The 64,915-nt window shown below is 42.2% G+C and overlaps 1 protein-coding gene and 1 pseudogene across 1 annotated transcript; both read right to left on the bottom strand.

Annotated features, from left to right (window-relative positions):
- Positions 17,023 to 37,219, bottom strand: LOC102182212 (pregnancy-associated glycoprotein 1-like). Its single transcript, XM_018042750.1, has 9 exons — positions 37,185 to 37,219; positions 32,740 to 32,788; positions 25,500 to 25,551; positions 25,216 to 25,334; positions 23,837 to 24,030; positions 22,772 to 22,912; positions 20,843 to 20,984; positions 20,657 to 20,755; positions 17,023 to 17,172 (listed from the first exon to the last, which is right to left on the bottom strand). Exons 1-9 carry the CDS (start codon positions 37,217 to 37,219, stop codon positions 17,023 to 17,025), a joined length of 981 nt encoding a protein of 326 aa, XP_017898239.1.
- LOC102179750 lies at positions 38,328 to 47,171 on the bottom strand (annotated as a pseudogene).

Genomic DNA, 64,915 nt, shown 5'->3' with positions numbered 1-64,915 from the left:
CTAACACACTTGTAAGTATACATCAGTAGATCTTGTCTTGTTATACCAGACTCTAATGTCAAGACAAGGCTAAAACAAAGATCACTTATTCTGTTGAGCGTTAGCTTACAGGTTCAACTACTGTAATCAAACCTTAAATAGCATTGTCTTAAATGCAATGCAATTTTAATTCTCTTTCTTATACTATTAGTTCAGGTCTCTCCACAGAAATGAGATCCACTTCTTTCTTGTTACATTTTCCACCTGTGCTACTTACCTCTGGTCTAATATGGATGTTCCAGCCCCTGTCACATGTGCATTCCAGCTAGTGGGACAGAAAATAATACTTCCATTTGGAAGTGACATATCACCTCTACTCAAATTCCACGGGCTGAAGTATGTTCCATGGTCATAGCAAACCTGGGAGTGGTGGGCACACAGAAGGACAAGGGAATGTGATCCTACCACAGAACATTCATGATGAGTAACAAGGACCAACACCCTTCATTTATGTGCCTGTAATTCATTCTTCTTTGGTTTTCCCCACACAGCTTTCAGCTTGTTTTGGACTGTAGATATGGATGGATGAGGTTATAAGAGAGAAAATGGCCCAAGCTGCACAAATATGAAGAAAACAAGAAAGGAAAGAAAACAAGAAAGGAAAGAAGACAAGAAAGCATAAAACTGCACAATTTATAGGAAAGTAAGCTTATAATCATAATTTTGCAGTTATAAAATTTAGGTATACCTGTGGTTGGTGAATCAATTTATTAAATAAAAAAATGAGAGAAATGTAAAATATAAATATATTTACTAAACCCAACAAAATAATAAGGCTAGATCACATTAAACACATAGTAGTATCAGGATTAGTTTGGATGCACATTGCAAAATACTAAAACAACCATAACTTTAGCAAGATAAACTTGATTTTTCTCTCCCACTGAAACAAAGCTGGAGGTGGCCCAGTGAGAGCTTCGGTGGTATCCATCTTCATCGTTACATGATTGACCAATACAACTGCAGGTGTTCTAGCCATCACAACTAAAACCCAGGGAGCAATTAGGAAGAAGGTAGGGAATGGAAGAGACTCATCTCTCAGCTAAATCAGTTCCTTGAAAGCAGTCTTCCAAAAAATCCCTCTTACAGGTCTACTTGCATCTCTGTCACAAGTCTGTACCAAGAGCATGGGTGGGCAGGAAATGCAGTCCTGTAGCTACTGGGCTCATGGCTATATAACAAACTAGTTTCAGTTTTGAAAAAGAAGCAGAAAATAGATCATTTTGTAGGCAACCAGCAGTTTCTGCCTTAAAGAACAAACCTTTTATGAATGTATTAGGCTGAACAGCTGGGCACAGTGCAGGAGCCAGGAGGAAGCAGCAGCAATGAGAGACAGCTGGATGGATCTGAACTGTGCTCCAGGAAAAAAAAAAAAAAAAAAAGACAGACTGGTTAGTAGAGATCTTCTAAGGACTGAAGTAAGGATTATACATACCACATGACCCAATTTGTTTTGAAAACTGCTTTTCCAACTCAGGTCCCAAATTTCTCTCAATTCTTCAGCTTCTAAATACCTTTTCTTTGTTACCTCACATTCTGACCTTCCTGTCTCACCTTCCTTATTTCTGTTCACATTACTTTACCATCCAGTCACCAGCATTACAAGATGCAGTACTGAGCAGTTAGCAATACTTTCTAGAAGTGTGTAGAAACACAATGACTATATCTACTTTAATATTAGTTTCTCATGATCAAGGTCTATTGAAGGACTGATATGCCTAGAATTATGGAAATCTCATGTTTCCTCTAAAATCCCAACCAAGAATATGACTTCTTGGACCTGGAGGGAATTCACTTACTTTTGGACTTACAAGTCTTAGCAGGACACTAAGTCCCCTGTGTATGAACAAGTTACATTTCAAAAGCGTGTTCAAAAATCCCAATTTCTTCATAAGTCCAGGGAAGTTACTTAGACAGCCAACTAAGACAAATGGCTATGTTACTGCAGTTTAATAGCTTTATGATAGTTTTCACACAAATAATACATAAAAAACAAACACAATAAAAGAAACATTTTTAATCTTGTAGCACCTGGATAGGGCATAGCAAACCACTCCAGTATTCTTGTCTGGAGAATCCCCATGGCAAGAGGAGCCTGGCTGACTACAGTCCATATGTTGCCAAAGTTGAACACAGCTGAGCAACTAAGCACACTTTTAAAAATAGACTAGTAGTACCATCTACATTACCACTGCATTTATGCTTCCTTTCAGACATCGGCTGCAGCCGAGCACTAAACACAGGCGGCTGAGGCCGGCGCACTAAGCGCGGCCGAGAGGAGCTACCCCACGTTCGAGGTCAGGGGCAGCGGCCTAGAGTGCCAAGCTGAGACAGCGCAGTAACGGCCAAGAGGAGCTACCCCGTGTCTGAGGCCAGGGGCCGCAGCCAGGAGGAGCTACCCCACATCCAAGGAGCAGTGGCTGTGTGAGCACAGGAGGGCCTAGAGGAGCCATCCCACCTTGAAGGTCAGGAAGCGCAACGTTGAGGAGATACCCCTCATCTAAGGTAAGGAGCAGCCATGAAGAGATACCTCACGCCCAAGGTAAGAAAAACCCAAGTAAGATGATAGGTGTTGCAAGAGGGCATCAGAGGGCAGACACACTGAAACCATACTCACAGAAAACTAGTCAATCTAATAATACTAGGACCACAGGCTTTTCTAACTCAATGAATCTAAGCCATTCCTGTGGGGCAACCCAAGATGGGCAGGTCATGGTGGAGAGGTCTGACAGAATGTGGTCCACTGGAGAAGGGAATGGCAAACCACTTCAGTATTCTTGCTTTGAGAACTGCATGAACAGTATGAAAAGGCAAAATGATAGGATACTGTAAGAGGAACTCCCCAGGTCAGTAGGTGCCCAATATGCTACTGGAGATCAGTGGAGAAATAACTCTAGAAAAAATGAAGGGATGGAGCCAAAGCAAAAACAATACCCAGCTGTGGATGCGACTGGTGATAGAAGCAAGGTCTGATGCTGTAAAGAGCAATATTGTACAGGAATCTGGAATGTCAGGTCCATGAATCAAGGCAAATCTGAAGTGGTTAAACAAGAGATGGCAAGAGTGAACGTCAGCATTCTAGGAGTCAGCGAACTAAAATGGACTGGAATGGGTGAATTTAATTCAGATGACCATTGCCAGGAGAAATATCAATAACCTCAAATGTGCAGATGACACCACCCTTATGGCAGAAAATGAAGAGGAACAAAAAAGCCCCTTGATGAAAGTGAAAGAGGAGAGTGAAAAAGTTGGTTTAAAGCTCAACATTCAGAAAACGAAGATCATGACATCCGGTCCCATCACTTCATGGGAAATAGATGGGGAAACAGTGACTGACTTTATTTTGGGGGGCTCCAAAATCACTGTAGATGGTGATTGCAGCCATGAAATTAAAAGACACTTACTCCTTGGAAGAAAAGTTATGACCAATCTAGATAGTATATTCAAAACCAGAGACATTACTTTGCCAACTAAGGTCCGTCTAGTTAAGGCTATGGTTTTTCCTGTGGTCATGTACGGATGTGAGATTTGGACTGTGAATAAGGCTGAGCCCCGAAGAATTGATGCTTTTGAACTGTGGCATTGGAAAAGACTCTTGAGAGTCCCTTGGACTGCAAGGACATCCAACAAGTCCATTCTGAAGGAGATCAGCCCTGGGATTTCTTTGGAAGGAATGATGCTAAAGCTGAAGCTCCGGTACTTTGGCCACCTCATGTGAAGAGTTGACTCATTGGAAAAGAGTCTGATGCTGGGAGGGATTGGGGGCAGGAGGAAAAGGGGACGACACAGGATGAGATGGCTGGATGTCATCACTGACTTGATGGACTTGAGTCTGAGTGAACTCCGGGAGTTGGTGATGGTCAGGGAGGCCGGGCGTGCTGCGATTCATGGGGTCGCAAAGAGTTGGACACGACTGAGCGACTGAACTATAATGAACTCAGACATCATAGACTTGAAATAAAAATACTGCAATATTGTACTCCGTCGGGTTCCCTTGTAGCTCATTCAGTAAAGAAACTCCCTGCAATGCAGGAGACCAGTGTTCAATCCTTTGGTTGCAAAGATCCCCTGGAGAAAGAAATGGCAATGCACTCCAGTGTCCTTGCTGGAAAAATCTAATAGACAGTGGAGCCTGGTGGGCTGCAGTCCATGGAGTGGCAAAGAGTCAGGCCTGACTGAGCGACTAATGCTTATTATGTTCCATACAATTCTGTACAGTAAAGTGCACAAAAGCACACCCACTTGTCTGGGATGTGCCCACGATCATGTGTCAGATCTGTTAACTAACTGATGTGATTGCACATTAAAATACACTTTTACATGTTTGAAAGTTTTCAACTTGAAGGTTTGTTTGTAACAGACTTGCTACACAGGTGTTCAGTGATTGTATATAGTGAATGAACAAGAGAGGAGAGCAAGGAGCAGCCGGTTGTTTCCATTTTTGCATGTGTTATGGCCACTCTCATTAGGAATTCCACTGAGCGTAATTGAGGCCCGGTGTATGGGAACATCACTGCAAGTGACAGAAGACCAGGATTCCAGGAGGTGGCAAAAGAGCCATGGTTGGTTGAAAAGAGCCAAGAGTGAGAATTAGGAGGAAACAAGTTTTCACTGGTTTATGTGAAAGACTCGGCAAATATCATCTGAATTTGTTTGTAGTGATTGAGCATTGGTTTAGAGGAGCAGTCTCAGTGTGAGCAAAGAGAGGAAAATGAACCATGAAAATCGATCATGTGTCCCAGGTCAAGTATATCTAGTATTAAAGAGATGTAAGTCCTGTCAATTTACCTGCTCCTTACTGGAAAGAATTAGAGTAGTAAAGGAGGGAAGGTCCAGATTATGCTAGCAACTTTTTCTTCTTCTGTCCAGTGAACATTGATTTCTAATGTCATTTCTTTATAAACAGAGGATGTACTTCATATGATTGAAGGCTTCTAATTTACTGTTACATATAAACTTTTGGTGCTTTTCTGTGCCCAGGCACATGGGGCCCTGGAGCCTGGCAGGCTCTGTTTCAGCTACAGAGTGCAGTGCATGGGGATCTGCTGTTGTCTAGGGCCTGGGGTATATCTTCAGTCTGGGTTCACACCTGAGGGGTTAACTCTAGTTGGGTTTAATTCGATCATCTTGCTCTTTATCTTTAGTTTGTCCCATGTTCTTTCTTCCCATGTCTCTTTTTATCCCTTACTTCTTTGTGAGTGAGTAGTTTTTATGATTCTCTTTTATAGACTTTGTCACTTAATTAACTGTTACTTTTTTTAAGTAGTTTTAAGATCCATGGTATGCATTTTAACTTTCCAGTCCATCATTAATTATGATAATCATTAAGAGTTATTAAATTATATATTTATTTATCATATATTTGGCTGTGTTGGGTCTTTGTGTGGCATGCAGGATCTTCCTTGTGGTAGGGACTCTCTATTTGAGGAGGGCAAGCTCAGTACTTGCAGTGTGTAAACTCTATTTGAGACATGGAGGCCTGGTTACTCAGTGGCATGTGGGATTTGAGTTCTCTGGCAAAGAAACAAACCAGCATCCCCTGCATTGGAAAGCAGATCCTGAACCACTGGACCACTGGGAAAGTCATTATATTTACCTTTTAATATGTACTACCTGTTGATCATTTGGGCTACTGTTCTTTCCCCCTGTGTATTGAGATTTCCGCTTCCTTTTAAATTCTTTCTGTCTTGAGACCTTTTATAAAACATTTATTACATTGGTCTGTTGGTGGTGATGCTGTCTTGTAGTTGTTGCATGTCTGAGAAAGTATTTTATCTTGTTTTTGATATGTATTTTTCGTGGGTATAGAATTCTGAGTCAATTCTATTTCTCTCAGCACTCTAAGATATGGTGCCAGTGTCCTCTGGCTAACATTGTTTCACATGCCTGATCTGCTGTCATTCCCATTTTCTGTTCTGCTGTGTCTGTTTTTCCTTCTGGTTACATTTGTTTGGTTGATTGTTTTAAGCAAGGAATTGTCATGTTCCTTTATGTAGTTGTCATACTTATTGTCCATAAGTTAGTTGAGCTTCTGTGTTAATGGGTTTAATGCTTTTATCATGTCTGGAAAAGTTTCAGCCAGTAATTATGAAGTTCTTTTCTCTATTCTCCTTTAACATCCTGTTGGATTCCATCTACATATATTTTAGTATCTTAAAGTTGTTTCAAAGTTCTGTGATGGACAATTACTTTTTTCCCACATTCTTTCCATTATTATTTTCTGTGTCTCTATTTAACATACTCAATAATCTTCAGCTTCATGAATATAAGGATTATTGCCATAACAAGCATTTTAATGTCTTTCCCTTCTAATTATGGCAATGCATATTTTTAACTGTGTTTTTACTAATTGATTTTTCCATCATTATGGATATTTACTTTTCTTTGCACATCTGGAATTTTTTTTAATTTATATGTCTTAATTAGAGGATAATTACTTTGCAACATTGTTAAGGAACTAGGACAAATAATTTCACAATTTATATGGAAATTTTAAATTGGATGTTGAATGTGGTCATTTTTACCCTTTGGATGCTGGATGTTTGTAAATTATTATAAATTATTCTTGGCACTGTTTGCAAACAATGCTAATTTCTTGGAAACAGTTGTACTTTTTGAAAGCTTGCCATTCAACTTTTTAAGCTGAGATGAGACCAGCCATTAGACCAGGTTTATTATTCCCCATAGCAAGGCAATATTGTCTTCAAGGCCCTACATATGTCATGGGAATTATAAATAATTTCCACTCTGGTGGGTGAGGACACAGTTAGACTTGGCTCAGTTTGAGACTCAAGGGTTGTTCCCTATAATTCTTACCATTACTATCATCTCTCCACTGAAAACTGGAGGGTATCATCTGTACCTTCCCACAGTTCTATCTGTGTAGCTTTCTCCTGTGAACTCTTAACTATCTAGAGTCTCAAATCTCTATCCTTGGGGAGACGGTTTATCTCTGCCTAGATACTCCCTCCATGTATGTGTTGTAAACTATTTCTAGAGTTGAGGCAATTGTAGAGTTCACCTTGCTTGCCACCACCCCCCCCCCAGGAATCCATTCTCTGCTGCCAGATGTTTGATGTAAAAAACTACTCTTTCATTTATCTTGTCTATTTTGGAGTTGTTTGAGAAAGGAGGATAAATGTGTCCTTTGCTCCTCTGTGTCTACCAAAATGGAGGTCTCCTTGCAATCAGAACTCACTGAATGCCTTGTGAATGCTAGGTACTGACTCTGTGCATGGGTGCAGACTTGATTGGGGATAAGAGTTGGGCCTTAAGGAGCCCCAGTCTTGCTGGAGAAACATGCCAGTTGCAAATAGTATTTGCTATGGGGTATGTTGAATTCAGTTCAGTCACTCAGTCTTGTCTGACACTTTGCAACGCATGCACTGCAGCACTCCAGGCTTCCCTGCCCTTCAGCAACTCCAGAAGCTTGCTCAAACTCATGTCCATCAAGTCAGTGATGCTATCCAACTGTATCATCCTCTGTCATCCTCTCCTCCTCCTGCCTTCAATCTTTCCTAGCAACTGGGTCTTTCCTAATGAGTCTGTTCTTTACAACAATTGGCCAAAGTATTGGAGCTTCAGGTTCAGATTCAATTCTTCCAATGAATATTCAGAATTAATTTCCTTTAGCATTGACTGTTTGGATCTCCTTGCAGTCCAAGGGACTCTCAAGCGTCTGGTCCAACACCACAGTTCAAGAGCATCAATTCTTCATCGCTCACCACTCATTATGGTGCAGCTGTCACATCCATACATGCCAACTGGGAAAATTATAGCTTTGATTACACTGAACTCTTTTAGCAAAGTAATGTCTCTGCTTTTAAAAATCCTAGGTTTGTTATAGCTTTTCTTCAAACAAGAAAGCATCTTTTAATTTCATAGCTGCAGTCATCATCTGCAGTGATTTTGGACCCACTAAAAATAAAGTCTCTCCCTGTTTCTATTGTTTCCTATTCTGTTTGTCATGAAGTGATGTGATGAAATGCCATGACATTCTTTTTCTGAAAGGGGATTTTAAGCCACATGTTTCACTGTCCTCTTTCACTTTCATCAAGAGGCTCTTTAGTTCCTCTTCACTTTCTGCCATGAGGGTGCTGTCATCTGCATATTTGAGATTATTGTTATTTCTCCCGGAAATCTTGATTCCAGTTTGTGCTTCATCCAGTTGGACATTTCTCATGATGTACTCTGCATATAAGTTAAGTAATCAGGGTGACAATATACAGCCTTGACATACTCCTTTCCTGATTTGGAACCAGTCTTTTGTTCCGTGTTCGGTTCTCGCTGTTGCTACTCAACCTGCATACAGATTTCTCAGAAGGCAGATAAGATGGCCTGGTATTCCAGTCTCTGTAAGTCGTCCACAGTTTGTTGTGATCCACACAGTCAAAGCCTTTTTCACAGTCGATGAAGCAGAGGTAGGTGTTTTTCTGCAATTCTTTTGCTTTTTCTATGAACCAGTGGATGTTGACAGTTTGATCTCTGGTTCCTCTGCCTTTTCTTAATCCAGCTTGAACATAGGGAATTTCACAGTACATTTACTGTTGAAGACTTGCTTGGAGAAATTACTTTGGTAACATGTGAGATGAGTGTAACTGTGGGAGATGAACATTCTTTGAAATAGCCTTTTTTTTTTTTTTTTGGATTGGAATGAATACGATCTTTCCTGTCCTGTGGCCACTGCTGAGTTTTCCAAATTTGCTAGCATACTGAGTGAAGAAGTTTAACAGCATCATATTTTAGGATTTGAAATAGATCAACTGCAGTTGAATCATCTCCACTAGCTTTGCTCCTAGTTATACTTCTGAAGGTCCACTTGATGTGCATCTCAGGATGTCTAGCTCAAGGTGAGTGATCACACCATTGTGATTATCTGGGTCACTAATTTCTTTTTTGTACTGTTCAATATATTCTTTCAACGTCTTCTTAATATCTTCTGATTCTGTTCTGTCCATAACATTTCTGTCCTTTATTGTGCCCACCTTTGCATATAATGTCCCCTCCCTATCTTAATTTTCTTGATGAGATATCTGATCTTTCCCATTCTGTTGTTTACCGCTATTTCTCTGCACTGATAACTTTGGAAGACTTTAAAAAAAAAAATCTCTCCTTGCTATTCTTTGGAACTCTGCCTTCAGATGGGTATGTCTTTCTTCTCTCCTTTCCCTCCTGCTTCTCTTCTTTCCTAAGTTATTTGTAATGCCTTCTCAGACAAACTTTTTGCACTTCTTTTTCTTAGGGATGGTCTTGATATGATATGTGTACAGATAAAAAAACGAAGATTATGACATCCCATTCCATTACTTCATGGCAAATACATGGAGAAACAATGAAAACAGTTACAGGCTTTATTTTCCTGGGCTCTAAAATCACTGGAGATAGTGACTGCAGCTGTGAAAAAAGAGAGGCTGATCCTTGGAAAATAAAGTTATGAAAAACATAGATAGCATACTAAAAAGCAGTGCCATTGCTTTACCAGCAAAGGTCTGTATAGCCAAAGCTATGGTTTTGCCAGAAGTTGTGATGGATGTGAGAGTTGGACCATAAAGAAAGCTGAGCACCAAAGAATTGATGCTTTTAAACTCTGGTGTTAGACAAGACTCTTGAGAGCCCCTGGGACTACAAGGAGACCCATCCAGTCCACCCTAAAGGAAATAAGTCCTGAATACTCATTGGAAGGGCTGATGCTGAAGCTCAACCTCCAATACTATGGCCACATGATGGGAAGTACTGACTTATCAGAAAAATCCCCAATGCTGGGAGAGATTAAAACAGGAGGCAAACGGGAAGACAGAAGATGAAATTGTTGGGTGGCATCACCAACTTGATGAACATGAGTTTGAGCAAGCTCCAGAAGTTGGTGATGGACAGGGGAGCCTGGTGTACTGCACGCCATGATATAGCAAGAAGTTAGCATGATATAGCAAGTCCTCTGATCTGATGTACAGAGGACAATCAGGGAGCAGGCAGAAGTCTTTGGGAAAGGAGGAAGGAATAGTTCCTGGATAGCTGACAATGATAAGTTGGTAGACCTTTTCAAGCAAGAGAAGCTATAGGGAATCAATTCAATACCAGGTGGAGAGAATGGTAAGAGAAAGGCAGGGCAGCAGTACTGGGATTTCCCAGGAGTCAACATCCCTGTTCTATTAAATTTTATCAATGCTCAACACTGTTAGGTGATTGGAAACATGAGGTTTGTTTTGGAAGTGGTAAAGCAATATTTAATGCAAAGACTGATGCTGAAGATGAAGCTCCAACATTTAGGCCAGCTTATATGAAGAGCCAGCTCATTGGAAGAGATGCTGATGCTGGGAAAGATTGTTGGCAGAAGGAGTGGTGTCAAAAGGATGAGATGATGAGATGGCATCACCGACTCAATGGACATGGGCTTGAGGAAACTCCGCAAAATAGCGAAAGACAAGGAAGCCTGCTTTGCTGCCATACATGTAATCACAATGTGTCAGACATGACTTAGCAAGTGAACAATACCAGTGAGGACACAGGGTCCAGTGAAGCCTCTGTCCCTGGTGGGAGTAGAGAAAGATTTAGGTGGAAGGGGAAGCTTCGCATCCTCTGGTACAAGTCCCTGAATCCAAGGCAAGTAGCACAAGATTTTGAATGTGTTACCAAACATTGTCTTCTGGGGAAAAAAAAAAAAAAAACTGTTTTCTGCAGAAGTGAGAGCTTTGACTGAGTTTGTTCTCTAGATTTTACTGAGGGATGTGGAAGGGATCCGGAGTGGGCTAAGTCTGCAAAAACCAGGTGGCTAGATGTGGGAGGGCCAGGCTCATGGGAGGCATTCTGCACTAGGTGGAAAACGAATCGAGAGGAAACGTGTCCCATCTAGAGTGTACATGACAATGTATCCGATTGTTGTAGCAAATCACTTCAATATTGTTTTGTATTACGTGAGAAATGCACGATGGGTGATTTGCTTTTGTCAATTCCTGTGGGTAGTTAGATGACTAAATGTCTGGTTTATTCAATGCATCTTTGGAATCATGCTTGGGAGAGCAAACTAGATCTAATCCAACATATTTCCTCATTAAACAGCAGGCATAGGAAAGTTTCTAAGATCACTGTGGGTGGGGACAGTTTAAGAGGCTGAGATTGGACTGTGCAGGTTGCCATAGTTGTTGCCATGACAAGTACCCATAACAGCTACTTGTTGCTATGCTGGAGATATGGGAAATCAAAAAGAGACCAAAAGCCTTAGAATTCTCCTTTCAGTGTGATTTCAGTCTAGAAATCATTGGCAAGGAAGGGCTGACTGGTAAGGCTGAGGAAGGGAGTAATATGAGACAGTAATGATTAGCTCTTCTGGGACCCCAGAAAACAGAAGCATCTACTCAGTCAGAGTTCTGTGTCATGGTTCAGAAATAGATGTCATTTGGCTTGAATCAATATTTAGCCTTGGGGATGGCAGCCATAACCTATACACAGATTTCTTTCTCCCCAGGTGGCAGAATAATTCATATTTGTTCCAGACTCAGGAAACCAGAAAGCCCTCTCAGGGCCACCTGCTCTTTGCAGGCACATATGCAGTCTAAAAGGTTGAAGTATCATCGTGGTGCCCATTTTCCAGATGAGAAAACTGAAGTTAAGGGACTTGATCAAGGTCATACAACTAAGTATGTGAAATGTCAGAACAAACCTAGGGTCAGTTCAGTTCAGTCACTCAGTCATGTCTGACTATATGTGAACCTATGAATCACAGCACGCCAGGCCTCCATGTCCCTCACCAACTTCCAGAGTTCATTCAATCTCATGTCCATCAGGTAGGTGATGCCATCCAGCCATTTCATACTCTGTCGTCGCCTTCTCCTCCTGACCCCAATCCCTCCCAGCATCAGAGTCTTTTCCAATGAATCAACTCTTCACATGAGGTGGCCAAAGTATTGGAGTTTCAGCTTTTGCATCAGTCCTTCCAATGAACATTCAGGACTGATCTCCTTCAGGATGGACTGGTTGGACCTCCTTGAAGTCCAAGGGACTCTCAAGAGTCTTCTCCAACACCACAGTTCAAAAGCATCAATTCTTTGGCTCTCAGCTTTCTTCACAGTCCAATTCTCACATCCATGCATGACCACTGGAAAAACCATAGCCTTGACTAGATGGACCTTTGTTGGCAAAGTAATGTCTCTGCTTTTCAATATGCTATCTAGGTTGGTCATAACTTTTCTTCCATGGAGTAAGCGTCTTTAAATTTTATGGGTGCAATCACCATCTGCAGTGATATTGGAGCCCACAGAGGTAAAGTCTGACACTGTGTCCGCTGTTTCCTCATGTATTTCCCATGAAGTGATTGGACCATATGCCATGATCTTAGTTTTCTGAATGTTGAGCTTTAAGCCAACTTTTTCATTCTCCTCTTTCACTTTCATCAGGAGGCTTTTCAGCTCCTCTTCACTTTCTTCCATAAGAGTGATGTCATCTGCATATCTGAGGTTATTGATATTTCTCCCAGAAAACTTGATTCCAGCTTGTGCTTCTTCTAGCCAGCATTTCTCATGATGTACTCTGCATAGAAGTTAAATAAGCAGGGGGACAATATACAGCCTTGACGTACTCCTTTTCCTATTTGGAACTAGTCTGTTAATCCTTGTCCAGTTCTAACTTTTGCTTCCTGACCTGACCTGCATACAGGTTTCTCGAGAGGCAGGTCAGGTGGTCTGGTATTCCCTTCTCTTTTAGAATTTTCCACAGTTTATTGTTATCCACACAGTCAAAGGCTTTGACATAGTCAATAAAGCAGAAATATATGATTTTCTGGAACTTTGTTGGTTTTCTGATGATCCAGTGGATGTTGACAATTTGGTCTTTGGTTCCTCTGCCTTTTGTAAAACGAGCTTGAACATCTGGAAGTTCACGGTTCACATAATGCTGAAGCCTGGCTTGGAGAATTTTGAGCATTACTTTACCAGCATGTGAGATGAGTGAAACTGTGCGGTAGTTTGAGCATTCTTTGGCATTACCTTTCTTTGGAATTGGAATGAAAACTGACCTTTTCCAGTCTGTGGACACTTTTGAGTTTTCCAAATTTGCTGGCATATTGAGTGCAGCACTTTCACAGCATCATCTTTCAGGATTTGAAATAGCTCAACTGGAATTCCATTACCTCCACTAGCTTTGTTCATAGTGATTCTTTCTATGGCACACTTGACTTCACATTCCAGGATGTCTGGCTCTAGGTGAGGGATCCCAGCATCATGTTTGTCTAGGTAGTAAAGCTCTTATTTGTACAATTTTTCTTTGTCTTCTTGCCACCTCTTCTTAATATCTTCTGCTTCTGTTAGGTCCATACCATTTCTGTCCTTTATCGAGCCCTTCTTTGCATGACATGTTCCCTTGGTATCTCTAATTTTCTTGAAGTGATCTCTAGTCTTTCCCATTCTGTTATTCTCCTCTATTATTTGCATCAATCGCTGAGGAAGACTTTCTTATCTCTCAGTGCTATTCTTTGGAACTGTACATTCAGCTGCTTATATCTTTCCTTTTCTCCTTTGCTTTTCGCTTCTCTTCTTTTCACAGGTATTTGTAAGGTCTCCTCTGACAGCCATTTTGCTTTTTGCATTTGTTTTCCATGGGTATAGTTTTGATCTCTATCTCCTGTACAATGTCACAAACTTCTGTCCATAGTTCATCAGGCACTCTGTCTATCAGATCTAGTCTCTTAAATCTATTTCTCACTTCCACTGTATAGTCCTCAAATTGTGCTTTTTGCTCCATACTGACTGGGAGTGGTGGGTGGTAATCTGGCACTATTACTTAGGCAGAAGCAAGCAATATTCAGGATTCATTTGAAGAAAGTAAGGAAAACCACTAGAGCATTAAGCTATGACCTAAATCAAGTCCCTTATGGTTATATAGTGGAGGTGAAAAATAGATTCAAGGGATTAGGTTTGGTAGCCTGAAAAACTATGGATGGAGGTTTGTAACATTGTATGGGAAGTGGTGACCAAAACCATCCCCAGCAAAAACAAATGTGAGAAGGCAAAGTGGTTGCCTGAGGAGGCCTTCAAAAGAGCAGAGAAAATAAGAGAAGTGAACAGCAAACAAGAAAGGGAAAGATATATCCAATGACATGCAGACTTCTGGGGAATAGCATGAAGAGATAAGAAAATCTTCATAAGTGAAAAGTAGAAGAATTAGAGGAAAATAATGAATCGTAAAGAGTATAGATCTCTTCAGGAAAATTGGAGATACCATAGGAATACTTCATGAAAAGATGGGCACGATAAAGGACAGAAAATTCAAAGACCTAACAGAAGAAGATGAGATTAAGAAGAGGTGGCAAGAATTCACAGAAGAACTGTACAAAAATGGTCATATTGACCCAGATAGATATGATGTTGGGGTCAGTTGTGTAAAGCCAGATATACTAGAGCATGAAGTCAAGTGGCCCTTAGGAAGCATCACTACAAGCAAAGCTAGTGGAGATGATGGAATTTCAGGTGAGCTGTTTAAAATATCCTAAAGAATGAGGCTGTAAATGTGCTGCATTCACTATGTCAGCAAATTTCGAAAACTGCACAGTGGCCACAGTGCTGAAAAAGGTCAGCTTTCATTCCAATTCCAAAGAATGTTCAACCTATCATGCAATTGTGCTCATCTCACTTGCTAGCAAGGTAATGCTCAAAATCCTTCAAGCTAAGCTTCACAGCACATGAACTGAGAATTTCCAGATGTACTAACTGGTTTGAGGAACCTGAGATCAAATTGCCAACATCCACTGGACCATAGAAAAAGCAACGGAATTCCAGATAAACATCTGCCTCTGCTTCACTGACTATGTTAAAGCCTTTCACTGTGTGGACTACAACAAACTGTGGAAAATTCTTAAGGAAATGGGAGTACCAGATCACCTTACCTGTCTCCTGAAAGTCTGTATGTAGGTGAGAAAATGGCAGTTAGAATCAGACACGGAACAACTAAAAGATTTAAAATTGGGAAAGGAGCTTGACAAGGTATACATTGTCACTCTGCTTATTGAACTTGTAAGTAGGAAAGATCATTTGATATGCTGGACTGCATAAATCCCAAGATGGAATCAAGATTTCTCGGAGAAATATCAACAACCACAGATATAAAGATGAAACCACCCTAATAGCAGAAAGCAAAGAACTAAACACAAATTGATAGAGAGGAAATGAAAAAAGCTGGCTTAAAACTCAACATTCAAAAAATATTCACAAAAAATACTCAACATTCATGGTATCCAGTACCACCACTTCATGGCATATAGATGAGGGCGAAGTGGAAACAGTGGCATATTTTATTTCCTTGACCTCCAAAATCATTATGGACCTTGACTGCATCCACAAAATTAAAAGACACTTGCTCCTTGGAAGGAAGAAAGGGTATGAAAAACCTGGACAGTGTATTAAAAACAAGAGACTCACTTTGCTGCAGAGGTCTGTAGTGCCAAAGCTATGGTTTTTCCAGTAATCATGTGCAGGTGTGAGATCTGGACCATACAACAGTGTAAATGCCAAAGATGGACAGTGTATTAAAAACCAGAGACTCACTTTGCTGCAGAGTTCTATAGTGCCAAAGCTATGGTTTTTCCAGTAATCATGTACAGATGTGAGATCTGGACCATACAAAAGTGTAAATGCCAAAAAATTAAGCTTTTAAACTGTGATGCTGGAGAAGATTCTTGAGAGCCCTTTTTAAAACAAGGAGATCAAACCAGTCAATCTGAAAGGAAATCAACTTATGACCCCTTCTGTCTTAGCTGAGGGATCTACTGACGGTCTCCAGGTGGAAAGAACACATGCTTCCATTGCAAAAGTGCCTAACCATGGCAGCTCCAAGCAAAGTCTGTAGCTCCACCTCTGGAGGAAGCTCAGAAAGGCTGAAGTCTCCGTGTACCCTGGGTCCCCCAATACATGCGTTGCATTCTCCCCAGCAGCATTGGAGGCCAAGGAAAGGGCATTCTGAGCCCTGGAGGTGGAGGATGGCCCAGGGATCCACTGGCAACACCACTTACCAAGTAGGACTGGAAAGGACAGAGCAGGCATATGTGGCAGAGAGCTGGTGACTGGGCTGTGGGAACAAAAGGGAACCAGCTCTGCATGTAGTACCTCACCCAAAATCCGCTGGAGAAGAAGCCCAGCTATAAGATCATCTGAGATGTGATGAAGAGGGTCTATTTCATTACCCCTTATAATTCCTCTGAATGAGAAGGTGGTGGAGTTGGTGGGTCATCACAAACTCTTCCATGGCCTAGATCATCCCCCCCCCCCCGCTTGGTATCCTTGGGGCTGCCTCTCCCCAGCTTCAGTCATGTAGTTCTGGAGGAAATTACCAATCATATGTGCTGCTGGGTCAGGGCCAATGACCAATAAAGCCAATCATAGGACCCATTGCCCTGCCAGGCTGCCTGATCTAGGGCTGTACATGTGAACTGAGGTGCGTCATTCAGAGAACACCCTTGAGCTCTAATGGCTCAGAGCTTCTTTCTTTACTAGGAGATGCCTTCAGGATATAAAACCCTAGGGCAGGTAGCTTGGACTCCCTCTCTAAGTGTAGAAGACTTAAGGAAGAAAGTTATCAAGCTGAGACCATCAAAGAAGACAGAAGGGAAATAGCGAGGGTGAGAAAGTGCTAACTGATGACTTCTGATTTCTTGGGTCCAGTCACTGAGATCTTTGTATTTGCTGTGATTCTTGTGTCCTGGACTCCCAGAATCATTTCAATGAGTTTCCCCTTTCCTTGAAGCCAGTTGAAGTTGGGCTCCTCTCATCTGTGACTCAGACTGTGTTCTAGATCCTTCCCAATCATTGTACACCTCCCAGACTCAAACAGAGACACCCATTTGTTTCACCACCATTACGAGTGAAACCTTTTATTCTTTAATGAGAATAGGGTTTGCAGCCCACCGAATACAGTTCACCAGCATCCTGGGCGAGAGTGCCCTAAGTGTGAGTGAGTGTTTGCTCAGAGCAGTCTTACTGATTTCTGAGCCACACTAACCATTTACACTGCCTGTGCCAGGCCAATCCTGTCATTTCCTTGATCATGAACCGAGAAGTACTGCCTCAGGAAGACGTCGCCCAGGATCCAGGTCTCTGTAGATATACTCACTGTGTCCTCTTTTAAGGTGGTAGAGCAGTGGCCTCTAGAATCCTGGGGAATCAGAAACACACATCAGTCACCCTGAGCTCTTACCTGCAACTCCCGCCAATATTCAGACCCAGCACAATTCTTGGTTTTATTTCCCTCTTTTGGCAACTATCAAGGGGTTTTATGAGCAGCAGGGGATGTAAGAGTTCATCCAAAACCAAAACGGGACAAGACACGCGGTTGTCATGAGGAACGGTGCCAGGTAGGGGAGGACTAGGACTTGGGGATACAACAAAATGATAAAAAACAAAGTCTTACTGTAGAGCGTAAGAAACTATGTTCAATATTTAGTGATAAACCACAGGAAAAAGAATACACATTCTTAAACGAATGTATAATTTTCCTGTGTGTAACTGAGTCACATTGCTGTGCAGAAGAACTCAAAGCAACACTGAAGATCAGCCTTACTTCAATAAATTTTTTAGAAAAGAACAAAATTGTCCATAGTTCTCCTCACTCCCTGTTTATTTCCTTCTGACTCCTGCTCCTTGTTTATTCTGCAGAGAATGCCAGTTCTCCTCCTGCATCCCCACAATCCATACTTTATTAAAAAAAAAAAAAAGGAAAAACTTTATTTTGTATTGGAGTATAGCTGATTAACAATATTCTGAGTTTCAGGTGGACAGTAAAGGGACTTAACCATATGTATCTGTGTATCCTGGTCCCAAAGATACCCCTTCCACCCAGGTTGTCATATAACTAAGCAGAGTTCCCTGTGCTACACAGTAGCTCATTGTTGGTTGTCCATCTTAAATAGAGTAGCGCCCACAACAAGTTCTTGAAGAGTTAACTCAGGAACTCTGGGAAGCTTCCTTCGGCCCACACTCAGCCTCTTTGGCCACTCCAGGCTTGGTTGGGTAACTTACTCTTGTTCCCCATCCCCACCAGCCAGTCCGTAGCCCTCATCACCCCTAATAAGTCCCCAGTGCCCCAGTGCAGAGCACCTTGGGATGCCATTTGCATGGAATCCAGTACAGTTTTGCCCAGAACCAAGCAACCCTCCACATGGCTCCATGAGTTTACAGTTTTAGAATTCCTGAAATTCCCTCCCTTCCTCTAAGCCTTCTTTGAGCCCATCAGCCAGCTCTGAACTCCCACAGGGAGGTGACATGAAGCCTTCACCCTGTGCCGGGGCTAAGCAGTCACTGTGAACCCTTTATTCACATTAGCATCCAGCCTCCCCACAGAGGGGTCGGGTAGCCTGACTCACAAAAGGAGCACCTGGGCTTAGCAAGGGGAAGATGCATCTGAGAACTAGGGTGACCGTGTAATTTATCATCCATTCCATGAAAACTGCGAGAAGGGAAGGGAGACTGTTAATCCCTATGGTAGAGGAGCACACTGGTATGTCCCCAGTCATCCTCCTGAGAGGGTAACAGGCAGGAAGTCCAGGGGTCTCCAAACGGAGGAAATAGCCTGCAAGTGTCAGACAATTTTATCTCTCTTAAGTGGCAGAAGGAAACAAACTAGTGATACTTTTTCCTTCCCTATACAAATTTAAAAGTAGGTCTCTTAAAATATTCTGTTGCCATAATGACACCTGATTTCACCTGAAGTTAACTATTCTCAAACCTAGAGATAACAAATACATTTCTTTTATGGAAATGTTTATCTTAAGCTATGCTAGATGTATTATGCATTTACCTTAAACTCTGTCTTCAAGTTGGTTGCACCTCTTGGCTCAGAACCTACTTGACAAACCAGTATGGTATATTCAGATATTGTTCCTCTAATCTATGTAAATTAAACAATTTGTATGGTGATCTACCTTTCTTCAAGATTCAAGTTAATCATTTTATGGCCCAGGATGCACCATTTGGTTCCAAGATTATCCCAAAATGCATCTTATGGGTGAGGGGCCTGGTGCCATTCTGAGTTTTAAGACATTCCTTTCTTTCATTAACAGACTGCTGCTGCTGCTGCTGCTACTGCTAAGTCGCTTCAGTCATGACTGACTCTGTGCAACCCCATAGACGACCTCCTACCAGGCTCCACTGTCCCTGGGATTCTCCAGGCAAAAATAATGGAGTGGGTTGCCATTTCCTTCTCCAATGCATGAAAGTGAAAAGTGAAAGTGAAGTCGTTCGGTCATGTGCAACTCTTAGCGCCCCCATGGACTGCAGCCCACCAGGCTCCTCCGTCCATGGGATTTTCCAGGCAAGAGTACTGGAGTGGGGTGCCATTGCCTTCTCCTTAACAGACTTCAGATGACCATATAATATTCAGCTGAAGACTAGCAAGTGGGTACTCTTTCTCCCCACTTCTGATGCCTATGTCAGAAGCTTTGTGTATCTCCTTTATACTTTAATAAAACTTTACTACACAAAAGCTCTGCACGACCAAGCCTCGTCTCTGGCCCCAGATTGAATTCTTCTGCTCTGGAGGCCAAGAATCCCGGGGTCTTTGTGTGATTCAACAACAACCTTTCACTCCTTTTCACATGGCCTTTTTCAGGGACCGCTAGAGCTGACTTTTGTGTCCATGCATCTGAGGTTTCAGATTGAACTGAAGCTCTTTGAGGACTGAGGACCATAGTGTTCCCCTCTCCTTGTGACTCCCCATATGCCAGAACGTTGTGGCGTCTCCGCATTTATTTCAGGATGATCAGTGTCCCAGACGGCGCTTTACTCTCAAGGGGTTGGTTTTGTGGCAGGCTCTGGCCCAGCAACAGGGCTCAGCAGCGTCTGCAATAGTGCGAGATGGCCTGCCGAGGGCGCCCTCCTTCCAGCCGCAGCCCAAGGGTTCCTGCAAGTTCTTATTTGAGAACCACCCCATTGTGTATATATACCACAGCTTTCTTATCCACTCATCTGCTGATGGACATCTAGGTTGTTTCCATGTCCTGGCTATTATAAACAGTGCTGCAGTGAACATTGGGGTACATGTGTCTTTCATTTCTGGTTTCCTCGGTGTGTATACCCAGCAGTGGGATTTCTGGGTCATATGGCAGTTCTATTATATATATTACTCAGCCATTAAGAAGAAAACATTTGAATCAGTTCTAAGGAGGTGGATGAAACTGGAGCCAAATATACAGAGTGAAGTAAGCCAGAAAGAAAAACGCCAATACAGTATACTAACACATATTTTTGGAATTTAGAAAGATGGTAATGATAATCCTGTATGCGAGACAGCAAAAGAGACACAGATGTATACAATGGAATTTTGGACTCTGAGGGAGAGGGAGAGGGTGGGATGATTTGGGAGAATGGCATTGAAACATGTACACTATCGTGTAAGAAAAGAATCGCCAGTCTATGTTAGATACAGGATACAGGATGCTTGGGGCTGGTGCACGGGGATGATCCAGAGAGATGATATGGGGTGGAGGGTGGGAGGGGGGTTCAGGATTGGGAACTCATGTACACCCATGGCGAATTCATGTCAATGTATGGCAAAACCAAAATCAATACAGCATTGTAAAGTAAAATAAAGTAAAAATAAAAATTAAAAAAAGAAGAACCACCCCTCAGGGTTCTCCCCTCACCTTGAGGATGTAGGCTAGAACGAGCCCTGGGTATTTGATTCCATTGATAGTGAAGATAATAGAGGGTAGGGTATTGACCACAAAATATGAAACGTAGTGCTGTTAGAGAGAGAGGGAGAGAGGTTGGCCCTGGAGATCCTTCTTGTGTGTGGAGACTGGGAGTGACCCTGGGGCATGATCCTTCACCTCGGAACCCTGTGGCATGGTGCCAATGAGCTTCTGGATGTTATTGACCAGTCTTCTTGGGCCAAGGATCAGTGATGTCCTAGTGTCCACAAGGGCCTTGCAGCCACCAGAACAAGCAATAACCTTTCTTTTCATGGAGATGCTGAGAGACAGTGTGACAAAGCGGGCATCAAAGCTGCTCTTAGTCTCCCCAGAGCTGCCCCCTTCCCGACTGTCTCCTAAATAGCCCTCCATCTTTTGCGCTGATTCTTTTCCCTTGCTTTCAACACAGCACCTTCCTTGACATCCTTGAATGCAGTACTTGAATACACCAGGATATTCTGTATCAGTCTCCTGTCTTGGCCACTTTCTGTAGACCCTTCTCATGTCTGTCCGTGCTAAGTTGCTTCAGTCATATCTGACTCTGTGTGATCCCATAGATGGCAGCCCATCAGGCTCCCCCATCCCTGGGATTCTCCAAGCAAGGACACTGGAGTGGGTTGCCATTTCCTTCTCCATGCATGAAAGTAAAAAGTGAAACTGAAGTCGCTCAGTTGTGTCCGACTCTTTGTGACCCCATGGACTGAAGCCTACCAGGCTCCTCCATCCATGAGATTTTTCCAGACAAGAGTTCTGGAGTGGGGTGCCATTGCCTTCTCTGGTTCTCATGTCTAGCATGTTCAAAGTCATAATTCACTATGTCGCCCTCACATCTAAGAAGGCTGATGCACAAGAAATGACACACACACATAGTGAATTGTGACTTTGGTACATGCTCATGAGACACACACATAGTGAATTGTGCATGTCATTTCTTCTGCATTTGCCTTCTTAGATGTGAGGGCAAGTTTTATTCTCATTGCCTCCCTAAAGTGCCTGGCACACAGTGGATGCCCAATGCTTGTCTGTTTGGTGAGTGAATGAAGACTGTGAAAATAATGAATGAGAAACATCCAGAGAGCTGTGTCTGGTGGGGAACAAATAATGGGTCAACCACAGAGTGAAGATGGAGATTCATGGGGACAGCAGATTCTCATAATGGTGGAATAGAGGGGCTAGTCTGCGAGACGGTGTCTCCCAGCACTGCTCCTACAAGCAGCTCAGACCCTGAGACCCTGGCCAGGAAATACATGACTAGCCCACAGAAATTCCAAAGGAGAGGTCAGTTTTCATCTGAAGGTATCACACAGAATCCTATCAATTATGCCTCTTGTTCGCAGGTCACTCCTGGATTCCACCTTCCTGATTCTCTGTTATAGCCCCTTCCCCACTCTGTGCCCTAGAGCTTGGGGTGACTTTTTTATTAGTTGCTTTCAAGTCTTAAGACTGCAGCCAACCTCTCTCCACTGCTGGATAGCTGCTCCCTAAGGAGACCAGTTTTCCCCATTTTCTCAGGACTTTTCCTGCTTTTAAACTGACATTGATCTTTACTGAGAATTTCCTTGGTCTCAGGTAGCCCTGGACAGTTGGTCATCTTATAACTCTGTTCAGACTGATGTAATCCTTCTTGATCCTCTGTTCACCACACTGTAGAGTCCTCTAACCATGCTCCACGCCTCACAGGGCAGTGGGTGCAGCCCTCTCCCAGCTGCACAGACCTCTCTGGACTCTTTTAGGACCCTGGTCAGAGCCCTGGTTAGAAGGCCTGAGGATTATGAACCCGTGGGTTGTTTGTGCATCTATATGTTTATGTGTTTGTTTGTATATGTGTTTGTATGTGACTCTAATTGTGCTTTTGTATCTCTGACTAGCTATGTATGTTTATATGTGTCTCTGTTTATATGACTCTGCTTGTGTGTTTCCATGTGTCTGTGTGTCTGTCTGTGTCGTTGTGGGTGGTGTATATATCTGTGTCACTATGTGTCTGATAATCCATGTGTGTGTGTCTGCCTGTGTCCACATACAGATGTGGAGCGTCAGTTGGGCTGACCCTCAGAGGGAGAGGCTTACCGGTCCATGTGTACACGCAACTCTCCCACTTGGATCAATGGTACCCAGTTGAGCGCTCCCTGGTAGTAGGCTTTGTCCACCCCACCAAACATCACCACACTGCCCTTCCTCTGCATCTGTAGAGAGAAAAGAGGGGGAGATCTTTGGAGGACAGTAACAACAGCACTGTTTGAGAGCTCGTGTTTGTGCTTGTCTACCCATCAAGGCCGTAATAAAGTCTCCATTTACCGATGCAAAAATCGAGGCTAGGAGAGATTGAAAAGCAGACTGAGGTCAGTTACTGGCTAATGAGTAGCACAGAGGAGGTTAGAAGCTGAGTCACATGGCTAGGCTCCACCCACTATGTCTTCTGAAGAGGCCCAAGACTTCCTGCTACCTGTGTGCTCAGAAATCCTCAGATGACAGGGTGCTGAAGAGTTTTTGCTTTCCTCTTTTCTAGCTTGTCATTTTTCAAGAAAATCAAAGCCTGGGAGTGCTAAGTATGTGGGTTCAGGTCACCCAGAGTTGACTCTACTGTGACCTGACCTGGCCTGTGACCTCTACTGTCCAAAGGCCCCCACACTCAGAAGAGACCCCACCTCTTCTCTCCCTGTCTTAAAATGACTAATATTTCTTGAACAAGGAGTCCCACATGTTTGTTCTGTGTCCCACACTTTCATTTTTCACTGGCTCCTACAAATTGGGTAGCTGGTCGTGGGCTCCCAGTGGAATTCTTTAGGAAGGAAAGATATCTACCATCCTTCTCCTTCCTTCCTTATCAAATTCATAAGCAAAACATATTGCTTTTGCCTCCAACTTGTTTCCTGTTGCCTTCCATTAGTCTTCCTCCTCACTCACCCCCCCTAGACCAAGTTACTGCTCTTGAACCCAGGAGCAGGAATGTGTTTCAATAAAACATTATTTATAAAAACCAGTGGTGACGCCAGGTAGGGCCCAGGGGCCATAGTTATCCTGGGTTAAATTATCTCTCAGGATACTTTTTTTATCAAGTATTCTATAATTTTCATGCAACTAGAAGCATCTTACAGCTAATTTGGAGAAAGGGATTGTCCATCTCAGACTTACTTGCTTAAGTAGAAGGCAAAAACAGGCTCAGAAATGGCACCTTGATTCTTCAGCTTGTCAAAGATGGGGATGGCTCCAATGAAGGATATGTTGGGGTAGTTCAAGCCCAAGAAGGCTTCAAAAGGTATACCCTGAGAGCTGTATTCCTCCATGCTTAGACCGAACTGCTGGTCAGTACTTACAAGGTCCCCAATCTGTGGGAGAGAAGAGTGTTCTCATTTACAGATATATGAAGTGGGGCTAGGAGTGGGCTGGGGTGCATTGCTGTTAGATCCTCAAGGAAGAATTGAGGTTGGGCTGTGTTTTTGGTGGACCTCAGATTTTTAGACCAAGCTGGGAGGGGAATTTGGGTTCCATCTGAGAGAAGCTGTGAATTTTAAAACATCTGCCCCTCTGAAAAACACCACCTGAGTGAGTCAAATTGGCCTTGTGGCTTCTGTCCAGGTGGGGCAACCGAGTCAGGCCAGGACCCATTGCTGCCACCTTGTGGAAAAAATGATCGAGAGCAAGATAGCCTTCTCTTTGGCATGACCCAGTGACAGGAATGGATTGCATTCTCTGTAAGGCACTGTGGATTCTGCAACTGTCCAGGAAGACAGAAGCTGAAAACACAATCTTGCTTGCAGGGTTCTAGGAAATTAGTGCCTGGGAAATTCACTTTTGGGGATATGTGTGTATTTCTGTGAGTGTGTATGAAAGAGAAAGGGGCGGGGGGACTACTCAAGTACTTTTGGGAGGCAGGCCGTAGGTTTTATTAGACTCTCAAAGGTCCCCTAGAGTGAGAACTCATTTATCAGGCCCCCTGACATCTCTGGCTTCCAGTTTTCCACTCTGAATACTTGAAGCCCTTGAATGCCCCCAGGGTCCCCGGATAAGTTTTATCCTGTCCCAAACACCCCATAGCAACTGCAGTCCTGAAAAGTCAGCCCAGCTCCACCACTTACCACATGTGTGACCTCAGCAAGGCCCTTGTTGTCTGTACTTCAGTTTCCTCATATGTCTCATGAGCTAATCAGACCACCTGCTTGTGGGGTTGTTGTAGGATTAAACCAGTTATTACCTGAAAGTGCCTGGAACAGTCTGTGAATATATGTGGGTGCTTTTATCCCCTCTTCTCCCTCCCAGCAAAGTGAACCTTGAACTGTTCATGGGCAGAGGAGCTGCAAGTCCACACCTCAAGTCACTCTCTGGGTTAGCTAATCTGTTTGCTCGTGTGTCACCATGGGCACTGCCTCCCCAGAGACATGATCCTGTGGGTAAGATGACCAATATCTGTGGGAGGCAGGGTAGGAAGGGTCCTGCCAGATGGTCCTGAATCTGTTTTGCAAGCAGGTATCACTCCATAGCCACTCCTGACTCAGCTTCTCTTTACACGTTACCCGAATGGTGTCATAAGCAAAAAACCCCTTCATGCTTTCAGATCCATAGGCAATGCTGAAAGTCTTTTGGGTAGGCCGGAAGGTGGAAGACTTGTAATGTCTGAACCTAACTTGTGTAGCTGCAGACACAAGAGATGAGTGTCATCAGGTGCCAAGAGTGGATACAGGGCGGCACAGCAAGTGAACGATGGTCCGTGTAGGAGGTGTCTGTAGTCACAACAGGCTGGACTGAGGCAAAAGAGGGAGGACACCCACAAGTCATATGAGCCTGTGTCAAAGATAACCTGGAATTTCTTGAGGGGGTGTTTCAATGGTGATGTTACCCACAGAGAATATCTACAGGGAGAAGGAGAGAGTGGATTAGTACAGAACTGGCTACCCTCTATTCCCACACTGCTGCCTCCCTCTGGGTGTTACATATCCTTTGAGATCAATTTATAACCACTGTGCAGCTCACAGCCTTTGATCACAGAGGTACTTGCATTTGATATTTTTTCCTGTGCTGCATTTTATGCAGGATATCAGTTCTATGACCAGGCGTTGAAATGGTACCTCCTGCATGAGAAGCCCAGAGGCATAACAACTGGGCCTCCAGCACCACTAGACACTCAGGGAAGTCCTGGTGTCTTCATTTGAAAAGCTCTGTAATCTCTTCAAACCCAGCCTTAGCATCCCTTTCTCCAGGAGGTCCTTCTTGATCAACCCCAGCCACTCCCTCTATACTCAGACCACATCCAATCAACACCACACAGGTGACTCCTTCATTTGACATATATTTATTCTTTCTCTATCTCTCAGGCTGGCATGGGCATTCTTGAAGACAAAATAAGCCCTTTTCTAGTCTAAAAACTGTAAGCACTGTATTAGATTCTTATGGCCTTACACGGAAGACGGGTTCAGTAACTTTCTACTGCTGTGGTTCTTGTATCTGTGGAAACCGAATTCCTCTGCCTGGGGATTCACAATTGCTTTGCAGTTGGTTCTATCTTTTGATCAGTGATGGTTCACTTTTCACCTGTAACTGAGGTGTTCACTTAGTTCAGAAGGATCTGCTCCTGCTGCTGCTGCTAAGTCGCTTCAGTCATGTCTGATTCTGTGCAAGCCCATAGATAGGAGACCACCATGCTCCCTCATCCCTGGGATTCTTCATGCAAGAACACTGGAGTGACTTGCCATTTACTTCTCCAATTCAGGAAATTGAAAATGAAAGTGTAATCGTCCAGTTGTGTCCAAATCATAGCTACCGCATGGACTGCAGCCTACCAGGCCTCTCCATCCTTGGGTTTTTCCAGGCAAGAGTACTGAAGTGGGTCGCCATTGCCTTTTCCTCAGAAGGAACAATCTCCTTCAAACTAACGACACATTTTTGATACAGAAATGGATGTTTACCTGCCACTTGGTAATTTCTGGGCCCAGTCACAAAGACAAAGACTTGAGGATGATAGTGCCTTCTCCTGGGTGGGGCCTGTGTTGCCCAGGGATTCTGCCTCCTGAAGGAGTCCCAGCCCCAACATCCCACCTGGCATCTTCAGATGAGCCCCAGTACTAAGCTAGAGCACCAGGAGGCGCTGTGGCACACCATCCTTCCAAAACACTCACATCTGTGCTTTTCCTCAGGGGGTTCAATTCAGCGCAGTTCAGTTCAGTTCAGTCGCTCAGTCGTGTCCAACTCTTTGCGATCCAATGAATCGCAGCAAGCCAGGCCTCCCTGTCATCACCATCTCCTGGAGTTTACTCAGACACACATCCATCGAGTCAGGGATGCCATCCAGCCATCTCATCCTCGGTCGTCCCCTTCTCCTCCTGCCCCCAATCCCTCCCAGCATCAGAGTCTTTTCCAATGAGTCAGCTCTTCACATGAGGTGGCCAAAGTATTGGAGCTTCAGCTTTAGCATCATTCCTTCCAAAGAAATCCCACGGTTGATCTCCTTCAGAATGGACTGGTTGGATCTCCTTGCAGTCCAAGGGACTCTCAAGAGACTTCTCCAACACCAAACTTCAATAGCATCAATTCTTCGGTGCTCAGCCTTCTTCACAGTCCAACTCTCACATCCATACATGACCACAGGAAAAACCATAGCCTTGACTAGACGGACCTTAGTCGGCAAAATAATGTCTCTGCTTTTGAATATACTATCTAGGTTGCTCATAACTTTTCTTCCAAGGAGTAAGCGTCTTTTAATTTCATGGCTGCAGTCACCATCTGCAGGGATTTTGTAGCCCTAAAAAATAAATTCTGACACTGTTTCCACTTTTTCCCCATCTATTTCCCATGAAGTAATGGGACCCGATGCCATGTTCTTCATTTTCTGAATGTTGAGTGTTAAGCCAACATTTTCGCTCTCCTCTTTCACTTTCACCAAGAGGCTTTTTAGCTCCTCTTCACTTTCTGCCTTAAGGGTGGTTTCATCTGCATATCGAAGGTTATTGATATTTCTCCCGGCAATTTTGATTCCAGCTTGTGTTTCTTCCAGTCCAGTGTTTCTCATGATGTACTCTGCATATAAGTTAAATACGCAGCCTTGACTTACTCCTTTTCCTATTTGGAACCAGTCTGGTGGTCCATGTCCAGTTCTAACTGTTGCTTCCTGACCTGCATACAGATTTCTCAAGAGGCAGGTCAGGTGGTCTGGTATTCCCATCTCTTTCAGAATTTTCCACAGCTTATTGTGATCCACACAGTCAAAGCCTTTGGCATAGTCAATAAAGCAGAAATAGATGTTTTTCTGGCACTCTCTTGCTTTTTCCATGATCCAGCGGATGTTGGCAACTTGATATCTGGTTCCTCTGCCTTTTCTAAAACCAGCTTGAATATCAGGGAGTTCACGGTTCATGTATTGCTGAAGCCTTGCTTGGAGAATTTTGAGCATTACTTTACTAGCATGTGAGATGAGTGCACTTGTACAGTAGTTTGAGCATTCTTTGGCATTGCCTTTCTTTGGAATTGGAATGAAAACTGACCTTTTCCAGTCCTGTGGCCACTGCTGAGTTTTCCAAATTTGCTGGTATATTGAGTGCAGCACTTTCACAGCATCATCTTTTAGGATTTGAAAGAGCTCCACTGGAATTCCATCACCTCCACTAGCTTTGTTCATAGTGATGCTTTCTAAGGCCCACTTGACTTCACATTCCAAGATGTCTGGCTCTAGCTTAGTGTTCACATCATCATGATTATCTGGGTCATGAAGATCTTTTTTGTACAGTTCTTCCATGTATTCTTGCCACCTCTTCTAAATATCTTCTGCTTCTGTTAGGTCCATATCATTTATGTCCTTTATCGAGCCCATCTTTGCATGACATATTCCCTTGGTATCTCTAATTTTCTTGAAGAGATCTCTAGTCTTCCCCATTATCTTCTTTTCCTCTATTTCTTTGCATTGATTGCTGAAGAATGCTTTCTTATCTCTTCTTACTATTCTTTGGAACTCTGCATTCAGATGCTTATATCTTCCCTTTTCTCATTTGCTTTTCACCTCTCTTCTTTTCATAGCTATTTGTAAGGCCTCCCCAGACAGCCATTTTGCTTTTTTTGCATTTCTTTTCCATGGGGATGGTCTTGATCCTTGTCTTCTGTACAATGTTACAAACCTCATTCCATAGTTCATCAAGCACTCTATCTATCAGATCTAGGCCCTTAAATCTATTTCTCACTTCCACTGTATAATCATAAGGGATTTGATTTAGGTCATACCTGAATGGTCTAGCGGTTTTCCCTACTTTCTTCAATTTGAGTCTGAATTTGGTAATAAGGAGTTCATGATCTGAGCCACAGTCAGCTCCTGGTCTTGTTTTTGTTGACTGTATAGAGCTTCTCCATCTTTGGCTATGCCCCAACCAGTAATACTGAAGAAACTGAAGTTGAACGGTATTATGAAGACCTACAAGACCTTTTAGAACTAACACCCCAAACAGATGTCCTTTTCACTATAGGGGACTGAAATGCAAAATTAGAAAGTCAAGAAATACCTGGAGTAACAGGGAAATTTGGCCTTGGCATGTGGAATGAAGCAGGGCAAAGACTAATAGAGTTTTGCCAGGAAAATGCACTGGTCATAGCAAACACCCTCTTCCAACAACACAAGAGAAGACTCTACGCATGAATATCACCAGATGGTCAACACTGAAATCAGATTGATTATATTCTTTGTAGCCAAAGATGGAGAAGCTCTATACAGTCAGCATAAACAAGACCAGGAACTGACTGTGGCTATATTTCTGATATAGTTTCCTCCTAGAGTCTATGCTGTGAAACATTTTGTCTGCCAAACCAAACATACAAAAAATATTATTGTGAAATGTCTTCCCAATTAAAGAAGACAAAACAACTGTGGCAGCCAGGTAAAGACAATCCTGTTTAATGACTCATCCAGGACTCCTTGGGCCTATTCCTGCTTGAGATCTATCAATGGCTGTCCCTTGAATACAACAGGAGCCCCTCCTAGTCACCAGATGTGTGTAGATGGGACACTGTGTCTTAACACTCATTTTTGAGCATTGTTTACATTCCTTTCTGGTGGTTAAATTCCAAAAGGGGGAATATGATGTCACTGACAAATGATACACATATATTCCCTTTGAACTATGTTGTTGGAGAAGACTCTTGAGAGTCCCTTGGACTGCAAGGAGATCAAACCAGTCCATCCTAAAAAAAAAAATCTCTCCTGAATATTCACTGGAAAAACTGATGCTGAAGTTGAGCTCCAATTATTTGCCCACCTGATAGGAACAACTGACTGATTGGAAAAGACCCTGATATTAGGAAAGTTTGAAAGCAGGAAGAGTAGGTGAAGACAGGATGAGACGGTTGGATGGCATCACCAAGTCGATGGACATGAGCTTGAGTAAGCTCCAGGAGTTGGTGATGGATAGGGAAGCCTGGCATGCTGCAGTACATGGCATTGCAAAGACACGGACATGACTGAAAGGACCGAACTGAAATGAACAAATTGAGAACAAAGGTTGATAAATCTAATTGCATCAAGTTGTTGACTAGCTGCCCATAACAACACATTACCGAAGTGGCTTTAAAATTCAGAATTATGACTACATTCAAAGTGGAATATCTTCTAAGGAAAAACAAAACTACTGCCCATCCAAAACAAAACCAAAGAAAATCAAAAGAAAAACAGGAAAGAAATCTGAAACTATATTCAACAACTTATTGGTCCTCATATTGCTTCTGTTACAGTGACAGAATCGTATATATGTTAACAGGTAAAAGCAACACAATAATTAAAACTCATGTTCTGAAGTAAGCCTTTCAGTGGCTAGAAAAAACGGTTCACTCATAACAGAAATAACTGTAATTAAAACCCTGCTGTCTTAAATCTTGAACTGAAATAATAGGTTTGTACCAACTAATTATATTCCTTTTAATTTTATTTTTTAAGGAAAATGCGTCCTTCATACTCTGACCCATGTAAGCCTACAAGCCAATGACAACTTGATAACAGTGACTATTCTGAGGTCTAACATGTAGCTTCTAAATACATTTCCCATCAGACAATGCATGGATTCTTAAAGAGATGGCTGATTTCAGGACTGGGTAAAGAAATGCACAAAATAATCTTGGTAATCGTGAAGGACCAGAAAGCTAAGGCACTTTGAAGCCCAATGGGGACAGGACAAAAAGTTTAGGAATCCAAATGAAAAGGCCAAACATCTGCCAGTTTGTTGGGCAGAATGATGTTTCTGCTTCTCAACACACTCTTTATATTTCTCATAGCTTTCCTGCCAAGAAGCAAACGTCCTCTGATTTCATGCTGCAGTCACCATCCACAGTGGTGTTTCTTCCACATTTTCTCCTTCTATTTGCCATGAAGGATGGGGTTAGATCCCGTTTTCTTAGTTTTTTAATATTTAAATTTAAGCTGGCTTAATGTGTCCAAATGTTAACAGACAACATCTTATTTGTCACTGTGATAGGTTGCTAGGGCACCAACTCACAATTCTGAGCACTGAGAAAGGAAAATAATCATCAATATTTAAGCTATTTTTGTTTCTATTAAGGATAGGTTACATAACTACAAACAGTTCCAGGAAAACAAGCTAGATTTTCTCTTCTGGGGGTGATGAGAGAGTGTGGGGGAGCCCGTATAGTACAGATGAAGCCTCACTCACTGACCTGCAGCTCAGCTACTGCTGTGGAAGTCTGGTTCTAGTAGACCAAGGACTGGTACTGGTCCTGACCCACTGTGCTGGTTTTGTGGACTCTGCTCTAAAACCAATAGTAGGACATTCTGTAAGACAAACCACCCTGCTTCTGCCCAGTTTTCAAACAAATAAATGACATTAAAATTGGGAGAGGAACAGTTATTTTGTCTTAAAGGAGAACAACCAAGTGCAACATATGACTACATTCTTTTTATAAACTGTGAAAACACATCTGCTTTTTGAGAATCAGGGAAATTTGCACATGGGCTGTATATTAAATGTTTGTTTTATTGGGAACAAAGAACATCTTTTAACATCCCATTATTTTACACCAAATACTCATGTACATTTTGGGAATTGTTCATATAGTCCCTAAAATACTTTAGGAAAAGTGAATAAGAAGTAAAAGAGAGAATGAAATGAGTGTCTGTCTTTATTTAAAAACAGATCTGCATAGCTGGTATGGATTGAATTGTGTCCACCCTTGACTCGCAATGTGATGGTATTAGGAAGTAGGGCCTTTGGGAGGTACCCAGGTTGACATGGGGTTTTCATGGTGGTCCCTCATGATGGGATTAGCCTCTTCCTATTTTTTCTTATTCTCCCTATTCCTCCTTCTCTTCAACCACTGCATGTGAGAAGATAGCAAGAAGAGAAAGACTGATGCAAGTCAACAATGTCTTCACAGGTAACTAAACTAGCCATAAACTTGATGTTTCATAGTCTCCAGTCTATGACAAATTGTGCGACTAAGAGGTTAGTTTTGTAGTTATTGATGCCAAATGATAAAATATAGGATTTATGACACTCTTCTTTATTATATTTGTTATGTTTGAAATCGTTTTGTACTAAGAAGTTTATAGAAAGTCCATTTTGGAGTTTCTGTCTTAGAGATACACTAGATGCAGATTCAGGCAGGTCCCCAATGAATGAGTGGTTGGAGGACAACATGCTCCTTACTCCAACTCATCTCTTGTCATCTGAAAACCGTCCCCCACACCTGACAACCTTAATGCTCCCCACCCTGCCACCGCACGATCTGCATCTCCATTACCCTGCTAAGCTGAGTCATCTAGCTGGAGATGTTAATGATTCAGGACAGGGTCTGGAAGCAGAAGGAATGTGGACATTTTTAGAAAGAATAAACTGGGGAAATTCGTCCTTGGTTTTCCCTTCTTTAGTGCCATCTGTATGTGAGGGATTGAGTCTGGGTAGAGAAGAAGCCACAAGTGGGACTGCATGGATATTTGCAAGAGAATAGGGGAGGAATTCAGAACCCAGGAACCAGGAGGTGGGCAGCTTGCACAGGACACAGGTGGGAAGGAAGAAGCACTGGGAAAAGAATAGTGCCTACCTGAGGGCCAGACCTACCTGAGTCTTCTGGATAAACTTGGAGATCACGTCCTTCCTGCTGGAATTCCTGCTCCAGAAGTGGAGGGGAGAGAGCTGTACTCACTCCTACTGAGTCACAGGGAGAGGAACAGCCTCCCCCAGAGCCCTTTGATTCCACTCTACCTATGGGTATCCTCCCAAGGCAGAGAGCAAATGGCAGGTCATCCAAAAGATGACCTACTTTAAATAGTATTTAAAATACTACAAAATTTGTCAAAGTGTCCTGGCATATCAAGTTTCTTGAGTTTTTTTTTTTTTAGCAGAGATGATTCATCAGCCTAATTTGGGTTTCTGCTGAGGAATCTACAAACATCCCCATGGATAACATCTGACTTGTAAGTACCTGATATCATCCCACATTCCCAAATGATGGTAAGTTCCAGTGGGCAAGGCCTCTAAGGTCCTTAGTGTCACAGCAGCTGTGTGCCAAGGTGTCTACCACTCACAGTTCTGATCACAAGACCCATGAACATCACCAGCAAGTTACAGGCCCCTGCCCACCAGAGGCAGCCTCAGCATCCTCAGCAACATGCACCTCTGAGCCCCTTTCCCACTGAATGGCACTGAGCCTCAGTCTGGAACAAGTGTTCTGGAACAGGTCCAGTCTCCGTCATCCAAGAGGTGGGAACATGAACCCTGGGTTATATGACTCACTCTAAAGTTGTAGGGAAGTTAGTGAAGACTTGGGACCCAGGAACTCTGATTCTCAGACCAGGAGACTTCCAGGAATGGAAAGATGAGAGAAAACTCCATTGCATCCACTGCTGGGCAGCTCTCAGATATCTGCAGGCACCAGAGTGGAAATTCCTTTCCCGTTGCCCTTCAAGTCTGGTTCTGATTTTATCAGCAGACCTGCCTTCTTGTGGCAGCAGGAAAGCAGTACTTCAGGCTATTTCTTCGGGGTTCCAGACAAAGTGGGGAGCCCCAGCTCTAGTGACCCCAGGAGGCAGTCCTGCAGGTGGTGACTGACTCACTCCCAACTCAGAACACCCAGAGCTCCCACTCCTCATTAAGGCAACACAGACCTTTGCATGACTGGATAACATGAAACTGCATTCACAGTGAGAAGCATTCTCTTCTCAGCCTTCTGGCAACTTAGATAAGGGTCTAATGTTTCCTCAGGGAACCCCTGGCTGAGGGAGGCTGAGGTCTGAGACTAGCCTGGATGCAGGGGAATGTGTTCCCTCTTTGATGCTCCAAATAGTCCTTGGAGATTCAAAAGCCTTGACAGAATTTCAATCACCCTTATGATTTTTAGGGACTTTGCTTTATGAACCTGGTGGGAGAAAAAGGACAGAGACTCAGGGCAAGGCTGGATATCTCTGGCTCCCAGCTGACTGTGAGTTGATTCCAGCCACCAGGCTTCACAGTCAGGTGCTGATATTATTCAAAAGCCACCTTTGAGGAAGCAAAAGAGGAAAGAGTTTTTAGGCACAAAGTAATGTGGTAAAAGGGCCGTGGGAATCACACAAGGAAAGATGAAACAAGAGTCATTACTTGTTTTTTTGCTCTCTCAGTTCCTTGGCATTTCTACTCCTGAGAACAAGTATATGGAGATAGTCAGAGGCATTGGTGGTGCCCCTGGCACCTGATGCTCCTGGTGATAACCAGTTTATGGGTACGTCCCTGAGTCCAGAGCATATTCAGCATCGTGATAGCCCCAGGTTCCCCCTTCTTGGGAAGGCTGACATGCCTCTTGCTGCTAACTCACAAGTGAAACATGGCATGAGGTCATGGTGGTTGACCTGTAGTCCAAGTTCCAAGCAAGGAAGGAAGATTGGCAGTGGAAGAGTAGCAATTCATTAAACTTGGTTACCTTGATCCTTAGCAGGGGTTACTTCCCACATCTACAGTGTTTTTCTCCCAGGTTTTTGCATGGCCAGGTCGTTCTCACCATTTAGCATCATCACAAATGAGTCTCTCTCAGGCTTGCTTTCCCTGGATACTCCACTACCACAAGCACAGACCCTCATCCAAACAGTGCCTAGACCTTTCCCTCCATCAAAACAATAATTATAGTTACCAATGTGGAAAGGTGGGAGAGGGATAAATTGAGAGTTTGAGATTAACATACGTATACTACTTTATTTAATAGATAATCAACAAAGGCCTACTGTACAGCACAGGAATTCTGCTTAATAGTCTGTAATATCCTGTATGGCAAAATAATCTAGAAAAGAATAGATATATATCTATGTATAAGGGAATTAATTTCTCATACAACTCAGGAAGCAACTGTTAGAACTGGTCATGGAACAAAAGACTGGTTCCAAATAGAAAAGGAGTACGTCAAGGCTGTGTATTGTCACCCTGCTTATTTAACTTGTATGCAGAGTACATCATGAGAAATGCTGGGCTGGAAAAAGCACAAGCTGGAATTAAGATTGCAGAGAGAAGTATCAGTAACCTCAGACATGCAGTTGACACCACTCTTATGGCAGAAAGTGAAGAGGAACTAAAAAGCCTCTTGATGAAAGTGAAAGAAGAGAGTGAGAAAATTGGCTTAAAGCTCAACATTCAGAAAACAAAGATCTTGGCATCTGGTCCCATCACTTCAGGGGAAATAGATGGGGAAACATTGGAAACAGTGTCAGACTTTATATTTTTGAGCTCCAAAATCACTGCAGATGGTGACTGCATCCATGAAATTAAAAGACACTTACTCCTTGGAAGAAAAGTTATGACCAACCTAGATAGCATATTCAAAAGCAGAGACATTACTTTGCCAACAAAGGTCTGTCTAGTCAAGGCTATTGTTTTTCCATTGGTAACGTATGGATGTGAGAGTTGGACTGTGAAGAAAGCTGAGTGCTGAAGAATTGATGCTTTTGAACTGTGATGTTGGAGAAGACTCTTGAGAGTCCCTTGGACTACAAAGAGATCCAATCTGTCCATTTTGAAGGAGATCAGCCCTGGCTTTTCTTTGGAAGGAATGATGCTAAAGCTGAATCTCCAGTACTTTGGCCACCTCATGCGAAGAATTGACTCATTGGAAAAGACTCTGATGCTGGGAAGGGTTGGGGGCTGGAGGAGAAAGGGACGACCGAGGATTAGATGGCTGGATGGCATCCCTGACTCGATGGACATGAGTTTGAGTCAACTCCAGGAGATGGTGATGGACAGGGAGGCCTGGCGTGCTGTGATTCATGAGGTCGCTGAACTGAACAACTGAACAACTGAACAACTAATATTAATATTAATACAATGCTGCACATCAACTATACTTCTATATAAATTAAAAGCTGATTTGTTTTTAATGCTTACATGTAGAGACCCTTAGAGTTCTTTAGACTCGTAGGATTTCAGATATGATGCTGGATATGGCAGAACAGGTGCAGAAATCTAGACATTTTCTGAGGTTATATTTTCCTGAGTTTTGGTGTCTTTTGCTCCTAGTGGCACCTTTGTTTTGTCCTTGGAGGATCTAATACAAGGGCTTGGAGACACCAGCTGGGTGTTAGTTGAAGGATGAGAGGGAGGCACTAGTAGGAGAGTGAAATCCCAGCTCCCGAGTCTTGGGTTGGGGCACGTTTGAGGCACAATTTACTTCCCAAGTTTCCTGTGAAAACAGGCTGTAGCTTCCCTCTCCATGACTTGCATGAAATCAGACCCAGAATGGTTTCATCATTTTTCATGTCCTGCTTCCTCTGAGACCTCACTAGTTTCTCTGAGAGAACTTAAAAAATAAAAAAAAAAGGCTGCACTTGGTCTTCATTGCTGCTCAGGAGTTCTCTATTTGCATCCAGCTGGGACTACTCTGTAATTGCAGTGCACTGGCTTTTCAATCCTTTGCTTTTCCTGATGTAGACCACAGGCTCTAGGTCACTCAGGCTCAGTAGTTGTGGCCCACTGGCTTAGTTGCCCTGGGACATTTGCAATCTTAACCAGGACTCAAACGCATATCTTAAGGATTGGATTAGAAGGGAAAACACTCTGGAAGGAATTTGATATAAATCACTCTTATATGAAATTTGGCACCATGGCCTATTTATCAGGAAACTGATAGAGGATTGTCTTTGGTTCAAGTAACCTCCTGAGATCAGGACTGATTGAGGTCCCCTCCCAAGGGTTCCTACAGGATCTTGAATCTCTCCTGCCATGTCGCTTGGTTACTGCTTCAGTTTCTGAATCCCACACTAGAGCACAGCTTCCAGAAACAGGGCTGTCACTTGACTCACTTGTAAGTATATATAAGTAGATATTGTCTCATTCAGACCCTAATGTCAAGACAAGGCTAACACAAAGATCAGTTATTCTATTATGAGTGTTAGATTACAGGTTCAACGACCATAATCAAACCCTAAAAAACATTGTTTTAAATACAACACAATTTCAATTCTCTTTCATATAATGTTAGGGCAGGTCTCTCCACAGAGATGAGGGCCCACTTTTTTCTTGTCACATCTTACACCTGTGCTACTTACCTCTGCTCTAACATGGCTGCTCCAGCTCCTGTCATTATATCTGCATTCCAGCTAGTGGGACAGAAAATAATACTTCCATTTGGAAGTGACATATCACCTCTAGTCAAATTCCACTGGCTGAAGTATCTTCCATGGTCATGGCAAACCTGGGATGGTGGGCACACAGAGTGGCAGTGGAATGTGACCCTACTGAAGAACATTCATGATGAGCAACAAGGGCCATCACCCTTCATTCATGTCTCTGTAATTCATTCGTTTTTAGTACTCCCCACACAGCTCTCAGTCTTATAACATCCCAGTAATAAGATCATCTGAGATGGAATGAAGAGAGTCTATTTCATTACCCTTTATAATTCCTCTGAATGAGGAGTTGGTGGAGTTGGTGGGTCATCACAAACTCTTTAATGGCCTAGACCATCTCCCAGTCTCTTTCCTTGGGGCTGCCTCTCCCCAGCTTCCGTCATGTAGTTCTGGAGGAAATTGACAATCATGTGTGCTGCTGGGTCAGGGCCAAAGACCGTGTAAAACCAGTCATAAGACCACATGTCCCTGCCAGGATGGCTGATCTAGGACTGTACATGTGATCTGACTAGGGTCATTCAGAGAACACCCTTGAACTCTGATGTTTGCAATCTTCTTTCCTTACTAGGTGATGCCTTCGGGATTTAAAACCCTAGGGCAGGTAGCCTGGACTTCCTCACTAGGTGTAGAAGGCTTAAGGAAGAAAGTTGTCAGGCTAAGACCGTCAAAGAAGTGGGAAGGGAAAGACCGAGGGTGAGAAAGAGAGAACTGATGACTTCTGATTTCTTGGGTCCAGTTACTGAGATCTTTGTATTTGCTCTGATTCTTGTGTCCTGGATTCCCAGAATCATTGCAATGAGTCTCCGTTTTCTTTGAAGCTAGTTGGAGTAAGGCTCCTCTCAATTTTGATTCAGACTTGGTTCTAGATGCTTCACTCCCAAACACAAACAGAGGCAACCATTTGTTTCAGCACCATTAAGAGCGAACCCCTTTATTCTTTACTGAGAATAGGGTGTGCAGACCACCAAATACAGTTCACAAGCATGCTGGGCAGCAGTGCCCAAAGTGTGAGTGAGTGTGTGTTAGGAGTGGCCTTACTGATTCCTGAACCACTCCAAGCATTTACACTGCCTGTGCCAGGCCAATCCTGTCATTTCCTCGATCAAAGACTAAGAAATATACCCTCAGGAAGATGTCACCCAGCATCCAGGTCTTTCTAGATATCCTCACTATGTTAACTTCAAAGGTGGTATAGCAGTGGCCTCTATAATCCTGGGGGAGTCAGAGACACACACCATTCAGCATGAGCCCTTACAGGCGAGTCCCCCCAATATCCAAACCCAGCACTATTCTTTGTTTTATTTCCCACTTTTGGTACGTATCAAGGGATTTTCTCAGTAGCAGGGGATATGAGAGTTCATCCACAACCGCAAAGGGCCAAGACATGAGATTGCCATGAGGAAGGGTGTTGGGGAGGGGAGGACTGGGATTTGGGGAAACAGAGGAATGAAAAACAGCAAAGTCCTACTGTAGAGCATAAGGAAATATATTAAATATCCAATCATAAGCCACATGAAAAAGAATAAGAAAAAATATGTATTTTCAATGTATATAACTGAGTCACATTGCTGTGCAGCAGAATTTAACACACAACTGAAGATTAGCCCCAGTTCAATATAATTTTTTTAGAAAAGAACAAGTTGTCCATAGTTCTCACTCCCTGTTTCTTTCCTTCTGGCTCCTACTCCTTGTTTTCTCTGCAGAGAATGCTGATTCTTGTCATGCATCCCCATAATCCATACTTTATTAAAAAAAACTTTATTTTGTATAGGAGTATAGCTTATTAACAATATTCTGAGTTTTAGGTGGACAGTACAGGGACTTAACAGTATGCATCTGTGTACCCTGGATGTCCTGTGACATCCTGGCTGTCATATAACTGAGCAGATTTCCCTGTGCTAAACAGCAACTCATTGTCGGTTATTCATCATAAATTGAACAGTGACCACAACACGTTCCTGAAGACTTAACTCAGGAACTCTGAAAAGCCTCCTTCAGCCCGCACTTACCCTCTTTGGCCACTCCAGGCTTGGCTCGGTAACTTACTCTGGTTCCCCATCCCCACTGGTCAGTCTGTAGCCCTCATCACCCGGAGTAAGTCCCCAGTGCCCCAGTGCAGAGCACTTTGGGATGCCATTTGCATGGAATCCAGTGCAGTTTTGCCTAGAATCAAGAAACCTTCCATATGGCTCAATGAGTTTCTGGTTTTAGAATTCCTGAAATTCTCTCTTCCTCAATGCCTTCTTTAAGCCCATCAGCCTGCTCTGAACTCCCGCAGAGAGCAGACATGAAGCCTCCACCCTGTGCCGGGGCTGAGCAGTCACTGTGCACCATTTATTCACATTAGCATTCAACTCCCCACAGAGGGACCAGGTACCCCAACTCACAAAGGAATTACCTGGCCGGAGCAAGGGGAAGATGCAGCCCAGACCTAGGCTGACAATGTAATTTATTGTCCAAACCAGGAAAACTTTGAGGAGGGAAGGGAGACTGTTAACTTATGCTGGGATATCACATTGGGACTGTCCCCAGCCATTCTCCTTGTAACATGGCCTATTTCTGGGACTGCTAGAGCTGAATTTCATGGTCATGCACCTAAGGGTTCAGATTAAATTAAAGCACTTTGAGGACTGAGGACCTTAGTGTTCCCCTCTCCCTGACTCCCACCATGGCATATGGTGTGGCCTCTCCACATATTTCAGGAAGATCAGTGTCCCACACAGCCCTTTACTCTCAAGTGACTGGTTTTGTGGGAGGCACTGGCCCAGCAACTGGGCTCAGAGGCATTTGCAATGGTGTGACATGGCCTCCAGAGGACGCCCTCCTCCCAGGAGCAGCCCAAGTGTTCCTGCAAGCTCCAGTTTGAGAACCAACCCTCAGTGTTGTCCCCTCACCTTGAGGATGTAGGCTTGAGTTGGCACTGGGTAGTTGATGCCATTGATGGTGAAGACAATAGAGGGTAGGTTATTGACCACAGAACATGAAACGTAGTGCTGTTAGAGCGAGAGGGTGAGAGGTTGGCCCTGGTGATCCTTGTTGTGTGTGGAGAATGGGAGTGACCCTGGGGCATGACCGTTCACCTTGGAACCCTGTGGCTTGGCGCCGATGAGCTTCTGTATGTTATCGACCGGTGTTCTTGGCCCTTGGATCAGTGATATCCCGGTGTCAACAATGGCCTCGCAGCTGTCAGAACAAGCAATAACCTCTCTTCTCATGGAGATGCTGAGAGACAATGGAAGAAAGCTGGCATCAAGGTCACTCTGAGTCTCCTCAGAGTTGTCCCCTCCCCGACTGTCTCCTAAACAGCCCTTCATCTCTCGCCCTCTTTTCCTTTGCTCTCGACACAGCACCTTTCTCGACATCCTCGAATGCAGTACTTGAATACACAAGGTTGTTGGTACCTTGAAACAAGCTGGTCTTCCTTCCTAGAGAACTCCACTCCCTTTTGACTAGTAAATTTCTTCTCATATTCCAGATTCCAGCTTAATTGTATTGTTTTCAGGAAGTCTTTCCCTAGGTGATTATCAGTCTCCTGTCTTAGTCACTCTCTGTAGACCCTTCCTCATGTCTGCTGCTGCTACTGCTGCTAACTCACTTTAGTCCTGTCTGACTCTGTTCGACCTCATAGAGGGCAGCCCACCAGGCTCCACCGTCCCTGTGATTGTCCAGGCAAAGTACTGGAGAGGGTTGCCATTGCCTTCTCCTCCTCATGTCTAGCATGTACCAAAGTTACAATTCACTATGTGGGAGAGTCACTTCAATACATCTTCCTTCTTAGATGTGAGGGCGAGTTTTATTCTCCTTGCCTCCCTAAAGTGCCTGGCACACAGTGGATGCCCAATGCTTGTCTGTTCAATAAGTGAATGAAGACTGAGAAAACAAGAAACATCCAGAGAGCTGTATCTTGTGGGGAACAAATAACGGGTCACACACAGAGTGAAGATGGAGATTCGCAGAGGCAGCAAACTCTCATAGTAGCAGGAGAGAGGAGCTTCTCAGGAAGAGGGTGTCTCTCAGCACTGCTCCTACAACCAGCTCAGACCCTGAAACCCTGGCCATGAAACACATGACTAGCCCACAGAAACTCCAAAGGACAGGTCAGCTTTTCTCTGAGGGTATCACGCAGAATCCTATCCTCAGGTCACTCTTGGATCCACCTTCCTGATTCTCTATTATAGCCCCTGTCTTTTTTATTAGTTGCTTTCATGTCTTAAGACTACAGCAAACCTGTCTTCACTGCTGGTAGCTGCTCCCTAAGAAGACCAGTTTTCCCCATTTTCTCAAGACTGTCCCTGTTTTTAAAATGACATTTTTCTGTACTGAGAACTTCCTATGTCCTAGGTAGCTCTGGACAGTTGGTCATGTTATCATAGCTCTGTTCAGGCTGGAGAAATTTTCCCTGATCCTCTGTTCACCACACTGTAGAGTCCTCTAACCATGCTCTCCACCTCTTAGGGCAGTGGGCACAGCCCTCTCCTAGATGCACAGACCTCTCTGGACCCTTTTAGGGCCCTGGTCAGAGCCTTGCTCAGAAGGCCTGAAGATTATGAACCCATGGGTTGTTTGTGCATCTATGCGCTTGTGTGTTTGTTTGTATGTGTGTTTGTATGTGTCTGTGTGTGCTTGTGTCTGACTAGCTATGCATTTTTTTATGTGTCTATGTGCATGTTTATATGTGTCTGCTGTGGGTGTCCATGTGTCTGTGGGTCTCTCTGTCATTGCAGGTGGTGTGTATATGTGTGACTGTGTCTGAGAATGCATTTGTGTGTGTCTGCCTGTGTCCATGTATAGTAGTGGGAGCATCACTTGGGCTGACCCTCAGAGGGAGAGGCTTACCAGTCCTTGTGTACAATCCAGTCGCCTGCTTGGATCAATGGTACCCAGTTGAGCTCTCCCTTCTAGTAGCGATTGTCCACCCCACCAAACATCACCACACTGCCCTCCCGCTTGTCTCTGTAGAGAGAAGTGATGGGGGGATCCTTGGAGGACAGTAAAAACAGCACTGTCAGAGAGCTGTGCTTGTCCACCCATCAAGGCCCTAATACAGTCTCCACGTACAGATGCAGAAATTGAGTCTAGGAGTGATTGAGATCCAGACTGAGCCCTGTTACTGGCTAAAGAGTGGCACAATGGAGGTTAGAAGGTGAATCAATTGGCTTGGCTCCACCCACTATGTCTTCTGGACGCCCTGGACCTCCAGCGACCTGAGTGTTCAGACACCTCAGAGGACAGGGTTCTGAAGTGTTTTGGCTTTCCCCTTGTCCACCTGTCATTTTTCAAGAAAACCAGTCCCTGGGAGTTTTAAGGGTGTGGGTTCAGTTCAGTTCGGTTCAGTTCAGTCGCTCAGTCGTGTCTGACTCTTTGCAGGTTCAGGTCACCCAAAGTTGGCTCTACTGGCCTGTGACCTCTACTGTCCAAAGAGCCCCACACTCAGAAGGGACCCCACCTCTTCTCTTCCAGTATTGAAATGCCTAATATTTCTTGAACAAGGGGTCCCACACTTTTGTGTCCCACACTTTCGTCTCTCACTTGCTCCTACAAATTGGATAGCTGGACATGGGCTCCCAGTGATATGCTAACGAGGAAGGAAAGATATCTGCCATCCTTTTCCTTCCTTCCTTATCAAATTCATAAGCAAATCCTAATGCCTTTCCTTCAATTTGTTTCCTGTTGCCTTCCATTCACCTTCCTCCTCACTCACCCCCCTAGACCAAGTTACTGGTATTGAGCCCAGGAGTAGGGTTGTGTTCCAATAAACTTTTATTTATAAAAGCCAGGGGTGAAACCAGGTAGGGCCCTGAGTCCGTAGTTATCCTTGGCTAGATTATCTCTCAGGATACTTCTTTATCAAGTGTTCTATAATTTTCGTGCAACTGAAAGCATTCTACAGCTAATTTGGAGATAGGGCTTGTCCATCTCAGACTTACTTGCTCAAATAGAAGGCAAAAACAGGCTCAGAAATGGCACCTTGATTCGTCAGCTTGTCAAAGATGGGGATGGCTCCAGTGAGGGATATGTTGGGGTAGTTCAAGCCCGAGACACCTTCAAAAGGTATATCCTCAAACCCATATTCCTCCATGCTTAGACCAAACTGCTGGTCAGTACGTACAAGGTCCCCAATCTGTAGGAGAGAAGAGTATTCCCACTAACAGATATATGAAGTGGGACTAGGACTGGGCTGGGGTGCATTGCCATTACATCCTAAAAGAAGAATTGAGGCTGGGCTGTGTCTTTGGTGGACCTCAGACGGTTAGACCAAGATGGGAGGGGAATTTGCGTTCCATTTGAGAGATGCTGTGAATTTTAAAACATCTGCCCCTCTGAAAAACACCACCTGAGTGAGTCAAATTGGCCTTGTGACTTCTGTCCAGGTGGGGCAACCAAGAGTCAGGCCAGGACCCTTTGGTGCCACCTTGTGGACAAAACGATCGAGAGCAAGATAGCCTTCTCTTTGGCATGACCCAGTGACAGGAATGGATTGCATTCTCTGTAAGGCACTGTGGATTCTGCAACTGTCCAGGAAGACAGAAGCTGAAAACACAATCTTGCTTGCAGGGTTCTATGAAATTACTGCCTGGGAACTTCACTTTTGGGGATATGTGTGTATTTCTGTGAGTATGTATGAGAGAGAATGAGAGAGAGGGGACATACTCAAGTATTTGGGGGGAGACAGGACATAGGTTTTTAGACTCTGAAGGGTCCTCTAGGGTGAGAACTCATTTATCAGGTCCCTTGACTTCTCAGGGACCCTAGTTTTCCACTCTGGAAACCTGAAACCCTTGACTGCCCCCAGGGTCCCCCAATCAGTTTTATCCTGTCCCCAAACAGTTGCTTTTCAACAACTTCAGTCCTGAAAAGCCAGCCTAACTCCACCTTTTATCCCATGTGTGCCCTCAGCAAGGCCCTTGCTGTCTGCACCTCAGTTTTCTCATATGTCTCATGAGCTAACCAGTGCAACTGCTGTGTGGGGTTGTTGCAGGATTAAAACAGTTATCACCTTAAAGTTTCTTGAATGGTTTGTGAATATAAAAGTGGGTTCTTTTATCCTTTCTTCTCGCTCCCAGCAAAATGAACCTTGAACTGCTCATAGACAGAGGAGCTGCAAGTCCACACCTCAAGCCACTCTCTGGGTTAGCTAATTTGTTTCCTGATGCGCCACCATGGGCACTGCCTCCCCAGAGACATGACCCTGTGGATAAGATGGCCAATATCTATGGGAGTTAGGCTAAGAAGGGTCCTGCCAGATTGTCCTGCATCTGTTTTGCAAGTAGTGGTCACTCCATAGCCAGTCCTGCCTCAGAATTTGTTACACCATTACCCAAACTGTGTCATGAACAACAACTCCTTTCATTCTCCCAGATCCATAGGTGATGCTGAAGGTCTTATTGGTAGACGGGAAGGTGGAAGACTGAAGATGTCTGAACCTAACCTGTGTAGCTGCAGAAACAAGAGATGAGTGTCATCAGGTTCCAAGGGTGGAAACAGGGTGGCAGGGCAAGTGAAGGATGGTCCAGGTACGGGGTGTCTGTACTCACAACGGGCTGAACTGGTGCAAAAGATGGAGGGCACACACTAGTCAGATGAACCTGTGTCAAAGATAACCTGGAATTCCTGAGAGGGTATTTCTATGGTGATGTTACCCACATAGAGCATCTACAGGGAAAAAGAGGGAGTGGGTTGTGCAGAACTGGCTACCCTCTATTCCCACACAGATGCCTCCCTCTGGGTGTCATGTATCTCTTGAGATCACTTTCTAACCACTGTGCAGCTCACAGACTTTGTTCACAGAGGTATCTGCATTTGATATATTTTTCCTGTGCTACATTGTATGCTGGATACTGACTCTATGACCAGGCATTGAAGTGGTACCGCCTGCATGGGAAGCCCAGAGGCATAACCACTGGGCATCCAGGACTGCTGGACACTCAGGGAAGTCCTGGTACCTTCATTTGACAAGCTCTGTAATCTCTTCAAACCCAACTTTAGCACCGGCTTCTCCAGGAGGTCCTTCTTGTTCAACCCCAGCCATTCCCTCTAAATTCAGGCCACATCGAATCAACACCACATAGGTGAACCTTTCATTTGACATGTATTTACTCTTTGCCTATTTCTCAGGCTGGCATGGGCACTCTTGAATACAAAATAATCCGTTTTTCTAATCTAAAAACAGTAACCACAGTGATTCTTATGACCATACATGGAATACAGATTCAGTAACTTTTTCCTGCTGTTGTTCTTGCATCTGTGGAAACTGAATTCCTCTGCCTGGGAATTCACAATTGCTTTGCAGTTGGTTCTACCTTTTAATCACTGATGGTTCACTCTTTATCTGTAATTGAGTGGCTCACATCATTCAGAATGAACAATCGCCCTCAAACAAATGACACGTTTGACACAGAAATGGATATTTACCTGCCACCTGGTAATTGCCAGGCCCAGTCACAAAGACCAACAGTTGACGATGTGAGTGCCTTCTCCTCTGGGTGGGGTCCCTGTTTTCCAGTGTTTCTGCCTCCTGCAGGAACCCCAACCCCGACATTCCACCTGGCCCCTCCAGGTGAGCCCCAGTGCTCAGCTAGAGCACCAGGGGGCTTTGTGGAGTGCCATCCTTCCAAAATACTCACATCCATGATGTTTCTCAGTGGGCGAATAGTCAGATTTGAGCCACGAAAAGAAATCTGGGACAGTCTGTAAGCATGCTCCTTCAGGAAACTGTTCATCATCTTTTTTTTTTTTTTTTTTCACTGAGGGTGTTTCTCACGGTCTTCAATCTCCTTAGAGGTATTCTTTCACTGAGCATTTGACAAAGAAAACAAAGAAGATACTACAACAAGGTGTCAGTGTTAAGGTATAAATGTCATGGCAATGGCCTTGTTTATTTTCTAATCATTTTTGTGAGGCACATTATCATCAGAATTTTATGCATATATCATGGTAAAGGCATAGATTTGAATACAGGTTCTGTTCTGCAATCTTGGGTAAGCCATATGACCATGTAGTGTGTCAGTCTCCTCTTAGGTGAAATGGTGGAATGTAACAATACAAACCCTCCAAATAGAATATCTTGGTGATAAGTGAAGTGATGGATATAAGGTACCTGATAAATAGGAAGTGTCAACAATGACAGCCATTAACATTGCTGTTGCCATCCCACTCATTCCTTCTCAGAGAATCTCAAGGAAGGAGATAGAAGGGGGACTCTTATCCTCTTTTACCAAGGAAGCAATTTGAAATGCAAGAGGTTTCTGATTTGGCTGTGTTCATACTGCTTGTCAGATATAAAACAGTGTATCTTTCTCTAAGTTGAAAGAGAAGAAAGAGTTGAAAGAAGAAGCCAAGATATAGGGAAGAAGTAAAGGAAATTCAGAAGCTTGAGAAAGAAGGATGAGTCAAATGAAAAATCAAAAGAAACCAACACAAGTAGAAATACACTTCCAGTGACTTCCAAAGTGATGGAGAGATAAATGACAGTGATACAGAGATGCAGACATAGGCATATACACACTGAAGTAGACAGGGAAAAAAGAGGACATGTTGAATAAAATGTAAAAAGTGCTTTTCCACAGGACCACATTGACATCTGTATAGACTGTGCACTGAAAAATTGCAAAGAGTTGCATTTTCAACAGGTCATGACATGACTGGACCCCAAGAATTGTGCAACACAAATCTACACCAAGACCTTGGGATCCACAGTTCCTATAGCACACTACTTATCAATAAGTAAGAGTTGAGCTTTAAGACTCTTAGGGAAATATTACATTCCCTTCATAACCTGATGAGTGGAAGAATAATCATATGAAAAGAAAAATCTGAGAAAGGAATATGCTGAGACTTACAGTCCCCTACTTACTTGACTATGCACTCTGAGAAGACCACCAGCCCAAGGAGCACAAGCCACTTCATGCCTCCTTCATGGATCAAGATACTCAGGGAAGTTTGGGTTCTTAGCAGGTAGTGGTGACCAGGAGCTCCTAGTTATATATGCTCTGACCTACTCTGGTTTTCCCCTTTAGGCCACTGAAAGATCTGAAAAAATACACAAAACTTTCGATAAAATCCTTACCTTCATCAGTGTCCTTGGCAAGTGGCCTTTGATGCTTCTCAGAATACAGAGAATTGAACTGTAATCTCTTCTTTGTAGCTTGGCTGGAAAATCAAACTGATCTGCATGGACATCTGAGAAGATGGAGAACCTTGTCTACTTGGAGAAAAAACTGCTAAGTACCTCATGAAAATGGATATTAGGGGCCCTGTTGGACACTCGTGATTTCATGTCATCTTCCTAGCCACTTGATGATATGCATTGCTGTCTTATTGGGAGAGGAGATTATTAGGAGGATAAATTGTCAAATGGCAAAGTGAAGACTTCAGGGACAGCCCAGGGACATACAACTGGCTTTAGGTAGTGGGTCTAATGGCAGACATAGGGGCACCTATGATGCCAGGCTGCAGCAAAGATCTAGGGTAGATCAGTATTTCCATTACATGGTTTCAGTATTGGGAGAAATGTCATATGCATCCACAAGATGTTTTATAGCATCCAACAACTGTACAAGGAAGAACTGTGTTCTAGGTTCTGGGTTAAAGGCTTCAAAGTCAAAGTTGATCAAGACAAAAGTAGTCTTTATTTTAAGAGAGCTAGAAGTCTAGCTCCCACAAACTCATGGCCCCAGGAGGCAGGAGATATGATACTAAGGACTAGGTAGCATTGTTGGAATCTGGGCAGCACAGGCCTTACCTCTGGGAGTGGCCTTTCCTCCACTTCACTCATGCTGGAAAGCAGGCCAGTTGGCCATGTTTTCAAGAGAATCAGAAGTATGGATATTTATGCACAATCTACTGATTTTAATGTTAACAACTTTTATTTATTGATTTATTTATTTATTTTTGCAGAAAAAAAAGAGGGAACGAAATCTCCACAGCGATGTGCTGGAAACAGCCTTCAGTTTCTGCAGTATTTTTGTCTCTGGCCTAGAGTTGGTAGTGCAGTGGGGACAGAGGGGAATTTAATTCATGTTGGCTGATTTAAAAAGAGTCTGAATGCATACTAAATATGCTGAATCATTGGAAAAGACCCTGATATTAGGAAAGATTGAAGGCAAGAGGAGAAGCGGAAGACAGAGGATGAGATGGTTAGATAGCATCACCAAATTGATGGACATGAGCTTGAGAAAGCTGTGGGAATTGATGATGGATAGGGAAGCCTGGCATTCTACAGTCTATGGTGATGCAAAGAGACGGACACAACTGAAGGACTGAAATGAACTGAACAAATTGAGAACAAAGACTAATAAATCTAATCACATCAAGTTTTTGATTAGCTATCTACAACAACACATTACTTAAGTGGCTTTAAAATTCAGACTTATGACTCTACGTTCAGAGTGGAATAACTTCTAAAGGAAAAACAAAAATGATTCCCATCCTAAAACAAAACCAAAGAAAACAAAAAGAAAAAAAGGAAAGAAATCTGACACTGTATTCAACAACTTCAGTTCAGTTCAGTTGCTCAGTTGTGTTCAACTGTTTGTGAGCCCATGAATGGTAGCACGCAAGGCCTCATTATCCATCATCAACTCCCGGAGTCCACACATGCTCATGTCCATTGTGTTGGTAATGCCATCCAACCATCTCATCCTTTGTAATCTCCTTCTGCTCCTGCCTTCAATCTTTACCAACATCAGGGTCTTTTCAATCAGTCAGCTCTTCGCATCAAGTGGCCAAAGTATTGTACTTTCAGCTTCAACATCAGTCTTTCCAGTAACATTCAGGACTGATATCCTGTAGAATGGACTGGGTGGATCTCCTTGCAGTTCAAGGGACACTCAAGAGTCTTCTCCACAGTTCAAAAGCATCAATTATTTAAGGCTCAGCTTGCTTTATAGTCCAACTCTCACATCTATACATGGCCACTGGAAAAACCATAGCCTTGACTACGTGGACCTTTGTTGACAAAGTAATGTCTCTGCTTTTCAATATGCTGTCTAGTTTGGTCTCAACTTTCCTTCGAAGCTGTAAGTGTCTCTTATTTTCATGGCTGCAATCACCATATGCAGTGATTTTGGAGCCCAGAAAAATGAAGTCAACCACTTTCTCCACTGTTTCCCTATCTATTGGCCATAAACTGATGGGACCAGATGACATGATCTTAGTTTTCTAAATGCTGAAATTTAAGCCAAACTTTAAATCTCCTCTTTCACCTTCATCAGGAGGTTCTTTATTCTTCCTCACTTGCTGTAATAGGGTGGTGTCATCTGCATATCTGAGGCTATGGATATTTCTCCTGGCAATCTTGGTTCAAGCCTGTGCTTCCGCCAGCCCAGCTATTTCATGATGTACTCTGCATATAAGTTAAATAAGTAGGATGACAATATACACGCTTGAAGTACTTTCCTATTTGGAACCAGTCTGTTGTTCCATGTCCAGTTCTAACTGTTGCTTCCTGATCTGCATACACGTTTCTCAAGAGGCAGGTCAGGTGGTCTGGTATTCCCATCTTTTTCAGAATTTTTCACAGTTTATTGTGATCCACACAGTCAAATCTTTGGCATAGTCAGTAGAGCAGAAGTAGGTGTTTTTCTGGAATTTGTTGCTTTTTTGATAATCTATCAGATGTTGGTAATATGATCTCTGGTTCTTGTGCCTTTTCTAAAACCAGCTTGATCCTCTGGAAGTTCATGGTTCATGTATTGCTGAAGCCTGGCTTGGAGAATTTTAACCATTACTTTACTAGCGTGTGAGATGAGTGCATTTGTGCTGTAGTTTGAGCATTCTTTGGCATTGCCTTTCTTTGAGATTGCAATGAAAGCTGAGCCTTTCCAGTCCTGTGGTCACTGCTGAGTTTTCCAAATTTGCTGGCATATTGAGTGCAGCACTTTCACAGCATCATCTTTCAGGATTTGAAATAGCTCAACTGGAATTCCATCACCTCCACTAACTTTGTTCGTAGTGATGCTTTCTAAGGCCCATTTGACTTCGCATTCCAGGATGTCTGGCTCTATATGAGTGATCACACCATCGTGATTATCTGGGTCATGAAGATCTTTTTCATGCAGTTCCTCTGTGTATTCTTGCCATTTCTTCTTAATATCTTCTGCTTATGTTAGGTCCATATCATTTCTGTCCTTTATTGAGCTCATCTTTCATGAAATACTCCCTTGCTAACTCTAATATTTTGAGGAGATCTCTAGTCTTTCCCATTTTTTTTTGAATTTTTATTTTTACTTTATAGTGCTTTGCAATACTGTATTTGTTTTGCCATACATTGACATGAATCAGCCACGGGTGTACATGAGTTCCCATTCCTGAACCCCCCCATCACACCTTCCACCCCATATCATTTCTCTGGATCATCCCCGTGCACCAGCCCCAAGCATGCTGTATCCTGTATCGAACATAGACTTGTGATTCATTTCTTACCTGGTAGTATACATGTTTCAATGCCATTCTCCCAAGTCATTCCCACCCTCTCCCTCTCCCACATAGTCTAAAAGTACATTCTAAACATCTGTGTCTCTTTTGCTGTCTTGCATACAGGGTTATCATTACCATCTTTCTAAATTCCATATATATGTGTTAGTATACTGTATTGATGTTTCTCTTTCTAGCTTACTTCACTCTGTATAATAGGCTGCAGTTTCACCCACCTCATTAGAACTGATTCAAATATATTCTTTTTAATGGCTGAGTAAAACTCAATTGTGTATATGTACAACAGCTTTCTTAGACATTCATCTGCTGCTGGACATCTAGGTTGCTTTCATATCCTGGCTATTATAAAAAAGGCTGTGATGAACATTAGGTTACATGCGTCTCTTTCAATCCAGGCTTCCTCAATGTGTATGCCAAGCAGTGTGATTGTTAGGTCATATGGCAGTTCTAGTTCCAGTTTTTTAAGAAATCTCCACATTGTTCTCCAGAGTGGCTGTGCTAGTGTGCATTCCCACCAACAGTGTAAGAGGGTTCCCTTTTCTCCACACCCTCTCCAGCATTTATTGCTTGTAGACTTTTGGATAACAGCCATTCTGACTGGCGTAAAATGGCACCTCATTGTGGTTTTGATTTGCATTTCCCTGATAATGAGTGATGTTGAGCAATTTTTCATGTATTTGTTAGTCATCAATATGTCTACTTTGGAGAAATGTCTTTTCATTATTTGGGCCATTTTTTGATTGGGTCTTTAATTTTTTTGGAATTAAGCTGCACGAGTTGCTTGTATATTTTTGAGATTAGTTGTTTGTCAGTTTCTTCATTTGCTATTATTTTCTCCCATTCCAAAGGCTGTCTTTTCACCTTGCTTACATTTTCCTTTATTTTGCAAAAGCTTTTAAGTTTATTTAGGTCCCATTTGTTTATTTTTGCTTTTACTTCCAATAATCTGGGAGTTGGGTTATAGAGGATCCTGCTGTGATTTATGTCAGAGAGTGTTTTGCCTATGTTCTCCTCTAGGAGTTTTATAGTTTCTGGTCTTACTTTTAGATATTTAATCCATTTTGAGTTTATTTTTGTGTATGATGTTAGAAAGCGTCCTAGTCTCAATCTTTTACAAGTGGTTGACCAGTTTTCCTAGCACCACTTGTTAAAGAGTTTGTCTTTTTTCCATTGTATATTCTTGCCTCCTTTGTCAAAGATAAGGTGTCCATAGATGTGTGGATTTATCTGGGCTTTCTATTTTGTTTCAGTGATCTATATTTCTATTTTTGTGCCAGTACCATACTGTCTTGATGATTGTAGCTTTGTAGTAGAGCCTGAAGTCAGGCAGGTTGATTCCTCCAATTCCATTCTTCTGTCTCAAGATTGCTTTGGCTATTAGAGGTTTTTTGTATTTCTATACAAACTGTGAAATTATTTGTTCTAGTTCTGTGAAAAATACCATTAGTAGCTTCATAGGTATTACATTGAATTTATAGATTGCTTTGGGTAGTATACTCATTTCCACAATATTAATTCTTCTGATCCATGAACATGGTATATTTCTCCATCTATTAGTGTCCTCTTTTATTTCTTTCACCAGTGTTTTATAGTTTTCTATATATAAGTCTTTTGTTTCTTTACGTAGATAAATTCCTATGTATTTTATTTTTTTCATAGCAATGGCTAATGAAATTGTTTTCTTAATTTCTTTTCTATTTTCTTATTATTAGTGCATAGGAATGCAAAGGGTTTCTGTGTGTTGATTTATATCCTCCCATTTTACTCTATTCATTGATTGGGTCTAGTAATTTTCTGGTGGAGTCTTTAGGGTTTTTTATGTAGAGAATCATGTCATCTGCAAATAGTGAGAGTTTTACTTCTTTTCCAGTCTAGATTCCTTTTATTTCTTTTTCTGCTCTGATTGCTGTGGCCAAAACTTCCAAAACTATGTTACATAGTAATGATGACAGGGGGCACCCTTGTCTTATTCCTGAGTTTAGAAGAAATGCTTTCAATGTTTCACCTTTGAGGATAATGTTTGCTGTGGGTTTGTCATATATAGCTCTTATTATGTTCAGATATGTTCCTTCTATTGAGGCTTTCTGGAGGGTTTTATAATAAATGGATGTTGGACTTTTTAAAAGGATTTCTCTGCATCTATTGAGATAATCATATGGTTCTTATCTTTCAATTTGTTAATGTGGTGTATTACATTGATTGATTTGCCCATATTGAAGAATCCTTGCATCCCTTGGATGAAGCCCACTTGGTCAGGATATATGATCTTTATTTATGTTGTTGGATTCTGATTGCTAGAATTTTGTTAAGGATTTTTGCATCTATGTTCATCAGTGATATTGGCCTATATGTGGCATCTTCATCTTGTTTTGGCATTAGGGTGATGATGTCCTCATAGAATGAATATCTTTGTCTGATTTTGGTATTAGGGTGATGGGGGCCTCATAGAATGAGTTTGGTAGTTTGTTTCATCTGCAATTTCCTGGAAGAGTTTGAGTAGGATAGGTGTTACCTCTTCTCTAAATTTTTGACAGAATTCAGCTGTGAAGCCGTCTGGTCCTAGGCTTTTGTTTGCTGGAAGATTTTCTGATTATAGTTTTAATTTCCATGCTTGTGATGGGTCTGTTAAGATTTTCTATTTCTTCCTGGTTCAGTTTTGGAAAGTTATTTTTCTAAGAATTTGTCCATTTCTTCCAAGTTGTGCATTTTATTTGCATATAGTTGCTATAGCAGTCTCTTATGATCCTTTGTATTTCTGTTTTCTGTTGTGATCTCTCCATTTTCATTTCTAATTATGTTAATTTGATTCTTCTCCCATTGTTTCTTGATGAGTCTGACTAATGGTTTGTCAATTTTATTTAACCTCTCAAAAACACAGCTTTTGGCTTTATTGATTTTTCTTATGGTCTCCTTTGTTTCTTTGCATTATTTATACCCTAATTTTTAATATTTCCTTCCTTCTACTAACCCTGGGGTTGTTCATTTCTTCCTTTTCTAGTTGCATTAGGTATAAAGTTAGGTTATTTATTTGACTTTTTTCTTGTTTCTTGAGGTAAGCCTGTACTGCTTTGAACCTTCCCCTTAACACTGCTTTTACTGTGTCCCATAGTTTTGGGGTTGTTGTGTTTTCATTTTTATTCATTTCTGGTGTTCTTTGGAAGGAATGATACTAAAGCTGAAACTCCAGTACTTTGGCCACCTCAATGGAAGAGCTGACTCATTGGAAAATACTCTGATTTGGGAGCGATTGGGGGCAGGAAGAAAAGGGGATGACAGAGGATGAGATGGCTGGATGGCATCACCAACTCGATGTACGTGAGTTTGATTGAACTCTGGGAGATGGTGATGGACAGGGAGGCCTGGCATGCTGCGATTCATGAGGTCACAAAAAGTCGGACATGACTGAGAGACTGAACTGAACTGAACTGAATGCATATTTTGATTTCCTTTTTTATTTCTTTTGAGAATTGTTGGTTATTCAGCAGTGTGTTGTTCAGCTTCCATATGTTGACATTTTTAATGTTTTTTCTCCTGTAATTGACATCAAATCTTACTGCATTGTGGCCAGAAAAGATGCTTGTAGTTATTTCAGATATTTTGAATTTGCCAAGGCTAAATTTATGGCCCAGGATGTGATCTATCTAGGAGAAGGTTCTACATGCACCTCCAAAAAAAGATGAAATTCATTGTTTTGTTGTGAAATGTCCTATAGATACCAATTAGGTCTAACCAGTCTATTGTATCATTTAAAGTATGTGTTTCCTTGTTATTTCCCTGTTTAGTTGATCTATCCATAGGTGTGAGTGGGATATTAAAGTCCCCCACAATTCTTGTGTTATTGTTAATTTCCCCATTTTATTTTTTTAATTTTTTTTAACTTTGGCTGCACTAGGTCTTCATTGCTGCTCAGGATGTCTCTATTTGTAGCAGGCTGGGCTACTCCGTAATTGCAATATACTGGCTTTTCAATCCTGTGTTTCTCTTGATGCAGATCACAGGCTCTAGGGCACTCAGTCTCAGTAGTTGTGGTCCGCTGGTTTATTTGCCCTAGGGCATTTGAAATCTTCCCAAGCCAGGTCTCAAACGCATATCTTAAGCATTGGATCAAAAGGGAAAACACTCTGGAAGGAATTTGAAATGCATAACATTTACATGAAACTTGGCACCATGGCCGATTTTTAAGGAGACCAATAGAGGATTGTCCGCTACTTCTAGCAACCTTGTGAGACCAGGACTAATTTAGATTCCCCTCCCAAATATTCCTAAAGCATCTTGAAGCTGTCCCTGACATGTTGCGTTGTTCTTCTTTGAGTTTCTGAAACCCACACTAGCCCACAGCTTCCAGAGGGTAGGGCTGTCACTTGACTCACTTCTAAGTATATGTCAGTAGATCTTATCTCATTATACCAAACTCTAATGCCAGGACAAGCCTAACACAAAGATCAGTTATTCTATGATGAGTGTTAGGTTACAGGTTCAACTACTGTAATCGAACCTTAAATAACATTGTCATAAGTACAATACAATTTCAATTCTCTTTCATATAATATTAGTGTAGGTCTCTCCACAGAAATAGGACCCACTTTTTTCTTGTTACATCTTCCACCTGTGCCACTTACCTCTGGTCTAAGATGGCTGTTCCAGCCCCTGTCATTACATGTACATTCCAGCTAGTGGGACAGAAAAATAATACTTCCATTTGGAAGCGACATATCACTTCTACTCAAATTTCATGGGCTGAAGTATCTTCCATGGTCATGGCAAACCTGGAGGTGGTGGATCTACAGAAGGGCAAGGGAATGTGATCCTACTAGAGAATTCTCATGATGAGTAAGAAGGGCTACCAGCCTTCATTCATGTCCCCATAATTCATTCTTCTTTGGTTCTCCCCACACAGCTTTCAGCCTGTTTTGGCCTGAAGATATGGATATGGATTAGATTATAAGAGAGGAAATGGCCCAGGCTGTACAAATATGGAGAAAACAAGAAAGGAAAGAAACAAGAAAGTATAAAGATGAAAAATCTATAGGAAAATATGTTTATAATTATAATTTTGCAGTTATATAATTTAGGTATACCTGTGGTTGCTTAAACAGTTTATTCAATAAAAAATAAGAGAAATGTAAAATATAAATATATTCACTAAACCCAACAAAATAATAAAGATATATCACATTAAACACATAGTAGTATCAAGATTCGTTTGAATGCACATTGCAAAATACTTACACAATCATAAATTTAGCAAGATAAAATTGATTTTTCTCTCCCACTGAAACAAAGCTGGAGGTGGGCCAGCCAGACCTTGGGTGGTATACATCTCCAACTTTACATGATTGTTCAATACAGCTGCAGGAGTTCCAGCCATCACAACTAAAATCCAGGGAGCAGTTAGGAAGAAGGTAGGGAAGGGAAGAGACTCATCTCTCAGCTAAATCAGCTCCTTGAAAGCAGTCTTCCAAGAAATCCCTCTTACAGGTGTGCTTGCATCTCAGTCACCAGTCATGACCAAGAGCACGGGTGGGTAGGAAATGCAGTCCTGTAGCTACTGGGCTCATGGCTATATAACAAACTATTTTCAGTTTTGAAAGAGAAGCAGAAAATAGATCATTTTGTAGGCAGTCAGCAATGTCTGCTTTAAAGAACAAACCTTTTCTGAATATATTAGGCTAAACAGCTGAGCACAGTGTGGGAGACAGGAGGAAGGAGCAGCAATGAGAGACAGCTGGATGGATCTGAAGTGTGCTCCAGAAAAAAAAAAAAAAAAAAAGACAGACTGGTCAGTAGAGATCTTCTAAGGACTGAAGTGAGGATTATACATACCACATGACCCAATTTGTTTTGAAAACTGCTTTTCCAACTCACGTCTCAAATCTCTCTCAATTCTTCAGCTTCTAAATACCTTGTCTTTGTTACCTCACATTCTGACCTACCTGTCTCACCTTCCTTACTTCTGTTCACATCACTTTACCATCTAGTCACCAGCATTACAAGATTCAGTACTGAGCAGTTAGCAACACTTTCTAGAAGTGTGTAGAAACACAATGACTATTTCTACTTTAATATTAATTTATCATGATTAAGGTCTTTTGAAGGACTGATATGGCTAGAATTATGGATAGCTCACCTTTCCTCTAAAATCCCAACCAAGAATGTGACTTCCTTGGACCTGGAGGGAATGCGCTTACTTTTGGATCCACAAGTCTTAGCAGGACAGTAAGCCCCCTGTGTATGAACAAGTTACATTTCAAAAGCGTGTTCAAAAATCCCAATTTTTTCATAAATCCAGCAAAGTTACTTAGACAGCCAACTAAGACAAATGGCTATATGTTACTGCAGTTTAAAAGCTTTATGATAGTTTTCATGCAAATAATACATTAAAACAAACACAAAAAATAAAAGAAACATTTTTAATCTTGCAGTACCTGGATAGGGCATGGCAAACCACTCTGATATTCTTGTCTGGAGAATCCCCATGGCAAGAGAAGCCTGGCTGACTACAGTCCATATGTTGCCAAAGTTGAACACAGCTGAGCAACTATGCACACTTTTTAAAATAGAACAGTAGTACCATCTATATTACCACTGCATTTATGCTTTCTTTTTGACATTGTAGACTTGAAATAAAAATATTTTATTATTGCACTCCATCAGCTTCCCTTGTAGCTCAGTCGGTAAAAATCTGCCTGCAGTGCAGAAGACCCGGAGTCAATCCCTTGGTTGGGAAGATTCCCCGGAAAAAGAAATGGCAACTCACTCCAGTATCCTTGATGAAAAAAATCTCATGGACAGTGGAACCTGGTGGGCTGCAGTCCATGGTGTCGCAAAGAGTCAGGCCCCACTGAGTGACTAACACTTATTTTACTGCATACAGTTCTGTACAGTAAAGTACACAAAAGCACACCCACTTGTTTGGGATGTGCCCACAACAATATGTGTCAGACCTGTGAACTAAGTGATGTGATTGCACATTAAAATGCACTTTAACATATTTGAAAGATTTCAACTTGAAGGTTTGTTTGTAACAGACTTGCTACACAGGTTTTCAGTGATTGTATGTAGTGAATGAACAAGAGAGGTGAGTAAGGAGCTGCCTGTTGTTTCCATTTCTGCATGTATTGTGGCCACTCTGAATAGGAATTCCATTGAGCATAATTGAGGCCCAGTGTATGGGAACATCACTGTAAGTGACAGAGGACCAGGATTCCAGGACGTGGCACAAGAAATGTGGTTGGTTGAAAAGAGCCAGGAGTGCAAATTAGGAGGAAACAAGTTTTCACTGGTTTATGTGAAAGACTCGGCAAATATCATCTGAATTTTTTGTAGTGATTGAGCTGTGGTTTAGAAGAGCAGTCTCTGTTGCTCAGTATGAGCAAAGAAAGGAGACTAAACCATGAAAATTGAACATGTGTCCCAGGTCAAGTATATCTAGTATTAGAGAGATGTAAGTCCTGTCAATTTATCTGCTCCTTCCTGGAAAGAATTAGAGTAGTAAAGGGGGAAAGGTCCGCACTATGCTAGCACCTTCTTCTTCTGTCCACTGAACATTGATTTCTAATGCCATTTCTTTATAAACAGAGGATATATTTCATACAATTGAAGGTTTCTGATTTACTGTTCCATATAAACTTTTGGTGCTGCCAGGCTCTGTTTCGGCTGCAGAGTGCTATGTATGGGGATCTGCTGTCGTCTGGGGCCTGCAGTATATGTTCAGTCTGGGTTCACATCTGAGGGGTTAACTCTAGTTGTGTTTAATTCGATCATCTTGCTCTTTATCTTCAGTTTGTCCCATGTTCTTTCTTCCCATGTCTCTTTTTATCCCTGACTTCTTTGTGACTGAGTAGTTTTTATGATTCCCTTTTATGGATTTTGTCACTTTATTATCTGTAACTTTTTCAAGTAGTTTATAGATCCATGGTATGCATCTTTAAATTTCCCATGTCACTATTAATTATGATAATTATTAATTATTAAACTATATATATATTTTGGGGGGGGGCTGTGTTGGATCTTAGTGTGGCATGCAGGATCTTCCTTGTGGTAAGGACTCTCTATTTGAGCAGGGCAAGCTCAGTACTTGCAGCGTGTAAAGTCTATGTGAGACATGCAGGCCTAGTTGCCCAGTGGTATGTGGAATTTTAGTTCTCTGGCAAAGAAACAAACCAGCATCCCTTGCATTGGAAAGCAGATCCTTAACCGCCACTGGACCACTGGGAAAGTCATTATAATTATCTTTTAATATATATTGCATGTTGATCATTTGGGTTACTGTTCCTTCCCCCTGTATATCCAGATTTCCCCTTCAGTTTAAATTCCTTCTGACTTCAGACCTTTCATAAAACATTTATTACATTGGTCTGTTGGTGGTGATGCAGTCTTGTAGTTGTTGTACGTTTGAGAAAGTATCTTATCTTGTTTTTGATATGTATTTTTCATGGGTATAGAATTCTGTGTCAATTCTATTTCTCTTATCACTCTAAGATGTGGTGCCAGTGTCCTCTGGTTAACATTGTTTCATATGCCTAATCTGCTGTCATTCCCATTTTTTGCTCTGCTGTGTCTGTTTTTCCTTCTGCTTACATTTCTTTGGTTGACTGTTTTAAGCAATGAATTATGATGTGCCCTTTTATAGTTGTCATACTTCTTGTCCTTGAGTTACTTGAGCTTCTGTGTTTGTGAGTTTAAAGCTTTCATCATATCTGGAATTTTTTTAGCCAGTAATTATGAAGTTATTTTCTCTATTCTCCTTTCTTTAACTTCCTTTTGAATTCCATCTACATACATTTTAGTATTCTTAAAGTTGTTTCAAAGTTCGGTGATGGACAATTAATTTTTTCCCACATTCTTTCCATTACTATTTTCCATGTCTCTATTAAATATTCTCAATATACTTCAGCTTCATGAATGCAAGGATTATTGTTGTAGTAAGCATTTTAATGTCCTTCTTTGCTAATTATGTAATGTATATTTTTAATTGTGCTTTTACTAATTGATTTTTCCATCATTATGGATAATTTCTTGCTGCTTTGCTCATCCTGAACTTTTTTTCTTTTTCTTTTTTTTTGACATTTTATTTTATTTTTAAATTTATTCATCTTAATTTGAGGATAATTACTTTACAATATACTGATGGAACAAGGACATCACTGCAAGTGACAGAGGACCAAGATTCCAGGACGTGGCACAAGAGCCATGGTTGGTTGAAAAGAGCCAGAAGTACAAAAGAGGAGGAAGCAATTTTTCACTGGTGTATGTGAAAGACTTGGCAAATATCATCCGGATTTGTTTGTAGTGATTGAGCGTGTATTTACCCATTGATTTTTCCTTCATTTTTGGATATTTTCTTGCTTCTTTGAACATCTGGAGTTTTTTTCTTTCTTTTTTCTTTTTAATCAGAGCATTTTTTAATAATTTATTTATTTTAATTGGAGATTAATTAAGTTACAATATTGTATTGGTTTTGCCCTACATCAACATGAATCTGCCACAGGTATACACGTGTTTCCCATCTTGAACCCCCCTCACTTTTCCCTCCACCATACCATCCCTCTTGGTCGTCCCAGTGCACCAGTCCCAAGCCTCCAGTATCATGCATTGAACCTGGACTGGTGATTCATTTCTTTTTAAATTTATATATCTTAATTAGAGGATAATTACTTTACAATATTGTGAAGTAACTAGGACAAATACTTTCACAGTTTATATGGAAATTTTAAATTTGATATTGAATGTGGCCATTTTTACCCTTTGAATGCTGGATGCTTTTTAATAATTACAAATTATTCCTGGCACTGTTTGCAAACACTGTTAATTTCTTGGAAACAGTTGTACTTTTTGAAGGCTTGCTGTTCAGGTTTTAAGCTGAGATGAGACCAGGCTGTAGACGAGGTTTATTATTCCCCACTAGCAAGACAATATTGTCTTCAAGGCCCTACAGATGTCATGGGAATTATGAATAATTTCCACTGTGGTGGGTGAGGACACAATTAGACTTGGCTCTACTTGAGGCTCAAGGGTTGTTCCCGATAATTCTGACCAGTACTATCAACTCTCCACTGAAAACTGGAGGGGTATCATCTGTACCTTCCCACAGTTCTATCTGTGTAGCTTTCTCCTGTGAACTCTTAACTATCTAGAGTCTCAAATCTCTCTTCTTGGGGAGATGGTTAGTCTCTGCCTAGATACCCCCTCCATGTATGTGTTGGAAATTATTTCTAGAGTTGGGGCAATTGTAGAACTCACCTTGCTTGCTCCCCACTCCCCACATGCCAGGAATCCATTCTCTGCTGCCAGATGTCTGATGTAAAAAACTACTCTTTCATTTATCTTATCTATTTAGGAGTTGTTTGAGACAGGAGGATAAATGTGTCCTTTGCTCCTCTATGTCTACCAAAATGGAGGCCCGCCTCCAATCAGAACTCACTGAACGCCTTGTGAATGCTAGGCACTGACTTCTGTGCCTGGGTGCAGACTTGATTGGGGATAAGTGTTGGGGCCTTAGGGAGCCCCAGTCTTGCTGGAGAAACATGCCAATTACAAATAGTATTTGCTATGGGATATGTTCAATTCAGTTCAGTCGCTCAGACATGTCCGACTCCTTGCAAACCCATGGACAGCAACATGCCAGGCCTCCCTGTCCTCCACCAACTCCAGAAGCTTGCTCAAACTCATGTTCATCAAGTCAGTGATGCCATCCAACAATATCATCCTCTGTCATCCTCTTCTCCTCCTGCCTTCAATCTTTCCCAGCAACAGGGTGTTTCCTAATGAGTCTGTTCTTTACCACAGTTGGTCAAAGTATTGGAGCTTCACGTTCAGATTCAGTCCTTCAGGACTGATTTCCTTTAGCATTGACTGGTTGGAGATCCTTGCAGTCCAAGGGACTCTCAAGAGTCTTGTCCAACACCACAGTTCAAAAACATTAATTCTTCATCACTCACCACTCTTTATGGTGCAACTATCACATCCATACATGCCAACTGGGAAAATCATAGCTTTGATTATACTGAACTGTTTCAGCAAAGTAATGTCTCTGCTTTGAAATATGCTGTTTAGGTTTGTCATAGCTTTTCTTTAAACAAGCAAGCATCTTTTAATTTCATGGCTGTAGTCATCATCTGCAGTGATTTTGGACCCCCTAAAAATAAAGTCTCTCACTGTTTCCATTGTTTCCCCATCTATTTGCCATTAAGTGATGGGACCAAATGCCATGATCTTCATTTTCTGAAGGGGGAGTTTAAGCCAGATGTTTCACTCTCCTCTTTCACTTTCATCAAGAGGCTCTTTAGTTCGTCTTCAATTTGGGCCATGAGGGTGGCGTCATCTGCATATCTGAGGTTATTGATATTTCTTCCAGAAATCTTGATTCCAGTTTGTATTTCACCCAGTTGGGCATTTCTCATGATGTACTCTGCATATAAGTTAAGTAATCAAGGTGACGATATACAGCCTTGACATACTCCTTTCCTGATTTGGAACCAGTCTGCTGTTCCATGTTCAGTTTTCGTTGTTGCTTCTTGGCCTGCGTACAGATTTCTCAGAAGGCAAATGAGATGGTCTGGTATTCCAGTCTCTGTAAGTTTTCCACTGGTTTTTGTTGTTGTTGTTGTTGTTGTTGTTGTTTTTTTTTTTTTTTTTGTAATCCACACAGTCAAAGACTTTTGAAAATTTAATGAAGCAGAGGTAGGTGTTTTTCATCAATTTTCTTGCTTTTTCTATGATCCAATGGATGTTGGCAGTTTGATGTTTGGTTCCTCTGCCTTTTCTCAATCCATCTTGAACATACGGAATACCAAAGTTCATGTACTATTGAAGACTTGCTTGGAGAAATTACTTTGGTAGTATGTGAGATGAGTGCTACTGTGTGGGAGATGAACATTCTCTGAAATGGCCGTTCTTTTGGATTGAAATGAATATGACATTTCCAGTCCTGTGGCCACTGCTAATTATTCCAAATTTGCTAGCATACTGAGTGCAGCAGTTTAACAGCGTCATCTTTGAAGATTTGAAATAGCTCAACTGAAATTCCATCACTTCCACTTGCTTTATTCCTAATGATACTTCTGAAGGCCCACTTGATGTGCATTTCAGGATGTCTAGCTCTAGGTGAGTGATCACACCGTCGTGATTATCAGGGTCTTTCATATCTTTTTTGTACAGTTCTATGTATTCTTTTAACATTTTCTTAATATCTTCTGATTCTGTTAGGTCCATATCATTTCTGTCCTTTATTGTGCCCACCTTTGCATGAAATGTTCCCTCCCTATCTCTAATTTTCTTGAAGAAATCTCTTGTCTTAGCCATTCTGTTGTTTTCCTCTATTTCTTTGCACTGATAACTTAGGAATCCTTTTTAAAAATCTCTCCTTGCAATTCTTTGGAATTCTGCCTTCTGATGGGTATGTCTTTCTTTTCTCATTTGCCTCCTGCTTCTCTTCTTTTGTAAATTATTTGTAAGGCCTTCTCAGACAAGCTTTTAGCATTTCTTTTTCTTAGGGATGATCTTGATATGGTATGTACAGATCACAAAATTGAAGACCATGACATCCCATTACATTACTTCATGGCAAATACATGGAGAAACATTGAAAACAGTGACAAGTTTTATTTTCCTGGGCTCCAAAATCACTGGAGGTAGTGACTGCAGTTGTGAAAAAAGAGACGCTGATCCTTGGAATTAAGCTATGACAAACTTAGACAGCATACTAAAAAGCAGAGGTATTGCTTTACTCGCAAAGGTCTGTACAGTCAAAGCTGTGGTTTTGCCAGAAGTTGTGATGAATGTAAGATTTGGACCATAAAGGAAGCTGAGCACCAAAGCATTGATGCTTTTAAAACTGTGGTGTTGGACAAGACTCTTGAGAGTCCCTTGGACTACAAGGAGATCCAACCAGTCCACCCTAAAGTAAATAAGTCCTTAATATTCATTGGAAGGGCTGATGCTGAAGCTCAGCCTCCAGTACTTTGGCAACCTGATGGGAAGAACTGACTTATTAGAAAATTCCCTATGCTGGGAAAGAGTAAAGGCAGGAGGTAAAGGGGAAGAGAGAAGATGAAATTGTTGGGTGGCATCACCGACTTGATGAACATGAGTTTGAGCAAGCTCCAGAAGTTGGTGATGGACCGGGAAGCCTGGTGTGCTACACTACTTGATATAGCAAGAAGTTAGCATGATATAGCAAGTCCTCTGATCTGATGTACAGAGGACAATCAGGGAGCAGGCAGACGTCTTTGGGAAGGAGGAAGGAACAGTTCCTGGATAGCTGACAATGATAAGTTGGTAGGCCTTTTCAAACAAGAGAAGCTGTAGGGAAGCAATTCTATACCAGGTTCAGAGAATGGTAAGAGAAAGGCAGGGCGGCAGTGCTGGGAGTTCCCAGGGGACAATATCTCTGCTCTATTAAACCTTATCAATGCTCAATATTGTTAGGTGATTGGAAACATGAGTTTTGTTTTGAAAGTGGTAGAGCAATAATTAATGCAAAGACTGATGATGAAAATGAAGCTCTGACACTTAGGCCACCAGATGTGAAGAGCCAGCTCATTGGAAAAGACCTTGATGCTGGGAAAGATTGTTGGCAGAAGGAGAGGTATCAAAAGGATGAGATGGCATCACCAACTCAATGGGCATAAGTTTGAGGAAACTCTGCAAAATAGTGAAAGACAAAGAAGACTGTTTTGCTGCCATACATGTAATCACAATGTGTCAGACATGACTTAGCAACTGAACAATACCAGTGAGAACACAGTGTCTAGTGAAGCCTCTGGCCCTGGTGGGAGTAGAGAAAGATTTAGGTGGAAGGGGAAGCTTCCCATCCTCTGGCACAAGTCCTTGAATCCAAGGCAAGAAGCCCAAGATTTTGAATGTGTTACCACACATTGCTTTAAAAATAAATAAATAAATAAATAAATAGATAAATAAGCTGTCTTCTGCAGAAGTGAGAGTTTTGACTGAGTTTGTTCTCTAGATATTACTGGAAGATGTGGATGGGATTTGGAGTGGGTTAACTCTACAAAAACCAGGTGACCAGCTGACAGAAGGCCAGGCTCATGGTAGACATTCTGCACTAGGTGGAAAACGAATCCAGAGGAAAAGTGTCCCGTCTAGAGTGTATACGCCAATGTATCAGATTGTTGCAGCAGATCACTTCAATATTGTTTTGAGATGAGAAATGTACGATGGGTGGTTTGCTTTTGTCCATTCCTGTGAGTAGTTAG

Source organism: Capra hircus, chromosome 29 (genome assembly GCF_001704415.2).
Source record: "Capra hircus breed San Clemente chromosome 29, ASM170441v1, whole genome shotgun sequence".
Classification (NCBI taxonomy): Eukaryota; Metazoa; Chordata; class Mammalia; order Artiodactyla; family Bovidae; genus Capra; species Capra hircus.
Note: the sequence above shows the minus strand (reverse complement) of the source record. Positions and strands in the feature narration are given on the sequence as shown.

Coding starts and splice junctions, on each gene's coding strand:
- LOC102182212 (XM_018042750.1), bottom strand. CDS start 37,219: ATGACAGGAGCTGGAGCAGCCATGTTAGAGCAGAG. Junction 32,789..37,184: donor GCAGCCATGTTAGAGCAGAG/GTAAGTAGCACA, acceptor CTTCTGGAGCAG/GAATTCCAGCAGGAAGGACG. Junction 22,913..23,836: donor TTTGCCTTCTACTTAAGCAA/GTAAGTCTGAGA, acceptor TGTCCTCCAAAG/ATCTCCCCCTCTTTTCTCTC.